Source organism: Miscanthus floridulus, chromosome 1 (assembly GCF_019320115.1).
Source record: "Miscanthus floridulus cultivar M001 chromosome 1, ASM1932011v1, whole genome shotgun sequence".
Taxonomy (NCBI): Eukaryota; Viridiplantae; Streptophyta; class Magnoliopsida; order Poales; family Poaceae; genus Miscanthus; species Miscanthus floridulus.
Window position 1 is genome coordinate 119,224,784 of NC_089580.1, and position 70,992 is coordinate 119,295,775.

Sequence of the window (70,992 nt, forward strand, 5' to 3'; positions counted from 1 at the left end):
TAATTCTTCTGGATCTTCTTCTTCTTCCTCCTCTTCAAGTTCATCATCATTAGCAATGACGACACCAGGGTCCATTGCATCAGCTTAAGGTTCATGATTTGGATCCAAGAGGTTGCTCAACCTATGGACTTCTTCATGCAAAGTAGTATTATGTTCTTCTAAATCTTCTACATAAAATTCTACCTCATGCGTTCTAGCTCTAGCTACATCTTCCCTATGCCAAGCCTCATTTCTCCCTTCCACCATATGAACTAACATACGCTCATAGTTCTTATGAGTGGTGGTGCTACACTTCAATTGATCTTTTAACTTGCCCATCTGGATGGTATCCAAGGCCCTATCTCTAGTAACCTGTGCTAACTCTGCTGAAAGCCTCTGTATCTCTACCTGGGGATCAGGCCTAGAGCTGCTACTGCTAGCACCATCATTTCTAGGGGCAAGCTGATGATGAGGAACTCCTTTAGGTCCAACGGACTTATGGGGCGTTACCTTGGTGTGAGCCATACTGTAGGAAGCAAGATTAATCCAATTAAGACCATCAGATCAAAATCTAAAGAGCAGCCAGGATGGATTACATAACTCAACCCAAACTCACTACCCAACCCAGACTCAGGGTGAAGGAAGTAACAAGTGAATTAATCATGATGCATGAATTATTCTTACGAACAAAAACATCAAAGCTTATAAGGTACATAACCACTGTTATTTTTATATAGGGCATAATAAGATTGCTACTCCACCACACAAAACCTTTTTAATCAATTAAGGAATGGTGAGAATGAAATAAGATAAGCCAGAAGCAATTTGGACCAAATTAACAAGTTATATCTATTTGTCCCAAATCATTTTGAAGTTTTTGTAAAACAATACAACAAAGACTTTGTAACGATAGCTCTGATACCATTCTGTGGTAGAACCTCCTAAATTATAGGACCCACATGCACTTGTCACTGTCCAATGACCTTTGACAACTATGCATATATTCCTAGTAACTTAAGAAGTCTGTCGGGTGTCCTCGGGGAACCCCGAATCATCCACGATTTCCGAGCAGGATCACATTACAGAGTCATTGCAGTATTACAACATTTATTCAAATATATACATCAGAGTAAAATAGTAGAAGTCTTACAATAACTTAATTTACAAACCAGTTGTTTCAAACCTTACAAACTAAGTTCGATAATTATTACAAACCATAGTAGTAGTGGAGTGGCATAATTAACATAAACATAACACACAAAATAAGCATCCTGCCTAAGGATCACACATTTATTTATCGTCAGATCAAACAATAGTCATGCAGCATGATCCAAAATAGATCTGCTCATGAGGCTCACCTACAACAAGTGTCAACGAACCCTGAGTACAAAAGTACTCAACAAGACTTAACCAAAATAAGAACTGATAAACTCATAAATGCAGGCTCAGGGATTCAAGGTATGGCTTTAACAATAACCAAAGTACTTTTGTGTAAAAGCTCTTTAACAAAATTCTTTATTCTGACATTTAAAACTTCATAAATTCATATACAAAGATGACACAATCCGTATTGAGATCATGAAACTTCATATCCAACACCTTCTCAAATTTCAATTATTAAACTACGATGATGAACAGAGAAGTGAGTCTCCATAACCGAGGAGCAGCGATGATTTGAACCGATTAAAGACCCAGCTGGGGATTCTAGACCACATGACATATGCAGGTCCCCGACCTACATATACCAACCTATTCTTGGATCTTCTAAAACAAGAACGGGACCGCGCCATCCGAGAATATAGTACTCCACCAATCCAGCCCATTGCCACCTGGGTACAAGCTATTCCCGCCATCTCTCCACTCCCAGTGCGCGAGTAGCCGTTCTCGTAATAGAATCGCCAAGTTAAGGCTTACCGGAGTATGTGGTTAGTACTACAAATTCTCACCGCATATAGTTTAACAACGGACGGACCTTAACCGATACAGGCGGAAAGTACCTGCTCACAAGACCTCCATGTCTTGTGGCTCACACACACCGAGTCCGTCCGGTCTAGATTTATTACTCCATATGCTCATATCACATGATAACATAAGTAACAAAGATCCATTTAAAACCTGTAGGTGACAGGTAATTACCCGACTTTGATCTGTCTAAGCATGGCTAAGCATAACTAGATATTTATGACGTAAAACTGGTAACAAGGTGGATACGGGAAAACAATGTTGGTAATGCACCCATTAGGTTTTTACTTAACTCCTAATCATTTAATGTAGTAAAGAAAAGCAAAAACAAAATCAATTTGTAAAACACAAGGTAGGGTTGTATGCATCCAGGGCTTGCCTTCGATGACGGAATAGTTAGGTTCCTATGATGTTCCACAAGTATTCGATCCGACCTCAACAGACAGATCAACCTCTTCCACAACTGGATTAACTACCACGTGTTCACCTTCATTCACTACACGTAATAACAATGTCATATTTAACATGAAGCGGGATACGAAACATGATGCTTGATGATGGATGCAAAATTAACAATTCGAATACAACTTTCCTTCGCGGTACAATTGCAAGTCAAATGAACTAAACCTTTTTGTAACACCTAATTCAATTGCCAAGGATCATTACCAACTAATAACCCAAGGACATCACTCAATCAAAAATTCAAACAAAACCTAAATCACTCAAAGTTACTATTTGCTTTTATGAATTAATTAATTAATTAAGAATTATGAAATAAATCAACTGACACTAAAATCTAGGGTTTCGACAAGTTAACTTATTAATGACCTAGGGCTTATGACATAGGTGACTTGATCAAACTGATCTTGAAACCATACTGGTCACAAAATATGACCAAAACAAGATCAAACCCTAACCTAACACTTAGGGTTTGCTTTTATTCAATTTTGAATTAATGTGGAAAATAAGCTCAAAATGAACTTGTTCCAAATGACCTCAAAATTTTATGCAAGCTTCCTCATGACAAATTAGTGTATCAAAATAAATTTCATAATTTTTGGAGTTATACAGTGCTCTACAAAAATTATGGAAATTACATTTATCAATTAATTCACTAAATTTTAGAACATTAAAATTTTATTCAAATTTCAAGTTTCATATTTTTAAACCATAATAGAACATGTACAGAAGCTACACACAAATTTTCAGAATTTTTGGAGCTGTAATTATTTTCCTATGAATTTCCAAAGTTGCTGCACTATTCAAAATCCAGAAAATAAGAAATCTCCCTGTTCTCTCTCCCTCTCTCTCTGATAGGCAGGACCCGCATGTCAGTGACATAGAGAGAGAATGTGGTGGCGCTACTGACTCCGGCCAGCCAAACACGCCAGCGGTGAGGCTTCGGCGAGGCAGACGGTGCCTGCACGACCAACACCACCCTGCGAATCTACCCCAACCCCCACAACAGCAGTAGGCACACCGGAGGAAGCTCCACGCCAGCCATGGCAGCCACGGTGGCGTGGACACGACGGCACACGACATAACTCTGGCTATGATGTGGTAGAGGTTAAAGTGAAGCGAGCATCATGCTCAGGAACTCACCATGAACACGACGGTATACCCGGTGAAGACGGAGACGGACTGGAGTGTCCTGACCACGGTGAGGCAAGGTCGACGGTGATTCGACCGACTATGAGGAAGAAGGGCGTGGACAATGAGTTCCCGGCGGAGTCAAGCATCAAGGATGGTTCGGCTGAGTGCGTAAGGAACCAACGGAGCTGTGGCAAGCATTATCGAGGATTGGAAGGCGCTACGGCGACGGCAAAAGCTCAATGGAGCTATGGCAATGGCGGCGGCAGTGAAAACAGAGGAGGAAGAAAAACAACGACGATGACGTCTCGGTATTTATAACGTGGCTCAAAAGCACAAGGAAGCCATGATGGAGCCTTTCCCCACGCCAGCGCGATGCCACAGACGGCCACGACACGCCAGGAAGCAAGCCGAAGGTCGCCGGCGGTGTAGCTTAGGCGGCGAGCACTGTTCCACTTAATTACAGAATTGCCTTTCGTTTTAAAATCCAAATTACTCCCAATTTTGTATAACAACTCAAAAGTCTCCAAAAATAAAAGTTGCTCAAAATCCAAAGTTCTACAACTTTGCTTTTTATAACCACCCCCTAATTCGGTCTACATTTTGAAATGACATTTTGAATTCAAATAGGGGACATTTAACAAATTTTGCCTTTTCAAATTACTTCAAATTTTTCATAACAACTTTGAAAACTCCAAAAATAAACTTTGTATAACTTGCCAAGCTCTACACTTTTGCTTTTAGGCTCAACCCCAAAATGTGCTTAGATTTTGAATTGAGTTTTCAAGGTAGGATTTAAATACTAAAAATCAGGGTTTTCTTGAAAATTCAAATCCAAACCAAATTTTAAACTTGATTCAAACAATACAATTCAACACATACCACATAAATGTAAACTTGTTTTAGTGAATGCATATCAAAGTTTGCAATATGACCAAATGCCTTAAAATGCATATGATGACATGTTCTGTTTTTAATATTTAAACACCTGGGGTGTTACAATCCTCGTATGTTCACCTCACTAGATGAAGAGGTAGATGGACAAGAGAAAATAACATTTGGAGATAACTCAAAGGGCAAGGTTAAAGGATTGGACAAAGTGGCAATATCAAATGATCATTCCATCTCAAATGTGCTTTATGTTGCTTCATTGGGCTTCAACTTGCTATCCGTTGGACAATTGTGTGATCTTGGCTTCCAATGCTTGTTCACCGAGAAGGAGGTTGTTGTATCCAAGGTAGATAATAATCAAGTGATATTCAATGGATTTAGATACAACAACTTATATCTAGTGGACTTCACCTCCGAAGATGCAAATTTGAAGACTTGCCTATTCACCAAAACAACACTTGAGTGGCTATGCCATAGAAGACTTGCTCATGTTAGTATGAGTTCACTCAAGAAACTAATGAAGAATGATTTGGTGAGAGGGTTGAAGGATGTAAAGTTTGAGAAGGACAAGCTTTGTAGTGCATGTCAAGCCGGCAAGCAAGTTGCAAATACCCATCCAATAAAAGCTTTCATGTCAACCACAAGAGTGCTAGAACTCCTACACATGGATTTATTTGGACCAACAACATACAAGAGTTTGGGAGGGAATCTCTATTGTCTTGTGATTATTGATGACTATTCAAGGTATACATGGGTATTCTTCCTTCATGACAAATCCGAAGTTGCATCTTGCTTCAAGAAGTTTGCCAAGAGAGCTCAAAATGAATTTAAAGTAAAGCTCAAGAAAATAAGAAGTGACAATGGAAAAGAATTTGACAACACAAACATTGAAGCTTATTATGATGAAGTTGGGATCAAGCATGAAGTCTCCGCAACTTATACTCCTCAATAAAATGGTGTAGTTGAGAGGAAGAATCAAACTTTGATCACTCTTGCAAGGACCATGCTAGATGAGTACAACACCCCCAAAGCTCTATGGGCGGAAGCAATCAACACCGCATGCTATGCATCAAACCACCTATTTCTTCAAAAGTTCCTTGGCAAGACACCTTATGAGTTGCTCAATGGGAAGAAGCCGGACGTCTCCTTCTTTAGGGTGTTTGGTTGCAAATGCTACATCTACAAGAAGCGGCAACACCTAGGGAAGTTCCAAAGACATTGTGACATTGGTTTTCTTGTTGGTTACTCATCAAAGTCCAAAGCATATAGAGTATTTAATCATACCACTAGCTTGGTTGAAGAAACATATGATGTGGAATTTGATGAATCTAACGGCTCCCAAGGAGCACATAAGAATCTTGATGATGTAGGTGATGAACCATTGAGGGAGGCTATAAAGAATATTCTAGTGGGAGACATCAAGCCAAAAGATGATGAAGATGATGTACAAGTCATTGATCAACCTTCTTCATCAAGTGTGCCATAAGATGGTGAAAAAGATGGGAGAGTAGAAAATAAAGATACTCATGTCTCCCATGAGCAAATGGTGGTACAAGCACAAGATGTTGATGCTCCACAACCTCCTCCTCAACTGGTCAACAGAAGAAATATATCTCTCCTACAAGATCATCCACAAGATCTCATCATAGGGAGTCCATCAAAGAGTGTAATGACTTGATCTCAAAAACTTGCTTCATTTATTGCTCATCACTCTTGTCTCTTGCTATGAGCCTACCAAGATAGAAGAAGCTCTTAAAGATCCGAATTGGATAAATGCCATGCATAAAGAGTAGAACAACTTCACTCGTAATGAAGTTTAGACTCTTGAAGAGTGACCAAAAGGTGCAAGAGTCATTGGAACAAAGTGGGTGTTCCATAATAAGCAAGATGATCAAGGTGTCGTTGTGAGGAACAAGGCAAGACTAGTTGTAAAGAGGTTCTCCCAAGTTGAAGGTTTGGATTTTGGAGAGACCTTTGCACCGGTTGCAAGATTAGAAGTCATCCGTATCCTACTTGCATATGCATCACATCATGAAATGAAACTATATCAAATGGATGTGAAAAGTGCATTTTTAAATAGCTTTATTAATGAACTATTCTATGTTGATCAACCTCCTGGGTTTGAAGACCCTAGATATCCTAATCATGTTTATAGGTTGTCCAAGGCACTATATGGGCTTAAGCAATCCCCAAGAGCTTGGTATGAGCGCCTTCGAGACTTCCTCATTGAGAAGGTCGACACCACACTATTCACCAAGAAGCTTGATGGACATATCTTCATTTGTCAAGTATATGTTGATGATATCATCTTTGGATCATCAAATGAAGACTCATGCAAAGAATTTGGTGAATTGATGTCAAAGGAGTTCGAGATGTCCATGATTGGTGAGCTTACATTCTTTCTTGGTTTTCAAGTTAAGCAAATGAAAGAAAGCATCTTCATCTCTCAAGAGAAATACACAAAAGATCTTCTCAAGAGATTCAAGATGGATGAATGTAAGCCAGTCAAGACACCAATACCTACCAATGGACATCTCGACCTAGATGAGAGAGGTAACTCGATTGATCAAACTTTCTACCGTTCCATAATTGGTAGCTTGTTATATTTAACCACATCTCGGCCCGACATCATGTTTAGTGTGTGTATGTGTGCTAGATTTCAAGCTAATCCTAAGGAAACACATTTAATTTCCATAAAAAGAATCCTTAGGTATCTTAAGCACACACACCAAGCATTGGCCTTTGGTATCCCAAAGGAGCTATATTTGAATTAGTTGGCTATTTCGATTCGGATTATGCTAGTTGCAAAGTTGATAGAAAAAGCACATCCAGAGGATGCCATTTGCTTGGTAGATCACTTGTGTCTTAGTCCTCCAAGAAGCAAAATAGTGTGGCTTTGTCCACCGCCGAAGCGGAATACATTGTCGCGGGTGCTTGTTGTGCACAAATACTATACATGAAACAAACTTTGCTAGACTATGGTGTAGTTCTAGAAAAGGTACCTCTTTTGTGCGACAATGAAAGTGCGGTAAAACTTGCAAATAATCTAGTTCAATACTCTCGCACCAAGCACATAGATATCCATCATCACTTTCTAAGAGATCATGTTGCCAAAAATGATATATCACTAGAAGATGTAAGAACCGAAGATCAATTAGTGGATATCTTCACTAAACCACTTGATGAGGCTACATTTTGTAGATTGCAGAATGAGCTCAATGTACTTGACTTTAGCAACTTCACTAAAAATTGAGCTTGTGTTGTCCCTTGCATTTATTGTAATATACAACATGTTTAATTTTTGGTAATGCATATAGGGCTTGTCTAACATGGTTAAGATAACAGCCAAAAAGCGTGTGAAGAAGCTTAACCTTGGATCAAACTTGATAAGCAACTAGATTTACTTACAAATATTGCATATGCATGAATGTTGTTTTGTCGTTTTGTTCCAGTTGCCCTTTTATTGCCTATTTTCATAAAAAGAATTATAGCCTAAGGCAAAATATTTTGAAAAACTTGAGGGTTTGAGAGAGGTCACTCACATCAGTCCCAATTAGTGTTTATTTGGATCTTATTCAAGTTGGGACTTGATTGAGAACAGGCAGCGTGAAGGAACTTTGAAGATTTGCTGGAAAAGAGTGACCGAATGCTGCACCGGACTCTGCAGTCCAGCGTCCGGTCAGTTCATAGGAGGTGAACTCGCTGTGAAGGAGTGACCAGACTCTGTCTTTTAGCGTCCGGTCAGATGACGTCTCAGCATCTGGTCGTGTGAAGAAGACGAAGGCTAAGTTGACCAGACTCTGTATGCGTCCGGTCGATGTCCACCGGATGCATCCGATCGAGATTCTAGAGGAATTGGACCTCTCTGGAATCGACCGGATGCTGGGTGGTAGCATCCGGTCGCTACCACCGGAGCGTCCGGTCAGTAGATCTCGTGCAGTTTCAGAACTCTTTCTTCAATTCTTTTTTCTGATCCACTAGGGGCCACTATAAAATGTCACGTGCCCTTGACCTAACCTATCCGCCATCATTGCCGTATGCCTGTGCCCCAAGCCAAATGCCATCGTGCTCGCCCCTGCCCTAGCCGCCTGCTCGCACGCACATCGTCGCCAGCCCGTGCGCACGCCATCGCTGCCCGCACGCACGCCATCGCCAGGCCGCGCGCATGCCGCCACCAGCTCCCACACCGCCAACGCCTCCCAGTGCCACGCCGTGCCCTAGCCTCCACAAGCCTCATCAGTGCCACCCTCCACCGAGCCAAGCTCCACCACAGCAGCATTGCCATTGCATTTGCCCCAATCACCGAGCTCGTGTCCTTCATCCCCTCGGCCATCGATTCACCGCTTGCGTCGCCAATCTTTGTCGAGTCGAGTCAGTGGTTTCCCGTAGATCGCTTTTCTTTTCTCCTCGAATCGTCGATTCATCAGGTAGCAAGCCAGTCGCTTCAATTTTGTACCTACATTGCTTGCTCTCATAGGGTTTCACATCTATTAGATATATCATATTTACTTGTATATCCTTCTATTCCATCGTGCAGCGAGTAAGTGCCATTGAGGTGTCAGTGGCAGTTGACAGTCAACTCGGAGCCAAGCTCACGAGTACGGATCGAGGCCAAGCCTCAAAAGTGTCAGTGGATAGTTGGTCTTTTCAGCAGCAGTGGTTCTAGTCAGCTCAGATGGCTCGCACCAAGAATGTTGGTGGTGGTCCAAGAGATGAGGATCAGAGGCCCTCGCCTCGCCAGCCTATAGGACCTAAAGGCAAGGCGACAAAGAAGACTGCATCCAAGAAGAGGAAGTACTCTGATGCAGAGATAGCCAGAGCAGCTGCGGTTGCTGAGGCCACAGAGCATGCTGAGAGAGGAGGTGCCCGCAGTGGAGTTATCATTGCAGATCATCTATCACCAGAGGCATAGGGCAGACTTAAGTAGATTGAGAGTCTTCATGGTAGCCCATCTGGGGCTATCATGATGGCAGGACAACGTCTTCCCATTGTGGATCCTCAGCCTTAGGGGGAGTCACAGCAGGAGTCACAGCAGCAGCCCCCACCAGCAGAGCCTTAGCCAGCTCAGGAGACATAGGAGGAACAGTAGTCACAGTAGTCTCAGGAGGGTGAAGAGGGCTAGCAGACCGAGCAAGCCGAGGAGACCAAGCAGGCACCCCAGCCACAGCTATGTCGCTCTGGTCGTACCCGTGTTCTAGTCTCACCGAGGCTGCCGACACAGCGGATGGGATCACATCCACCACCTAGACCATAGGGTCCACCTCTAGTGACTCACCTTGACTTGAGGGCCACCACGGCCAAGCAGGTTCAGTAGCTTCGCTTCGTGGAATTTGATGTGTGGTTTCCACCCAGGAGGGATGAGAGAGCTACAGAGGGTTTCTACACACCGCTCCAAGAAGACTTCTACAATGCATATCTGAACAGTGGGGCAGTTTTTAGATCTCAGCGGGTTTGCAGCATTGAGGCTATAGTCACAGCAGTTGGAGAGCATATTCGCCCTTGAAATCATCTAGGCCCCTAAGTGGATTTTGGTGATTAATGTCAATACAAGATTACTATAACTAACGTGTGTTTTGTAGAGGCAATTAAATTAGGTCATGGTAATGGAGATCGATTGGGCAATCAAGGTTGTCATGCCCCTACGATGGAAATTGTTTAGGTTTTCAAAGGATGGATGACAAGGTTAAGGATGACTAGTTCTAAGTGTCGATTGAAGTTGGAGAGACACTTAGAGTAGTTTAGGACTTTGTTTTTCCTTTGGCCGTACTATGAAGGGGGGTATGAACGGGTAGCTTGACCTAGTTGAGTCTAGTGAGTTAGGTGTGGTGCACACTTGTTAAAACTAGCTCTAGGTAGCTCCTATGAATGCCTAAAATCCTTTGGAGCAAACTTTATTCACATATGATCGAGAGTTGGAAGTGAATGGAGGGTCAAATACTGATCGGACGCTGGCTCCGGTGCGACCGGATGCTGGCCGCAGGGTCCGGTCAGTTCATTTGACTATGATGATCAAGTTTGGTGTGATCGGACGCTGGAAGGTCGTGTGACCGGACGCTGAGGGCCAGCGTCCGGTCGACTCCAGTAAGGGTCCAGACTTGAGAAAGTGCGATCGGATGCGTCCGGTCAGTGGTGACCAGACCCTGAGTATCCAGCATCCGGTCATTTACAGTAAGCATCCAAGAGTGACCAGACACGTCTAATCGGTACTGACCGGACCCTGACAGCATTCGATCATCACTTGAAAACTGTTCGCGGGTTGAACTGACCGGAGCGTTCGGTCAAAACGATCAAAGCGTCCGATCACCCTGTAGAAGCTCATTACGGTTCGTTTTTCAGGCTACCTTATAAATAGAAGCTCCACTCATGAGTGGAGTCACTTTTGCTCATTCCAACAGTTGAGAAACACGTTTGTGAGTGCCAAGAAGAGCAAGGTCCTAGTGAGGTGTTTGTGATTTGAGAATCCAAGAGTGAAACCTCATTAGTGAATCAAGAGTAGACAAGTGTGCATCCATCTTCTCATTAGGCTTCGCGTGGTCAAGTGAGAGTTTGTGCTTGTTACTCTTGGTGATCGCCATCACCTAGACGGCTTGGTGATGATTGGGAGTTTGGTGTTCACCTAGCGGAGCTTGTGGGTAACCCAACTCAAGTTGTGAGCGGTTTTGGGTGATTCGCCGCGATGGAGTGTCGAAGAATCAACCCATAGAGAGCACTTGATCCTTGCGTGGATCAAGGGGGAGCTACACCCTTGCGCAGGTGCTCCAATGAGGACTAGTGGGGAGTGGCGACTCTCTGATACCTCGGCAAAACATCACCGCGTTCCTTTCTCTCCCTATTTACTTTGAGCACTTACTTTGAGTATTTACTTTGAGCAATTCAATACTTGTTTTACATTCATAGAATTGCTATGCTAGAGTAAGTTTGGAACATAGGGTGCAAGTCTTTTGTGCGTTGATTTGATAGAAACACTTTTCTAGGCACAAGGGGTTAATTGGGCTATCCGTAGGATTTGATTATTGCAAGAAAATTTAGAATTAGCCCAATTCACCCCCCCTCTTGGGCATCTTGATCCTTTCAATTGGTATCAAAGCCTTGTGCTCATGTTTTTAAGCCTAACCGCTTAGAGCAAGATGTCTCACGGGGATGGACCTCCTCCTATCTTCGAGGGGGATGATTTTCCATATTGGAAAATTCGCATGGAGGCTTACCTAGAAGCTCTAGATGTTGGAATTCTTAGAGCTGCCTCTCAAGGGTTTCCAACACCTAAGAATGCCGCACAACTTCAAGGCGATGAAGTAAACTATGAAAAATGGAATGCAAAGGCTCGCAACACCATCTTTAGAGGCCTTTGCAAAGATGTGTTTAATCGTGTAAGGAACCACAAAGACGCCCATGCACTATGGTCGGACATTTGTGCGCTCCATGAGGGAACCAAGAGTGAGCGTGAGGAACGCTATCATCTTGTGATTAAAAAGCTAAATTCTTTTGAGATGCTTCCCAAAGAAAGTGCTAATGAAATGTATTCTCGTTTAAATGTTCTTGTAGAGGAGGTCAATGGGCTTGGACTTACTCAAATGTCACCATCCGACATTGTGAGAAAGATCTTGAGTGTCCTCCCCATTAACAAATATGGGCACATTGTGACCGTGCTACATCAAGGTGATCTTTCCACCGCTACACCGACACAAATCTTGGGAAAGATCAATGCTCATGAGATGTACATGCACATCACGCCATAAGATGGCTCATCCTCTACAAAGAAGAAAGAGAAGGACTTAGCATTCAAAGCTAGCCAAGATAAGGGCAAGGCAAGACTTGAGTATGAGAGCTCAAGTGATGAAGATGATGAAGAAAGTCTTGCTCTCATGGTGAAGAACACCGCCAAGATGCTAAAGAAGCTAAACAATAGTGGCATCAAGTTTGATGGCAAGAAGAAGAAGTTCTTCACTAGCTCAAGAAGAAAGCCAATCTCCAAGATGGATTGCTACAATTGTGGCGAACTTGGTCACCTAGCTCATCAATGCACAAAGCCCAAGAAAGACAAGTTCAAGAACAAGGGCAAGAAAGATGATTCAAGTGATGAAGATGAAAAGAAAAAGAACAAGCCATACAAGAAGAGAGATGGTAAAAAGAGAGACTTCTACAAGAAGAAGAAGAGTGGCAACACCTATATTGTCGGTGATTGGCTCATGGACATTGATTCATCAAGTGGATCATCCGATGATGAGAGTGACAATAAGAAGGTGGCTACCATTGCTATTGATCTTGCATCCTCACCGCCACCATCGCCATCATCCTCTACACACCTATGCCTTATGGCCAAGGGTGAATGCAAGGTAACTAAGAGTGATGATAGTAGTGATGATGAGCAAGCTAGTGATGATGATAGTGATAGCGATGATGATTCACCCACATATGATGATCTTGTCAAAATATTAAGAAAATACACTAAGATCATTAGAAAGAGTAGAGCTACAAATGAAAAACTTGATGCTAAAAATGATTCACTCTTAGCTAAGTATGATACATTAGAAAAGGCTAACGATGAGCTCAAAGAAACAAATGATTCTATATCATCCAAACTCAAGGAGCTCAAATCTAAGAAAGAGCTTAAAGATAAACATGATAAACTTGAGTGGGTGCACAATGAGCTTATCACTAGTCACAACAAGCTAAAAGATGAATATATAACTCTAAAGATCAATTATGATACCCTTGTTATTGCACAAGAATTCTTACCAAATGAGCCACATGATGCTACTAACCATGTTATTAAGATTGATATAGCTACCTCATGTGATGATTTAATTGATGAGAGCATTGAGCATGGATCTAGTAGCAAAGGCAAGCAAATGGTTGAGTGCAGTGACTATGATGAGTATGTCAAGCTCAAGAGTGACCATGAGAAGCTCATGAAAGATCTTGAAGAGATGAAAAGTCACAACACCATTGTGCTAGAAACTCTTGATCATGACAAAGAGTTGATCCTTGAGAATGAGAAGCTCAAAGAAGAAAACAAGAAACTCAAGGAAGAGAAGAACAATGATATTCTCAAGGAAGAGAACAAGAAGCTCAAGATGGAGAAAGAGCATCTCAAGGTGGGATTGAGCAAGTTTGTTAGAGGCAAGCATCTCCAAAGTGAGCTACTCATGAATACCGTCATGAAGATGGATAGAAGTGGCATTAGATATATGGCAAGTGTAGAGAAGAAGAAGGCTCAAGCTCAACACCAACAATCAAAGCCAAAGCTAAAACCAAAGAGATGTTTTGAGTGTGGACGAGAAGGCCACTTTGCTCATGAGTGTCAAACTCCACCACCACAACCCTTGCCTAAGCATGCTAGACCCTTTGCTTTCAATGCTCACTACATGCTTAGAAAAGATTCTAGTGGAAAGATGAAAGTTATGTTCTTAGGACCCCCCAACAAGAGTAGGCCTAAGAAGATTTGGGTGGCTAAGTCACTTGTTGAGAAGGTGAAGGGCCCTCAACAAGTTTGGATTCCTAAAGCTTGAATCTCTTATGTGTAGGTGAACTACAAGACCGGTGGAAGTCATTGGGTTATTGATAGTGGTTGCACTCAACATATGACCGGTGATCCTCGTATGTTCACCTCACTAGATGAAGAGGTAGATGGACAAGAGAAAATAACTTTTGGAGATAATTCAAAGGGCAAGGTTAAAGGATTGGGCAAAGTGGCAATATCAAATGATCATTCCATCTCCAATGTGCTCTATGTTGCCTCATTGAGTTTCAACTTGCTATCCGTTGGGCAATTGTGTGATCTTGGCTTCCAATGGCTATTCACCAAGAAGGAGGTTGTTGTATCCAAAGTAGATGACAAACAAGTCATATTCAATGGATTTAGATACAACAACTTATATCTAGTTGACTTCACCTCCGAAGATGCAAACTTGAAGACTTGCCTATTCACCAAAACAACACTTGGGTGGCTATGGCATAGAAGACTTGCTCATGTTGGATGAGCTCACTCAAGAAGCTTATGAAGAATGATTTGGTGAGAGGGTTGAAGGATGTGAAGTTTGAGAAGGACAAGCTTTGTAGTGCATGTCAAGCCGGCAAGCAAGTTGCAAACACTCATCCAACCAAAGCTTTCATGTCAACCACAAGAGTGCTAGAACTCCTACACATGGATTTATTTGGACCAACAACATACAAGAGTTTGGGAGGAAATCTCTATTGTCTTATGATTGTGGATGACTATTCAAGGTATACATGGGTGTTCTTCCTTCATGACAAATCTGAAGTTGCATCTTGTTTCAAGAAGTTTGCCAAGAGAACTCAAAATGAATTTGAAGTGAAGCTCAAGAAGATAAGAAGTGACAATGGCAAAGAGTTTGACAACACAAATATAGAAGCTTATTGTGATGAAGTTGGAATCAAACATGAAGTCTCCGCAACCTATACTCCTCAACAAAATGGTGTAGTTGAGAGGAAGAACCGGACTTTGATCACTCTTGCAAGGACAATGCTAGATGAGTACAACACCCTCGAAGCTCTATGGGCGGAAGCAATCAACACCGCATGTTATGCATCTAACCGCCTATTTCTTCAAAAGTTCCTTGTCAAGACACCGTATGAGTTGCTCAATGAGAAGAAGCCGGACGTCTCCTTCTTTAGGGTGTTTGGTTGCAAGTGCTATATCTACAAGAAGCGACAACACCTAGGGAAGTTTCAAAGATGTTGTGATATAGGTTTTCTTGTTGGTTACTCATTGAAGTCCAAAGCATATAGAGTATTTAATCATGCCACCGGCTTGGTTGAAGAAACATATGATGTGGAATTTGATGAATCTAACGGCTCCCAAGGAGCACATGAGAATCTTGATGATGTAGGTGATGAACCATTGAGGGAGGCTATGAAGAATATTTCGGTGGGAGACATCAAGCCAAAAGATGATGAAGATGATGTACAAGTCATTGACCAACCTTCTTCATCAAATGTACCACAAGATGGTGAAAAAGATGGGAGAGTAGAAAATGAAGATACTCATATCTCCCATGAGCAAATGGTGGTACAAGCACAAGATGTTGATGCTCCACAACCTCCTCCTTAAGTGGTCAATAGAAGAAATACACCTCTCCTACAAGATCATCCACAAGATCTCATCATAGGGAGTCCAACAAAGGGTGTGATGACTCGATCTCAAAAACTTACTTCATTTATTGCTCATCACTCTTTTGTCTCTTGCTATGAGCCTACCAAGGTAGAAGAAGCTCTTAAAGATCCGGATTGGATCAATGCTATGCATGAAGAGTTGAACAACTTCACTCGCAATGAAGTTTGGACTCTTGAAGAGCGACCAAAAGGTGCAAGAGTCATAGGAACAAAGTGGGTGTTCCGCAACAAGCAAGATGATCAAGGTGTTGTTGTGAGGAACAAGGCAAGACTAGTTGCAAAGGGGTTCTCTCAAGTTGAAGGTTTGGATTTTGGAGAGACCTTTGCACCGGTTGCAAGATTAGAAGCCATCTGTATCCTTCTTGCATATGCATCACATCATGAAATGAAACTATATCAAATGGATGTGAAAAGTGCTTTTTTAAATGGCTTTATAAATGAACTAGTCTATGTTGATCAACCTCCCGGGTTTGAAGACCCTAGATATCCTAATCATGTTTTTAGGTTGTCCAAGGCACTATATGGGCTTAAGCAAGCCCCAAGAGCTTGGTATGCGCGCCTTCGAGACTTCCTCATTGAGAAGGGCTTCACCATTGGGAAGGTCGACACCACACTATTCACCAAGAATCTTGATGGGCATATCTTCATTTATCAAGTATATATTGATGATATCATCTTTGGATCATCAAATGAATATTCATGCAAAGAATTTGGTGAATTGATGTCGAAGGAGTTTGAGATGTCAATGATTGGTGAGCTTACATTCTTTCTTGGTTTTCAAGTCAAGCAAATGAAAGAAGGCATCTTCATCTCTCAAGAGAAATACACAAAAGATCTTCTCAAGAGATTCAAAATGGATGAATGTAAGCCAATCAAGACACCAATGCCTACAAATGGACATCTCGACCTAGATGAGGGAGATAACCCGGTTGATCAAACTCTCTACTATTCTATGATTGGTAGCTTGTTATACTTAACCGCATCTAGGCCCGACATCATGTTTAGTGTGTGTATGTGTGCTAGATTTCAAGCTAGTCCTAAGGAAACACATTTAATTGCCATAAAAAGAATCCTTAGGTATCTTAAGCACACACCAAGCATTGGTCTTTGGTATCCCAAAGGAGCTTTATTTGAATTAATTGGCTATTCCGATTCGGATTACGCTGGATGCAAAGTTGATAGAAAAAGCACATCTAAAGGGTGCCATTTGCTTGGTAGATCACTTGTGTCTTGGTCCTCCAAGAAACAAAATAGTGTGGCTTTGTCCACCGCCGAAGCGGAATACATTGCCGCGGGTGCTTGTTGTGCATAAATATTATACATGAAACAAACTTTGCTAGACTATGGAGTAGTTCTAGAGAAAGTACCTCTTTTGTGCGACAATGAAAGTGCAGTAAAACTTGCAAATAATCCGGTTCAACACTCTCGCACCAAGCATATAGATATCCGCCATCACTTTCTAAGAGATCATGTGGCTAAAAATGATATATCACTAGAAGGTGTAAGATCCGAAGATCAATTAGCGGATATCTTCACAAAACCGCTAGATGAGGCTACATTTTGTAGATTGCGGAATGATCTCAATGTACTTGATTTTAGTAACTTCACTAAAAATTGAGCTTGTGTTGTCCATTGCATTCATTGTAATATACAACATGTTTAATTTGTGGCAATGCACATAGGGCTTGTCTAACATGGTTAAGATAACCGCCGAAAAGCGTGTGAAGAAGCTTAACCTTGGATCAAACTTGACAAGCAACTAGATTTACTTACAAGTATTACATATGCATGAATGTTGTTTTGTCGTTTCGTTCCATTTGCCCTCTTGTTGCCTATTTTCTTAAAAAGAATTATAGCCTAAGGCAAAATATTTTGAAAAATATGAGGGTTTGAGAGAGGTCACTCACATCAGTCCCAATTGGTGTTTATTTGGATCTTATTCAAGTTGGGACTTGATTGGGAACAGGCAGCGCGAAGGAAGTTTGAAGATTTGCTAGAAAAGGTGCACTGGACACTGCACCGGACGCTGCGGTCCAACGTCCAGTCAGTTCACAAGAGGTGAACTGCTGGTGAAGGAGTGACCGGACGCTGCGTCTGTGCGTCCGGTCAGGAAGGGTTCAGCGTCCGGTCGATCAAAGGAAGACCAAGTTGTACTGACCGGACCCTGCCTGCGTCCGGTCATGGACCACCGGACGTGTCCGGTCCTGATTCCAGAGGATTTGGACCTCTCTAGAATCGACCGGACGCTGGGTGGTAGCGTCCGGTCGCTACCACCAGAGCGTCTGGTCAGTGGATCTCGCGCGGCTTCAGGACTCTTTTCGGTTTCCTTTTCTGTCGCGTTTGGGGGATTACTTAACCGCAGCCATACCCTGTTCATCCTCAACTCGTTTTTTTTGCCCTAGCCTGCGCCGCCACCATCTCACCGCCGCAGCCAAGCGCGCCGCCGTGCTCCTGCCTCGCCACACCACCGTAGCTCGCGCGCCACCGTGCCAACGCTGGCTCATCGCAGCCACCGAGCCTCCCTTGCCACCACTGCTCACCCGCGCCAGCACCACTGCGCCTGCACTTCTCGCAGCACCGCCGTGCCTCCCCGCGCGCCATCTTGTGACTAGCCGTGAAGTGTCATGTGCCCTAGCCCCATCTCCTCTCGGTAAGGCTAGCCCTTTGTTTCAATTTCAAATTGCATAGATCAATTTGCAATTCAATGCACTGATTTCACAAATTCTAGGGCCACCAGTTCATCATTGCTTCTTGTAACCCTAGCCCCTGTCGGTTCCGAGGATCCCCCACATGACCTCTTATCTTTTCTCGGATCACTGATCGTCAGGTAGAAAGCCATTCGATTCAAATTCGCATCTACATTGCTTTCTCTATTAGGGTTTCGCATCTATTAGACATATGGTATTTATTTGTATATCCATCTATTTTATTATGCAGCGAGTCAGTTCCGTTGTGGTTCTTGTAGCAGTCGGCAGTCAACTCGGAGCCAAGCTTGCGAGTAAGGATCGAGGCCAAGCCTCGAAAGCGGTGGTTTGACAGTTGATCTTCATCAGCGACAGTTCACCATCTTGTCAGCTCAGATGGCTCACACCAAGAACATTGGTGGTGGCCTAGGTGATGATGATCAGAGGCCCCTGCCTCGCCAGCCAGCCAGATCTAAGGGCAAGTCAATCAAGCAGGTGACATCCAAGAAGTGGAAGTACCCCGATGTAGAGACAGCGAGAGCAGTAGCTGTTGCAGAGGCCGTAGAGCGTGCCGAGAGAGGTGGTGCCCATAGCAGAGTTGTCATTACAGATCAGCCGGTTTCACCAGCATTGAGAGCTGCGATTGAGGATGTTGAGCGTCGTCACGGGAGTCCAGCTGGGACTACCACATTTGTAGGACGACAGGTTGCCATTGAGGAGGGTCCGTCAGCTCAGCAGCAGCCCCCACCAGCAGAGCCTCAGCCAGCCCAGGAGACTCAGGAGGGTCAGGAGACCGAGTCGACACCTCAGCTACGCCGCTCGAGTCGTACCAGTGCTACAGTTCCACCGAGGCCAGTTACACAGCACAGAGGTTCACGTCCTCCGCCCAGACCTTAGGGTCCGCCTCCAGTGGTTCACCTCGATTTGAGGGCCACCACTGCCAGACAGGTTCAGCAGCTGCGATTTGTTGAGTTTGAGGTTTGGTTTCCTCCGAGGAGGGATGAGAGAGCAGCTGAGGGGTTCTACATGCCACTGCAGGAGGATTTCTACAATGCTTATCTCAATAGTAGGGCAGTGTTCAGATCTTAGAGAGTCTGTTAGATAGAGTCTATTATGGCAGCAGCCGGAGAGAGCATTCGGCCATACTTGTCATATTTGTCAGGACTGTTAGATCTGATTGGACAGACGGGGATATATGTACCATCTTGGGTCCATCAGTTTTATGCTTCGCTCTACATCGATCCACATCACAGATTCATTCACTTTGCCTTCAAAGGCAAAGACTACAGAGTGATGAGTGGCAGAGCCAGAGAGATACTGAGGCTACAGGAGTAGCCTATCAAGATGCATGAGGTCTGTTATGGTCAGCAGGAGCCTCCCAGGCGTCCTCATGGAGGTTTGGTGCCCCCTATAGATTTAGTGCGACATTGCTTCAAGGAGCCATTTAGAGAGGGGTCGAGCAGGAACCCCAGTGACTTGACTCCTACAGCTAGGGTACTAGAGGCCATCATCAGGAGGACACTGCTTCCCAAGTTGGGATACAGGGAGGGCCTGACTCGCTTACAGCTCTGGCTTCTTAATGCCATCATGCAGCAGACAGTATTTGATATCTAGGATCTCCTACTTTCAGAGATGGAGGATACTATAGCTAAGGGATTCAAGGGTCGCAGGCAGCTTCCCTATGCTCACTGGATCATGTTCCTCATCCATAGAGTAGTGCTTGATAAGCCCCCTGGCATGATGGATGAGTATATAGGTGCCACCATAGAATTCCTAGCTTACAACCTATCACAGAGGATTAGGCACACCACTCCTCGGGCACCCAGACAGCCTAGCCATCATCCCGACGTGCCAGAGTCCGTAGCTCAGCAGGATGAGATCATCAGAGGGATTGCAGCCACTAAGGAGGAGGAGCTAGAGGCACAGCAAGAGGTAAGCGAGTACAATGACAACTCTGATGACGACTACCAGCCTATACCTCAGATGCCTCCACGCAGACACGATGCAGAGCCCGGTAGCTCCAGTTCTGCTCCACCTGCTCCTCAGACAGACCCCGCTCTCATTGCTATTCTTGAGCGGATGCAGCAGGATCAGACACGCCAGGCATAGGTGACAGCTACCAACTTCGCACAGTTTCAGGCTCGTCAGGACGAGTTCCAGCGACAGCAGCAGCTCCTTTAGCACCAGCAGTTACTTATGCAGCAGCAGCTCATGGGATTCATGCAGCATGTAGTGACAGCCATTGGGATCCCACTGCCACAGCCTTTGCCCCAACTTGCACAGCCTCCTACCACTTCGACGACTCCAGCAGTATAGCCCAGTGGGCTCCAGAGTTAGGGACAGCCTCCAGCTCAGTTTGCTTCACCTCCTATACAGGTGTCCCAGTGGTTAGCCTCACCCATGGTAGCCCCGCAGTTCACTCCATTTCAGACAGGCTTCACACCAGAGCAGTCTTCCTCGCTATTCGTGCCTAAGACGTCAGTCTCCAGGAGTCTTGGAGCATCCTTCAGCGAGTTGACCGGCATGCCTACTCCGCCTCATATGCATACCACCGGTCCGTCTACAGCAGCTCCAGTCGCAGTGACTACTCAGAGGCTCCCCTCGTCTGTTGCCTCGTCAGATCCTACGACAGACATACTAGCAGCTTCCCAGGCAGCACCAGCCCCAGCTCAGACCTAGACCGCTTCAGCGACACTTCCTGCTTCTGAGGGTCAGTCAGTTTAGATCTCAGGGTCAGATGATGATGGTGCCTAGTTCCATCTTGCTCCACGTACTTCAGCGCCTGACTCGTCCGCTGCAGCCCCGTCGACCGACCCTTAGGTTTTGGTGTTTGATGCCAAAGGGGGAGAGGGCTTGAGTATGTAGACTCAGGGGGAGCGAGTTTTAGGGGGGAGCTAGTTATCTAGTATTAGTTTATTATATACATTTGGAGTTTTATTTGTGTGATACACTATTACTTATGCATTCGTGTGTTTACTTTCATGCATACTATTATATATATGTGATAGTGCTATCTATGTGATTGTGATAGTTGACATGTGTGATTTCTACTTTGCATTATCTATATGTCATATCACTTGTGATGCTCATTTGTTTTTGCTTCCGCGCTTATACTTCGAAGCAAATGAGCTTTGTTACTCATACTCATGCTTAATTCATATTCTTTGAGTACATTGTGTTGGTTTGGGTCATATAATCTTGCCTAACTCTTTTGCTCTTATCGACAAAAGCTTATATGAACCAAGCCCTTCAAAAACCTCACTCCATAATATACTCGAGGTGGTATTGTCATCAATCACCAAAAAGGGGGAGATTGAAAGCATCTAGGCCCCTAAGTTGATTTCGATGATTAATGTCAATATAAGATTACTATGACTAACGTGTATTTTGTAGAGGCAATTAAATTAGGTCATGGTAATGGAGGTCGATTGGGCAATTGAGGTTGTCATGCCCCTATGATGGAAATCATTTCGGTTTTCAAAGGATGGACGACAAGGTTAAGGATGACTAGTTCTAAGTGTCGATTGAAGTTGGAGAGACACTTAGAGTAGTTTAGGACTTTGTTTTTCCTTTGGCCGTACTATGAAGGGGGGTATGAATGGGTAGCTTGACCTAGTTGAGTCTAGTGAGTTAGGTGTGGTGCACACTTGTTAAAACTAGCTCTAGGTAGCTCCTATGAATGCCTAAAATCCTTTGGAGCAAACTTCATTCACATATGATCGAGAGTTGGAAGTGAATGGAGGGTCAAATACTGACTGGACGCTGGCTCCAGTACGACTGGACGCTGGCCGCAGGGTCCGGTCAGTTCATTTGACTATGATGATCAAGTCTGGTGTGACCGGACGCTGGAAGGTCGTGTGACCGGATGCTGAGGGCCAGCGTCCGGTTGACTCCAGTAAGGGTCCAGACTTGAGAAAGTGCGACCGGACGCGTCCGATCAGTGGTGACCAGACCCTGAGTATCCAGCGTCCGGTCGGTACTGACCGGACCCTGACAGCGTTCGGTCATCACTTGAAAACTGTTCGTGGGTTGAACTGACCGGAGCGTCCGGTCAAAACGATCGGAGCATCCGGTCACCCCGCAGAAGCTCATAACGGTTCGTTTTTCAGGCTGCCTTATAAATAGAAGCTCCACTCATGAGTGGAGTCACTTTTGCTCATTCCAACAGCTAAGAAACATGTTTGTGAGTGCCAAGAAGAGCAAGGTCCTAGTGAGGTGTTTGTGATTTGAAAATCCAAGAGTGAAACCTCATTAGTGAATCAAGAGTAGACAAGTGTGCATCCATCTTCTCATTAGGCTTCGCGTGGTCAAGTGAGAGTTCGTGCTTGTTACTCTTGGTGATCGCCATCACCTAGACAGCTTGGTGGTGATTGGGAGTTTGGTGTTCACCCGGCGGAGCTTGTGGGTGACCCAACTCAAGTTGTGAGCGGTTTTGGGTGATTCGCCGCGACGGAGTGTCGAAGAATCAACCCGTAGAGAGCACTTGATCCTTGCGCGGATCAAGGGGGAGCTACACCCTTGCACGGGTGCTCCAACGAGGACTAGTGGGGAGTGGCGACTCTCTGATACCTCGGCAAAACATCGCCGCGTTCCTTTCTCTCCCTATTTACTTTGAGCACTTACTTTGAGTATTTACTTTGAGCAATTCAATACTTGTTTTACATTCATAGAATTGCTATGTTAGAGTAAGTTTGGAACATAGGGTGCAAGTCTTTTGTGCATTGATTTGATAGAAACACTTTTCTAGGCATAAGGGGTTAATTGGGCTATCCGTAGGATTTGATTATTGCAAGAAAATTTAGAATTAGCCCAATTCACCCCCCCCTCTTAGGCATCTTGATCCTTTCAGCCCTTACCTTGCATATCTACCGGGGCTGACAGATCTGATTGGCCAAATAGGATTGTATGTACCATCTTGGGTTCGGCAGTTCTATGCTTCGCTCTACATTGATCCGCAGCACAACTTTATACACTTTGCATTCAGAGGCAGAGACTACAGGATGATGAGTCATAGGGCCAGGGAGATACTGAGGCTACAGGAGTAGCCTATCAGGTTACATGAGGTATGCTATGGACAGCAAGAGCCTCCCAGGCGTCCTCATGGTGATTTGGTGCCCCTACAGATCTTGTGCGCCTTTGCTTCAAGGAGCCCTTTGGTGAGGGGTCGAGGAGGAACCCCAGTGACCTTACTCCTACAGCTAAAGTTCTAGAGGCTATCATTAGGAGGACACTACTTCCTAGGATGGGATACAGAGAGGGTCTGACTCGCCTCTAGCTTTGGCTCCTCAATGCCCTGATGCAGCAGACAGTGTTCGATATTTGGGATCTTCTTCTGTCTGAGATGGAGGACACGATAGCTGAGGGCTTCAAGGGTCGCAGGCAGCTTCCATATGCACATTGGATCACATTCCTTATGCTCAAGGCTATGCATGTCAGGACACCAGAGATGGTTGCAGAGTACAGAGGTGCCACCATAGAGTTTCTAGCTTATAACATGGCACAGAGGATCAGGCATAGCACACCATAGGCACCCACTCAGCCTCACCATCATCCAGATATACTAGAGTCCACAGCTCAGTAGGACGAGATTATCAGAGGCATAGCCGCTACTGAGGAGGAGCAGCTTGAGGCTCAGGAGGATAGGAGCGAGTCTAGTGACAGTTCAGATAACGACTACCTGCCTATTCCTCATATGCCTCCATGCAGACATGATGCAGAGGCTGGTAGTTCCAGCTCAGCTCCACCTGCACCGCAGACGGACCCTGCTTTGATTGCTATTCTTGAGCGGATGCAGTAGGATCAGGCACGACAGGCTCAGGAGACTGCTGCCAACTTTGCACAGTTTCAGGCTCGTCAAGACGAGTTCCAGCGACAGCAGCAGGTCCTCTAGCAGCAGCAGCAGTAGATGCATCAGCAGCAGTTACTCATGCAGCAGCAGCTTATGGGATTTATGTAGCTTGTAGTAACAGCACTTGGGGCTCCACAGTCACAGCCTTCACCCTAGCTTGCTCAGCCTGCCACCACTACGACGACTCCAGCAGTACAGCCCAGTGGGCTTTAGAGTCAGGGACAGCCTCTAGCTCTGTTTGCTTCTCCCACAGTATAGGTGTCCTAGTGGTTATCCTCGCCAGTGGTAGCCCCACGGTTCACACCATATCAGACGGGCTTCACACCGGATCAGTCACCCTCGCTATTTGTACCTGACACGTTAGTCTCTAGGAGTCTTGGAGCATCTTTCAGTGAGTTGACAGGGATGCCTACACCGCCACATATGTGTGCCCCAGGTCCCTCTACAGCAGCTCCTATCACCGTGACTACTCAGAGGCTCCCTTCTTCTATCGCATCTTCAGATCCTACGATAGATATACCAGCAGCATCATAGGCAGCACCTGCCCTAGCTCAGACCCAGACCGCTTCAGAGACACTTCCAGCCATAGAGGGTCAGTCAGTACAGAGCTCAGGGTCAGATGATGATGGCGCCCAGTTCTAGCTTGCTCCTAGTACCTCAGCGCTCAGCTCATCCGCTATAGCCCCGCCAACTGACCCTTAGGTTTTGGTGTTTGACGCCAAAGGGGGAGAGGTTTTGAGTATGTAGACTCAGGGGGAGCAACTTTTAGGGGGAGTCTAGTTAGCTATTAGTCTATTATATACATTTGGAGTTTTATTTGTGTGATACACTATTACTATTATGCATTCGTGTGTTTACTTTCATGCATACTATTATATCTATGTGATAGTGATATCTACATGATTGTGATATATGACATGTGTGCTCTCTACTTTGAATTCATTGATATGTCATATCACTTGTATTATGCTCATTTGCTTTTGCTTCCGCGTTTATACTCCGGTGCAAATGAGCTTTATTACTTGTACTCATCCTTATTTTATATCCTTTGAGTACATTGTGTTGGCTTGGGTCATATAAGCTTGCTTAATTCTTTGGTTCTTATTGACAAAAGCTTATATGAACCAAGCATGTCAAAAACCTCACTCTTTCACATACTCGAGGTGGTATTGTCATCAATCACCAAAAATGGGAACATTGAAAGCATCTAGGCCTCTTGTTGGGTTTCGGTGATTAATGACAATACAAGATTATTATGACTAATGTGTGTTTTGCAGAGGCAATTAAGTTAGGTCATGGTAATGGAGATCAATTGGGCAATCAAGGTGGTCATGCCCCTACGATGGAAATCGTTTCGGTTTTCAAAGGATGGAGACAAGGTTAAGGATGACTAGTTCTAAGTGTCGATTAGAGTTGGAGAGACACTTAGAGTAGTTTAGGACTTTGTTTTTCCTTTGGCCGTACTATTAAGAGAGGTATGGACGGGTAGCTTGACCTAGATAAGTCTAGTGAGTTAGGTGTGGTGCACACTTGTTAAAACTAGCACTAGGTAGCTCTACAACAGCCCTATGATCCTATGGAGCAAACTTCATTCATATATGATCGAGAGTTGGAAGTGAATGGAGGGTCAAATGCTGACCGGACGCTGGCCGTAGGGTCCGGTCAGTTCATTTGATCAAGGAGATAGCGTCTGGCGTGACCGGACGCTGAGTGGTCAAGTGACCGAACGCTGCCGCGTTCGGTCGACTCCAGTAAGGTTCCAGAAGAGTGAATCTACGACCGGACACGTTCGATCAATACTGACCGGACCCTGAGGATCCAGCGTCCGGTCGAGTACAGTAAGCATCCAGTGAGGGTTTAATATGACCGGACGTGTCCGGTCAATGGTGATCGGACCCTGCCAGCATCCGGTCAACACTTAAACACTGGTGTGCATGTTGAACATGACCGAAGCGTCCGGTCAACATGACCAGAGCGTCCGGTCACCCCGCAGAGGCACATAACGGTTCGTTTTTCAGGCTGCCTTATAAATAGAAGCTCCACTCATGTGTGGAGTTACTTTTGCTCATTCCAACAGCTGAGAAACATGTTTGTGAGTGCCAAGAAGAGCAATGTCCTAGTGAGGTGATTGAGATTCGTGAATCCAAGAGAGTAGCCTTATTAGTGAATCAAGAATAGCAAAGTGTGCATCCACCGTTCTCATTAGGCTTCGAGTGGTCAAGTGAGAGTTCGTGCTTGTTACTCTTGGTGATCGCCATCACCTAGACGGCTTGGTGGTGATTGGGAGCTTAGTGATCACCCGGCGGAGCTTGTGGGTGACCCAACTCAAGTTGTGAGCGGTTTTGGGTGATTCACCGCGACGGAGTGTCGAAGAATCAACCCGTAGAGAGCACTTGATCCTTGCGCGGATCAAGGAGGAGCTACACCCTTGTGCGGGTGCTCCAACGAGGACTAGTGGGGAGTGGCGACTCTCCGATACCTCGGCAAAACATCGCCGTATTTCTCTCTCCCTATTTACTTTGAGCATTTACTTTAAGCAATTCAATACTTGTGTTTTATATTCATAGAATTGCCATGCTAGAGTAAGTTTATAACATAGGTTGCAAGTCCTTTATGCGTTAGATTGATAGAAACACTTTTCTAGGCACAAGGGGTTAATTGGGCTAACCGTAGGATTTAATTATTGCAAGAAAATTTAGAATTAGCCTAATTCACGCCCCTCCTCTTGGGCATCTTGATCCTTTCAGTGAGTTTGCCCTCGGCGTGAGCACGAGCACGCAGACACGGCCGTCCAGAGGCATGCGAAGGCAGGGGCGAGCGGGGAGCTGTGGGGAGACGGAGGCGGCGCGGGGAGGCCGGGGCCGACGAGGGACGCCGCTCAGGAGCCGTTGGGGGCGCCGCTTGGAAGCCGCTGGGGCCATCGGGGTCGCGGGGGCTGCCGGGATGGGCCACGTGGTGTCACAGAGAGACGCCGCTCGAAAGCCGCTGGTCGCGGGGCCGCCAGGCGCGAGCCACCAAGGTCGCTGTGTCCGTCGGGCGTGGGGGTGGACTGGCAGAGGATGTCGAGCCGCGGCGCACTTCCTGACGGTGGCGATGGAGATTGGGAAGGAGAGTGCGGCCACGTGATGAGGAGATAAGGTTGAAGGAGATGCGGTCATGCGGATGCGGTGAGACTACGTATGGCTACGACGGTGTGGGGGACCAGATAACGTTGAAAAAGAAAAGAAAAGAAAAAAGAAAAAAGAAAAAGAAAAGAGGTATTATGGATATTTCAAAACAGTCTAAAAACTGATTCAGCTCCATAACTGAATCTGCTCCACAAATAAAGCCATAACTGAAGCTGTTTTGGTCGAAATCGGAGCTCTACCAAACAGGCCCTTATCGTATATATATAGACTATTAAGGTACCAAGTCTAGAATTTCTTCAAACTATTGTGCCTTTTACCATATTATTATGGATGGAATATGATATACGAAAGAACATCAATCTCGATAAGAAAAGGTTAATCTAACCCGTTAGATACAAAGAAACACACCCACGATGCCCAAAAACACCAAACGCCTCTCCTATAGACATTTGTATACGGGAAGACTTCACATGCACCACAAAACTAAAACGCTTCAGCAACTGCGTTGCACTCTTACAAGCATCGCATGCCATTTGATCTTGATCACACCAAAAGCACCTCGGGAGGATGATCTGATAAGCATCCGTGCGTTTCACTGACAGCATCACCTGTTTTAGGCTGTCACCGGTTCCTGCACAAGACCAGCTATTATTCCTTTGCTCAACTGTCTCCCGAGCTTCTCTTGTATCCGATCCTTGATGGCAGTTTCCTGAAAACAGTAATTACAAGGTATCAGATTGACCTTGAATATTATGGACATTGAATTCTGATATCGTCTGTTACTTATCTAACTAGTTTAAAATTACATTTAGCAACACTTCACAATGTTACATTCTTATTAAAAAAATATACCATGTTGTGGCAGTGTTGCTCAAACTTCTCCAGGAAACCAGCAACCCATCGATCCGCATTAGCAAGCCATTCTTCATGATTCAAACCAGCAGTCTTTGCCACTGTTTGTAACTGCGAGATATAAGTAAAACTGATTACTTTAGTCTTCCATGCGATGGAAAGTAGTATGTCTAGTTCCTCGACAAGTAAAGATCAAGTGACGAATCTCAAATCAACAGTTACCTTTTCCTGATGCGCCTTCACAGTCTCCCGCAGTTTATTGATCTTCATATTAACTTGCAATTGTTTCTCCTAATGGAAAGAATAAGAGGAGGATATGTTATTCCACAAAAACTAATTATATTATATCCCTTCATTATGTGCCATCAGGGAAGTGTCTAACCTTGACATAGCTCACACCAAGATCCTTCCTCGAGTAGCCCCGTGCTAAATTCCTCATGACATACTGATTATAGTCCTTCAAGATCCTCATTATGAGATCTGAAGTAGAAACCCCGTCTGTCCTTTTTGTTTCCTTGAATTTTCCAATCTTTTTAACCTAACATATAGCCCAACAATACTTTCAGCGTGGAAAGCATACAGAAGATGTTTTTAACCTTAGCTATACGAAAGAAGACTTACAAATTCATAGACATCATTTGCTGCTCCGCTAGTATCAGCGTAACTGCAGTTACAAAGAAAGATATTGTAGTTAGTTGAGCAGACTAGGAAGAAAAGGGAACATCTGAAATAGGTGTTGTGCAGGTCACACGTACGGCAGCGCATCATGAGCAACATAGTCAATCTGATGCTTATCAATAAACTCCTGTGTGAGAACCCACGGTGCATCAGGAATGACCTCATCGACCCACCTAAAGCAGAAGTCAGCAGACAAATACATGAGCGGCTATATTTAATTTAATAAAATATAAAACATGAATGTTTAAAATCAGCACTTTGGGTGGGATTTTCGTTTTTGTTATTATGGCCAATACAAACCCCTCTTTTTTAAGGTCAAATGTTTTTTTCATGGTAACATAAAGTGGGTTTTCGTTTTTGTTATGGCCAATACAAACCCCTCTTTTTTAAGGACAACTGTTTTTTTTTCATGGTAACATATAAGTCATTACAAAAGACTAAACGAACTCAAAACAAACAACGCAAAAAAGCATGAGCAGAACTAGCATATGCAGATACTCTGGCAGTCCAGTCTGCTGAATAGAGGCTGAAATAACTAAATAGCGAAGGTATATGTTAGCATGAAAAAGAATTGAGTAGCTCCAGCTGAGAGCATAATTTGGTCAACCTCCATTCACAGCACGTAATTATACAGTATCCTCAATTTAGAGGATATGAAAAGAATGAGAAACCTAGGCTGCAAAAGGAGAGGTCTCCTCTGAGTCGTGAAGCAAAAAATGCCTCAGGCGCAAAAAAGGGAAAATACAACTAGACTTGTTGTGCTGTTAGATCTTGACATACGGATAGTAGAACAGGATGCATCTTGGTCAATTTTGGCAGCAAAGCAGGCACGATTTGATGAATACAGAATGCTCACAAATGCGTGCGCGCGCACACAACTATCACACGACACAACACAAGTAGGTCCCTACTAACAAATTGGGCATGCTAGGTAGGAACGACCCGTTTGCAGAGAACATGGTAATACTCCTACTGGACTGTCCATCATAATAATGAATAATAATAAGCGAGGAAATGAGAGGTTTGTTATCCTGAATCTGAATTAGCTAGCACTGTAATTGTATTGTAAAAGGGTGTGGTGTATATGTACTAACTTGCAGTGTCGCAGGGACTCGTATCGCTCTTCCTGGGTCATGACGGTCTTGCCCTTGTAGAGGTTGGTTAGCTCGTCGTTGCAGCATCCGACGAGGAGATAGGTGTTGGGGAACCTGCGAGCGAGGTGTCGCAAAACAACACGTCAGGATTAGCACTAGAAAATACATGCAGGCGGGCGTTACCGAAATTAATCAAGTGAAACGCGTAGGAGTGGATGGCACGCATAGAATCAAGTGCGCCCAGAATTGGAATCCAGATCCAGCCAGGTGGTGAGGTGATGGAGGAGGTTGAGAATTGAGATGTCCACTCCGGCGGAGCGGCGGAGTGGGTTTATCGGGCACGCGCATGGCGAGCAGTAGGAGAAACAAACAGGAGAAAGGGAGCGGCAAGCGCACCGCGGCGGCGGCGTCCAGGTCCAATCTGATCTGAGTCCCCGAGGCATCGGTATGGATGGATCTACTACTATGTAGACACCGATCGCTGTGCCATTGGGGGCGATCGATCTGCCGATGAAGAAAGGGAGGAGGAGGAGAAGAGAAGGGAGCGTACAGCATCTTGGCCTGCTCGAGGGCGCGGGCGTGGCCGAAGTGGAAGAGATCGAAGATGCCGTCGGCGTAGACGCGCACGGGGCGGTCGTCCTCGGCCTTCCTCTTGGTGGCAGCGGTGCCGGTGCTGGTGTCGGTGCCGCCGCTGAGGCCCGCGGAGGCAGCGAGCTTGGCGCCCTGCCGCTTCTTGGCATTGGAGACGCGCGCCATCTCTCCCTCCCCCCTCTCTCTCGCTGCTCGGCGACGGACGGTAACGAGTTCCGCAGGCTAAGGGGGTGGATAGCTGGCTGGTCCAAGACCAACTGCTCGTGCTCGGTTCGGCCCCCCTTCCGGCCTTCCCTCCCTGCTGGGGAAGGGAGGGCGAGGCCGCGTGCAGGCGCGCCAATAAAAAGGCATCCCAGCGCAGCAGCCCAGTGGTACCGGTACGCGTATGGTTTCGGTGCCCGCCGTATCAGGTTGAGGCTGACCTGACCGCCGAGTCCACACGTACTGTACTAGCAAGTCCGGCCCGGCGGGCCGCCCGACCAACCAAAACGGTGTGTGTGCACGCCTGGAGCACAAGGTGTGTGTAATCGCCGAGGACAGGCTGGGCATCCCGGCCGATCCCGCTGAAGCACAAGGGGGATGCCGACACGTACCACGCACCCGCGAGAGCACGTAGCAGCCATGGCTGCTTCTGTCGCGTGGCAGCATCGCACAACTTAACGTGTCTCCTGGGCTCCACCAACGGCACGTCAGCACGTGCGCCGCTCAAGAAGAGCGCTACCCGTGCCGCCGTGCGTAACATGATCCCACCTCAATTATAGACCTAATACTTCTACTACCCACCAGTGCTCAATTATAGACCTAATTAAACTCTCTTTTATCTTTTCGCCATGTTAACGAAAAAAAAAACATATGTGATAGAAAATAGGTAGTGCCGAGCATGCACAAGGACACATAAAAAGAACACGTGCCCTCAGAATTTGAGTTTTTGTCGCGCACCCTTTCATATATTCATGTTCTTTGTTAGCCCATGGTAATGTCGATCGAGACCATGTTTACCCCATTCACTTCAAAATCTTGGACATTTGAAACCCCGTTTATTTTTTTTCAGATATTAATATGCACACATTTAAGCATGCATGGGCGTCAAGCATACCCATGACCCTAGTTCACTACAATAACTTTTATATAACTAAATTATGAGAACATCGTAAACTAGTGCAGTGATAGTAAAACACAAGTGCAACCTACAGGTCCGCATAAAAAAAATACTACTCCATGTACTATTTTTAGTAAAATACGAGATTCGCTACCGGTTGCAATATGATATTGACTGCTTATGTGCTATTACCGTTAGTGGCACGTGCTAAATAGACAAGGTTAGTGGCCTTTTCTCGACCCCGTGGAAAAAATATATTCTATCTTTCTTCTATTAGTAATGTCTCGGAGAGGTCTTACCTTCAAAGATCAAGTTTTTTTATAACTAATTGTGTGTTTCATTTTATAAGCCACATAAACTGGAAAAATCGAAATTTATACAGTATATCACCTTTTAAAATCTGAATGTCATATGCTCCTCTGTAAATAAATAAAGAAATAAATAAAAACGCGTTGGTCGGGGTTAGGTGAGCTGCCTTCTCCTGCTGATGCTCATTCCTTCCCCGCACGGGCAGGTCGGCTGGTTGATTTGTCCGTCTTACTAATGGCTAGTGCGTGCCCAGCATCCCTGCCCGCCAAATAAAATTACGACTACATAGGAGTATCATACAAAGGTTTTGTTCGACTTACTCCATATTCGACTTCTTCTTTTTAGCCAGGACTGTATTTTTCTCTCACAATAATTCAACCAGAACAGTATTTTTTAGCTAGTTTCGATCAAATTTTAGACCAGCGAACGGAACCCAAGACTAAAGGGGTCGTCGTCAGATCAGATAGCAAAGCCAGCGTCCCAGCGACCAACCAACACCTGCCGCCTCTGCTCGTCCGGCTTCTTGCAGTTCCAGTTCCAGCGGCAGCACAGCACATTCCTGATCATCGAGCGCATATTCCTTCAGGTTTTCACTGCTTCCACGCTACTACCACGTCACCTCGAGAATATCTTATCATGCGTGTCTTGCACCAACGAATTAACCCAGGCCATGTTTAGATTGCAAAAAATTGCAACTCGATGAATAGTAGCGCTTTCGTCTTATTTGGTAAATATTATCCAATCGTAGACCAACTAAGCTCAAAAGATTCATCTCGTGATTTTCAACTAAACTGTGCAATTAGTTATTTTTTTACCTACATTTAATGTTCCATACAAGCGGCTAAAAATTGATGTGATGGAGAAAGAGTGAAAAAACTTAAAATTTGGAGGTGATCTAAACAAGGCCCAGGAAACATTCCATTCCTCGTAGACGACGTATGCGCAAGGAATATTTTATTTTGAAGGCAATATATACAGTTACTCAGTTAGGATTTAACCACTGTAGTTCTCCGGAAATGTCAAAGATAAAGCCATATATAGGACCAACATAGCGTGAAACCGTTTTTTGAAATATGAACTGTAATTTTTTTTTGAACGAAATATGAAATGTAATTTGGCTACCTTCGTTTCAGATTGCAGGAAAATTTGACCTTTGCTTGGTATTCTTGAACGGAAGGAACAAAGAGAAAAGAAGAAGATAAAACATCTTCCTCACCCACTTAGAATTTATAGCTTAATAACAAGCAAACTAATCCAAAAGGTCATTGTTCATCTATATGGGTGCCCTAAGCACCTAACCGTGATCCAGAAGACCTATTCTATTCAGGCCACGGCAGCTTAAAATAAAGCTGGAAATCGCTGGCGCAGCCTGACCGAGATCCTGCTTGGCTGGCCTGCAGTTACATTACAGCCTCGAATGGCGCATGGAATTGGACTCGGAATAACTTGTTGGACCAGCAACAGTGCTAGCTGCAAGAGAGTCCTTGAGAAGCCTCCTGAGAACCTTTCCAGCCGGCGACTTGGGGATCGACTCCACGAACACCACCTTCCGCACCTTCTTATAGGGGGACACCTACACCATCACCAACTTGAGTAGGAAAAAAAAAGCTCTACTTCATGCCAGTGATTCGATTCCAATCCCATCAGTCTAGGTATCAGGATGTATCTGACTGAGAATAACGTGACACAATCAACTACAGACTACAGGTTTACATTACAGTATATCAAATACATTCATGGTGACCTTACTTGACAAAGTCAGGAACAGACAGATTGTTTGACGCTAGCTAGTTTTTCTCTGCAACTCTCTCACACTCTCTCTGAAAAGATCTCAAGGGGGTTTTTTTTTCTCGCCCACCACTGAGCTTTGCGCAGCCAGAGTATATCATTGTTATTCTTGAAGGAAACGATCGAGTCAACAATGGGACGAGTGCATGCCAGCCTGATGTGTTAGCACTAGCTGACGTGTAAATTGCACAATTCCTTATGTTTCAAAAAAAAAATTGCACAATTCTTTGGAATATAAGAAAGCTACCCCAGGATCGATTCTATCAGGGAAACGAAGATATGGGGGTGCCAATGCCAAACCATCTGACTCACTCGCGGTACCAGTTAGTTACACATTGCCATCCCTACAGATGGTGCTGCTACCCTGAGAGTGATCGAGAGCGCAGCGCATGCATGATGCATGCCCGTGGCAGTCTCTAGAAAGAACAGAGACAGCACTGGTGTACAGGTGGGGAGCATGCACAGCAACCACAAACCACCACCCAACCTCAATCTTCAAACTTGCTAATATACTTGCCTCATTTTAGTTACTAGTCCTTTTTGGGTCAAAGCAACACGTATCTGTATGTACTTAGATTTATTACACTGCTTGCCCAAAATTTGATAGCTAGGAAAGGGACGTGTTATGTATACTGCGACAACATGGCAAGTTGAAGCAGAAAGAACAGGGTGTTTAGTATTTTCCTTACCTGCTTGGCCACATACTCCATCACTTGCGTGCATGAAAGGCCACTTCCAGATTTCCTCACCACGAAGGCAACTGGTATCTCTCCAGCTTCTTCATCCTCAGTACTATCAGTCGAACCATAAGATTCTAAGGACTAGGCTAAAGCACAGGGCAAAATATGAAGTACACATCAGGAACTAGCTACGTTAAAACTCACGATGTCACAGCCACATCAACAATTCCAGGATGTTCGATCAAAATTGCTTCCAAGTCAGCTGGAGCTATCTGACAGTCAGAAAAAAAAAATGGAAAAACAGTTTGTTACTAGAACAAAGCTTTTTCTCACGCAATATATACAATAATAAAAAGGGGAAATTGGCTGACGGACACCCACAGTGGTGGTCGTTTGCTGGCGGATACCCAAAGTGGAGCTGTATACTAGAAGACACTCTGGTTTGTTGTAATTATGCCATAGGACACCGTGGGTCGGTTTCGACCGGTTGAGGAGAGAGAAAAAATCAGTTTGGACATCCGGTGCTCCTGAGCCACGTTTGGGTCTGGTTGGACCAGCTAATACCGACCCGAGCCTGGTAGACGTCCAGGTCCAGCTCGCGGAGCGCCGTCATCAGCCGCGCCGACGGGTGGTTGCGCTTGTGGCACTGCACGCGGATCATGGCCTCCAGACCCAGGATCTTGGCGTCGATCTCCACCGTGTGGCAGCGTGGCCCGCCGTCGTGTCCGCCGAGCCCAGCGGCGTGCGGGGGTGGCCGCGCGTCGCGCTCCTTCTTGAGCGCCTCGACCTGGGCCTGCAGCGTCTCCTTATCGGACTCCAGCGACGTCAGCTTGCCGCGGAGCTCGTTGATGTAGGAGATGGCGTCGCCGAGCAACGACGCCTTGTCCATCTTGGACACGTTGGGCACCACGGCGCGCAGCGCGTAGAAGCGCTGGTTCAGCTTCTCTCGCCGCTGCCGCTCCGCCTCCACGTGGTTCAGCCGCTCCTCGCGCCCGTTCGCCGGCTTCCGCCTGCGCTTTCGCGGCCGCTTCTCTGCCTCCGGTGGCGCGCCACGACGCGGCTGCTCTCCACCTCGCGCACAGACGCGTCCAGGTCCGAGTGGTCGGACTCCGACTTGGCCGGCGCGCCCGTGCCCGTCGACGGCCGCGTAGTGGGCGCCGACGAGAAGGACAGCATGCCCTCGTTCGCCGTCGCCGCCGGGTGGTGGTTGATGTTGCTCGGCCGGGAGGTCGCCGCCAAGGAAGAAGGGTTGGACGCAAAGTCGGAGAAATTGAGCTCCCGGCGGAACGGGCCCTGGTGAGCCTGATTCCGGTGCTAGTGCTGCCGCTGCGGTGCAGCGGCCGGCGCCGGCGGGGGTGGCGGCGCGTGCACGGATGGACTAGGGCGTGCTCGCGTTCTCAAAATGGATTTGTGGCGGAGGCGGCGGCGGCGGCTTGGAGACGGAGATCTCGGCCGATGGGTGCGACAAGGAATCCTTGATGTCCATGACCGGCGTGTCGGTGAGCCATAGCACGGAGGGGTCCGTCTCCGCCTGGTCGACTCCGGCCGCGGGCTGCTGCTGCGACGGCGCCTGAGGCTGCACGGGCGGCCACGAGCCACTCCCTGCTCCGCCCCCGAAGAGCGAGCGGATCTTCGCTATGCTCTCAGCGGTCTGGAACACGACGTCGGTGGAGCGGAGCTCGAGCACCCCGGTGCCGACGGGGAAACAAACCATGGTGTAGAGGCCGAAGTTGTAGGCCTGGCGCGCGCGCTCGCACGGCGTGGAGGAGAGGCCAGAGGCGATCCAGGTGGGCTGGCCGGCGAAGAGCGCCTGCCCGGGGAGTCCCGTCCCGTTGAGAAACGACTGCATCATGGAGACGAGGAAGAACCACTCAGTGTCGGTGCCCTCCTCCTCGGGCGCGGCCGCGGCGCCGGAGATGAGGGAGTTGAGCTTGCGGAGCACGCGCTTGCGGTGCTCCTGCTCGGCCTGGGCGGCAGGCGTGAGCGGCCTCTGCTTGCACTGGTCGGCGGAGGCCATGAAGACGAGCCGGTTAACCAGACCAGTCTCGGGTCGGTTATTAACTGGTCCAACCAGACCCAAACGTGGCTCAGGGGCACCGGATGTCCAAACTGAATTTTTTTCTCTCCTCAACCGGTGGAAACTGGTCCGCGATGTCCTCTGGCATAATTACAACAAACCAAAGTGTCTTCTAGCATATAGCTCTACTTTGGGTGTCTGCCAGCAAACGACCACCACTGTGGGTGTCCGTCAGCCAATTTCCCCTAATAAAAATGGAGAAAATAGTGCACTTTAGCTGGGCCTGCTAAAGCAAGCCTGCATACCTGAAATCCTTTGTACTTGATCACCTCTTTCAAGCGGCCCACTATGTACAAGTACCCATCGAAATCGAAGTAAGCAATGTCACCAGTTCGCAGCCAGCCATCATTTATTGCACATGAAGTCTCATGATTCAAGTAACCTGTGAAGGAACGTTCTTCAGAATCCAAGCACATATGTGAAGTCTTATTAGGATTTCAGTCACCAGCTCTCCTACGTATTCGAGAAAAAGTCACCAGCTCATAGCAGAAATAACACAATCAGGCCAGTTAGTTTTATAGCAAATTAGCAATATTCCTACCGTTATCTTTGAATGAATTCTAAGCATCTGAATGCTATCTGACAATTAAACATCAGTTTAACAGAGTGTATGCAAAATGGCACTTCCTCCTTTCCAAATTGTAAGTCATCCTGACTTTTCTAAGTATATAGTTTTTGCTACGCACCTAGATATACATTATGTCTGGATACACAGTAAAAGCTATGTATTTAGAAAAGCCAGAATGACTTACAGTTTGAAATGGAGGGAGTACTACTTTTTTTTTTCTTGAACACGTAGGAGAGCTGCTTTCTTTGTATTATAGGGAAAGGAAAAGGTCCAAACTGTAATCAGGTGACAGAGTAGCACAGTTAAACTCATGAGACTGTACCTTTCATTATAGCTGGACCATGGAGCCAGAGCTCCCCACAAGAGCCTGGAGGCAGGCAGCAACCAGTTTCCACATGAACAATTCTTGCATGCATATTTGGAGCCAGGAGTCCTACCGAAGCATACTTCTTCTGCTTTGAAGTATTGAAGCCACGAGTTCCTACAGCAGCAGATTCTGTCATGCCATAACCCTGTGAACACATTACATCGCATGACAGTTAGTATGTTTTCAGTATGAGGTTTCTCTATTTTCTAATAAAACAAGCAGTCTTTATAAAGCATTTAATGAAGTTCTGCAGAAAGAGCAAAATTGCTGCTGTGACTCAGCAGCATCACAAGCACCATAGCCAAGAGAATCTCCTAGGACAGCAACAAAGTTGAAAAAGAACCATTGCCCCAACAGTTTTGTATGTACAGATTCCAGCCTGCCATTTCAGTTCTTCAACACATGAGCACCACTGAAAGATAGCGACATGTCAAGATGCAATTAGTGTCTTGAAGCTTTTATGCCAGATTGTCGGTACAAATTTCAGTAAGTACTAGCATCGTGTAAAAGATTATAAATTAAGCTAATTCTTTTTTTTTGACGAATGAACTTGAGCATGTATTTCATTAAAAAGAAAGGAAAGCGACCACATGCGCAGCTCAGTAGCGTGAAGACAGTGAGGTTTATTATACTTAAGAAATCGAAAAACAACCTACGGACTACGGCTAGTATCTAGATTACACATTGAAACCAGCTAGAGCAACAAGCAACCTCAACCTGTTGTATCCTACTTGAACCACAATCTGGCCTCATCATTGATCTTCAGTACCAAAGTGATAGTTCAACACTGAACCCCTCAAAGACTTGCCAGTTCCTTTCCTTCCAATGTAACCAAATCACTAGGAGCAAAAGGCAATCAAAACCATTGCACCCTGACTTATCAACCTGTTTCCTACTCTGAAACCAAGTAGCAAGTTTGCTATTGGAATCTGGCATCACGGCTTGCAGGCCTAGTGGCTGTAAGATTCATACTTCCCCGATAAAGGGGCACCAAGAAGTAGGCGATCTAGGGAGTCTCCACATGCTTGGATTTGCTGTAAATCTTTGTTGTTCTTGGATTTTTCTTCAAGAAAAAGGTAAAATCTTTTCCCTTTGCTAGTAGAAAGAGTAAAATCTTTGTAAAGCGCATTGCTAGACTCAATGGTAGACATCACCACGTGACCGTGACAGACTGATGGTCAATTGGGAAGGTCAAGTTGCCCATATTTGTGTGTATTCTTGCAGGGTTCAAAATTTCCCGAATTTCGTTAATTTCGGGGGTGTCCAAAAGAAAAACTTGAAATTTTGTATTACACTAAACATGTGTTTTATATAATTCTAGACTCATATTTTGTAATATTTATGTTGCATATTCTTCTACTTAATAGATGTGTAGTCATAAATCATGTGAGTATTTTGTTTAGAACTAAAAAGTTTAGAAAAATCATACTTTATGTTTAAGTCTCTAAAAAAATTTTGGTTGAATTTCGTGAAATTCGGTAATTTCGAGGGTGAGCGAAAAAATTGTAATACCAAAATTGAAGCCCTATATTCATGACTGGAATGGACCGACCTGGCCCCATGGCCTCAAGGACAATTTTTGGGGTTCATGGGTCAATATATTTTACCTAAAGGCCTATGGCCTCGCTAGTCTACTAGTAGCATGGGTTGGTCCAAATAACTGCTATCATAAGCCATGAATATTATCAATGCCTCTAAAAAAGATGAGATAAAAGATTAAAAAGTATCATGATAACACAGTAAGGCTGTTAGCAATGCATCAAATTAAATAAGTTTGCAAGTGAATGATGATTTTTATTTTATCTGTTTTCACTTTCAAAATATGATATTCCTCGATCTACCTCCATGTACAGACTTGCTTAAAAGTTATGACCAATCATGCTTGTTTGGAAAAATGAAGGATCAACAATTTTTTTTAAAAAAATGGATTGTATTATTGAGTGTGGCGATTGGATCTACCCATCTTACCCTATTGACCCATTTTAGACTTTGAGACTGATCCCTGTCGTCTATTGACCTTGCTTTGGTAGATCGGGTCAACTATCTAGTGGGTTGACCTGGTCCATTCCCATCCCTATGTGTATTAGTGTTACCTGGATACTTGTGTCCTAGTTTTTTTTTTCTTTTTGGCTAGCCAAATCAGAGAACCTACACCAGTTGAGTGGCATTTGGCATTGTGCAAAACTAAACTTGCTGAATCGAACCAGTGCCAGACTAAATATTTGCCATGTCCCCAAAAACCTTTTTCCTAGTGAGGTGACAGGTGATCTGGGCATCAGGTATGTTCAACTAGGAAGGTCAACTTAAAAATTCTAAACAAGGCATGGAATCATATTTTGAGTGTCCATTAGTGTTACCCATATACTAGTCTCCTTGTTTTAGTCAAACCAGGCACCATACACAAGTGTCGATTTCCAAGTGGCGTTTGCCATTATGCATAAGGACATGTGAGTCAAACACCTTACACCCGCCAACCCGCGTCGGTTTCCATATTTTAGCACGTCCTCAGGCATGCCCAAATAGGAAGGTTATCTTTAAAATTCTGAACAAGGCACATGATCATTTTGAGAGTGTGTTTGGTATAGGATTATGCAAATAGTGATTATGCGAATAGTGATTGTAGAATCTAGATTCTAGATTTAAAAGTGAGATATGTTTAAATCCCTGAATTCTAAACAATGATTATAAGTAGTAGGGTGGAGGTGGATAGTTAGATTCTCGTAATTTGGTAGTTGGATCCCCCCCCTAAAATCCACTTGTTTGCATCTCATTTTCATTCTCACAGTTTTTAGGAGAACCAAACAAGGCATAGTGTTACCTAGACATTCGTATCCACTTTTTTTTTTCTTTTGCCGAATCAGACAACCTACACCCACATCAGATTCCTAGTGGCGATTGACATTGTCCACAAAGAACTTGCTAAGTCAGGGTCTGTTTGGTTCTGCTGTGAAAAAAACTATAATGTGCTATGTGTTGTGAAAAAATTGCAAGCTGTTTGGTTACAACAATTATGAAACCTACCATCTCTCTTTTATCTCCCTTGAAACATTTGTAAAACATCTCTCTATTTCTACTCATTTGGAAAAGTAGAAAGCTAAAAGCCAAAAACAAGATCCAAGGTGATATGAAAATTGTACTCCGCGAAAACAACTGTTTGCTTGACATTCTGTTTTTTGACAGCACAAACATTTTATACAAGCCAAACCAAACGCAGCCACAAACACCGTAAACGGGCACCTACTACACGGATACCTAAGGCTATCTCCAACAGCACAGACCCAAATTGGAGACCTATTCCATAGTTTGGGTCACGCACAGCAAAAGGGTCACGCACCCAAAACTCGCATTCTCCAACAGCCTACCCAAAAAGCCCGTCCCTCTTCCCTCAATCTCTCTCCCCCGCGCCGCCCGTTCCCGTTCCTCTCTCCCTCTCTACCCCGGCGCCGCCCGTCCCTCTCTACCCTCCCTTGTTGAGCACGGTGCCCCTCCCTCTCGGATCCGGCCGGCGGTGGCACCCCTCCCTCCCCTCCCTCCCGGATCCGGCGGTCGCGGGCGATGAGGACCCCAGATCCCCGCCGGCCACGCCCCGCTCCCCGCCTCGCCGCAGTACCCGCCGGCCGCGCCTCGAGGCGGACCTCGCCGCGCCGGCTCCTCGCCGCCCGTTCCTGTCCCTCTCTCCCTCTTTACCCCGGCACCGCCCGTCCCTCTCTCCCCTCCCTCCCAGATCCGGCCGGCGGCGGCACCCCTCCCTCCCGGATCCCGCGGTCGCGGGCGAGGACCCTGGATCCCCGCTCCCCGACGGTCGCGCCCTGCTCCCCGCCTCGACGCGGTACCCGCTGGCCGCGCCTCGAGGCGGACCTCGCCGCAGCGGTCCGCCTAGCTGCGCCCCGCTCCTACGGGCCCACCACTACGACGCCAGAAATTTGCGTCGGTCTCTCTCGACGACGCAAATTTGCGTTTCGGCAAGCCTCGTATGCAAAATGGGTGAGGTGTTTGGGTCTTCTGTTGGAGCGTTGTTTTGGGTAGACAAAACATTGTGAATGACCTATTTTACGTTTGGGTACGGTTTGCATGCCGACACTTGCACCACTGACTCCGACACCCGCACTCATGAGCATGTAACACCTGTGTCGAATATACACACTTGTCTTCAGCTAGTCGACACTTGTCTTCACCTATCTGCCACTATTAAAATATTGCATGGTTAACTGAACATGTTTTCTCCTATTAGAAGACTATTCAGATTTCAGAGCAGGGCATATATTTGAGTAGATGAAATTTTTTCTCCTATATAAAAATTGATTCCCAGATTTGTGCACACCTCTGTTCCGTACTCCAGTACCAAAGCAGAGTCGTCCCCATCAAGCATAAGCATAACCAACTTGGGCAAGGTAGGGCCGAACAAAAACAAACAAATGAAATGACTGTGGGTGGGGTAGGCACTAGGCAGGCACCTGAATGAAATCGACGTGGGGGAAAGCCTTGACAAAGTCGTCGATGAGCCCGCCACTGGACGGCGCTGCACCGGTGGACACCTGCACTAAGGATTCCAACGGCATTGCCGCTGGCTTGGTGGCGTGCACCAGCGCCGCCATGATGGGCGGAACGACCGGGAAGTGCGTGACCTTGAATCTGTGGATGGCCTTAACGGCGTCGGCCGCGTCGAACCTCTTCATGACGACCACCGTGGAACCGAGCGAGAGCAGGCCCACGGCGAAGAGCGAGAGTCCGTAGACGTGGAACATGGGCAGCGCCGCCAGGTAGACATTGTCACAAGCAGGTGTGGCGTACTGCGAGGCCTCGAAGCGCACGAAGAGCTCGACCGTGGCGATGAGGTTGCGGTGCGTGAGCACGACGCCCTTGCTCCGGCCGCCCGTCCCCGACGAGTAGAGGATGGCGGCCGCGTCGTCCTGGCCCACCGGAGGGGCCGGCAGTGGCTCGGAATCGAACAGCAGCAACTCGCGGAAGGGCGCGAACTCGGGGGCGCCGTCGTCCGCGAGGTGGAAGGCATCGGGGACGAGGACGACCGGGACGCGCAACGACGGGAGCTTCCCGACGTTGTCGGGCGTAGCGAACACGAGGGCGGGGCTGGTGTCCCGAACCCTGGCGATGATCTCGGCGGGGGCACTGGACGGGCTCATGGTGGTGGCGACGGACCCGGCGGCGAGGACGGCGAGGAACGCGACGGGGAAGGCGATGGAGTTGGGCAGGGCGAGGAGCACGACATCGCCCCCGCGGAGGCCCCGGCGGCGGCGGAGACCCGCCGCGAGGGCGGAGACGAGGCGGCGGAGGTCGGCGCGGGAGAGGGCCTCGGCGGTGGCGGCGTCGAGGAGGGCCGGGGCGTCGGGGCGGGCGGCGGGCAGGCGGGCGAAGATGTGCTGGACGAGGGAGAGGGAGGGGTCGGAGGGGAGAGCCACCGGAGGGTGCGTGCTGGCGTACACGCCGGTGGCGGCGCAGTAGAAGGTGGCGGCGGCATTGGCGGGTCCGGGGACCGCCACGGCGTCCTGCATTGTCACTGCAGATTTTGTGGCTCCCCTGGTCTTCTCGTGTCACTCTTGGACTCTTTACTACACTGGCTCTGGCCGGACGAGTATAAATACTGGAGTAGATGCGATTCGGCGGCTGCGATGCGATGCGATGCCACCCTCCACCTCCAGTGGATCAAGGCGACGGCGTCAAGCTTCGGGAAGCAAGCTGCGACTGCGAGCAATCGTTTGCTTCATGCAACAGATTTGTAATGCCAGGTTGCCAGCCAGCCAGCCGCGGCGTCCGAAAAGAGAAACCAGCACCAGCACCACATGATGGGCTGATCTGCCAACACATGATCTGCTTCACGTGTTGTTCATTCAACACGTTGCTCTAGCATGAGTTGTTGGTCCGAAAAGGAAAATAATTTCTTTTCAGAATTGCTAAACCTCAACAGATTGATTTGGCCTCTCTAATCAACTGATTTTTGGGCCTGATCTTACACGGACGGCTAGCAGGGGGCGCGGCCGACGAACAGGCGAGGCACGCGCAGTAAGCGAGGGCCGGCGAGGCAGCAAGTGCGGCCAGCCTCAGAGCTCGTGGCCCCGGCCATGGCAGGCGCGCGGCCCGGCGGGCGCGGCGCGGGGCCGGTGGCCGGCGACAAGGAGGGCCAACGGTCGGCTACGAGGAGGCCGACGAGGAGGGCCGCCCCCAGGCGGGATCACCGTTGCTGCTTCTTCTCCGGACTCTGTTTGCGTGCGCATTCGACAGAAGAGAAGGGAAGGAAAGTGCGCATGCGACGAAAGAAAGGGATAAGGTTGGGAGGTGGGTCCCACCACAATTTGGGAAAAAATGTTTTGAAATTTATGAAAAAATTGAAATATATTTCTCTGGTATCTGCAATTTATAAAAAAAATTGAAAGTATTTCTGAAAAATTTGGCATATATTTGTATTATCTCCAAATTACACCCGTGTTCAATAAATTACACCGAAGAAATTATTGCAAATCTAGTAATAAGACAATGTAAATATAGCTAGAAGACACTGCAAGTACATGGAAAAAATTCAGTTGACAGGAGGGACGAAAACAACTGAATGTCACCTAGACAAATCCTTTCTTTTTTTCATTACACAGTACAACTTGGACACACAGGTGTCTCACTGTTGATGGAAACATCGTCTGCCTCTAAAAGCACAACGTCATTAAATCATAGAATGTTCTCTACAGTACCGAAGCTCTTATAACCACTAGCCTACGCCACTTTCACCGAAGAAGAATAAGGGAAGCCCTGTTATCAGCCCTGTTATCCCACGCCACTCGCCACATAGGTTTCCTTTCAATTATATATTAAAAAATCACTTTGATATGCTACTCTCGGTCAGCAATCTGTTGATGCACGAATTTGGCTCGGGATACAAGCACAGGATAACCAAAATTGACATCTGAAATAGTTTGATTATTGGGTCAGTTTTTAACGTTCAACTAGATTGATGGATCAATTCAGCTTCTGTTAATTTTTAGCCAATTATTAGCTATAAAGATTGTTGCTAGAATCAGTTATACGAACCTACTTATTATACTACAAGTGCACAATGATATTTTATCTCTAGGTTCGAATAAGTAGGTTTGTATCCACGTAGGCCTCTAGACAAGGGCCGTTTGGAATAGAGGAAGATTTGAGGAAAAATGAAGGTTTCCATTCCACATGAAAGGAAAGCAATGGGCGCGTTTGGGACAAAGGAAATGGAGAGAAACTTTTTAGAGGAAAGGCAATGGGAGTTGTCCTTTTGGAGGAAAGGAAAAATCCACTTCAAGCCAAGGGAATTTTTCCTCCAACGCTTGCTCCCACGTGCATGTGCTTTCTTCTTCGTCACAACAGTACTACATAGCTGAAAGAAAGTTTGACCTGAGTAAGACGAGGAAATAAAAAAAATTATAGACGGAAAATGAAATCCCACTTCCACTTGAGCAAGCGCCGACCAAAATTTTTGAGCTAATTCAGGAATCGAACTCCAAATCTACTAGAAATAGAGAGAGAGAGCAAGAACACAATCTAGAAAGCAAGAAGGAATAAATACCTACGATACGATACAACGCGGGTGAGCTTACATTCCTCCGGACACAACCGCAAGCACGCTAGTGCAGGCCTCCGCGCGTCGCTAGCACCACCGCCACCAATACCCCGGCGGCCTTAGAAAGGGAGGGGCCCGGGGGCGGCGGCCGGACAGGAGGTGGCGACAATTCGATCAGCGGTGGAGGCGCCGCCGAGCGGGTGGGGCCAGACAACCAGTGGGTAGTGCCGGCGCGCAGGGGTGAGGAAGCTTAGGTCACTAGCAAATTGTGGTTAGGGAAGGGTGGGGAAGGAGCTGTGGGGTTGGGTGGCTGGCGGTGAGATCGCCGGTGGCCAAGGTGGCGTCCGAGGTGGCGGCAGGGAGGAGGAGGTAAGTCTCGGACGGATTGGGATTAGGAGAGGCGGGGAAAGAGCGATTGGGGTGGGCGGCCGATGAGGTAGCCAGCAGCCACGACGGGGTCCGAGGTGGCGGCAGGCAGGGAGGAGGGCATCCGAACGTCCGGGCGCTAGCTGCGCCGAAATATCTATTGTTGTGTGCCTCGCCGATTCAGAGGTCATGGGCGGGCGAGGTCTGTTTCAAGGAGCATCAGAGAGATGGGGGTGAAGGTGCATTGCATGTGTGGATAAGGAGGATGTGTGGCGCCAAAGGTTGGAGATGGTGTAGAAACCATACTATAGGGCCCACATGTAAGGGTCTCACAAGAGGGAATAATATTTTTGTTTTTTAGGGCAACAAATGCCATCTTTAATCTTTTGTTCTTGTTAATTTGAATGTAATAAGTTTCTATTAGCCTATGTCTCACGATTGCTATGTTATAGATTCTTGCAATCCAAACAACCTATAGTTCATATTCATGTGTTTTGGAATAATGTAGATTTTCACTTTTCACTCCATCCTATTTATATGTTTTTCTCTATTCCTATGTTTTGGATTGAGGTATATGCATCGTAGGCCCTTGAACTTGTCTCGTGGTGCCACTTAGGTCCACAAACTCTCTAATCGTACTTCTGGCACCCTAATGTTGTTTAAGTATGCCACTTAGGTCCATAACTCATCGGATCAAGGTTTTTGCCGATGTGGCAAGGTCAGAGCGCACGTGAGCCGCGCGTGAGCCTGGTTTGAGGCGTCCAAATTAGCAGAGAGGCCCCCCCAGTTCTTTTCATATCCTCCATTTCCCCTTCCTTCACCTCTTCCCTGATCGGGGAGGTGTCGCTGGAGGAACAACACCTCCGCATAGAGAACGCACGGCTCAAGGACGAGCTGGACCGTGTGTGCGCCCTCGCCGGCAAGTTCCTCGGCCGCCCAATCTCCTCTGGCAGCTCCATGTCGGGCCTGCAAGGGTGCTCCGGCCTCAAGCTCAGTGTCGGCACCAACGGCGGGTTCTGGCTCGACCCCCTCGGCGCGTCCGTGCTGCAGCCCCTCCCCGACCTAATGGGTGCCGATGGCCTGCCGGGCCCCGTGGGTTCGGCGGCGGCCATGTGCCTGCCCGTGGGCATCGGCGCCCTCGACGGCGCGATGCACAACGCGGCCGACGGCATCGACCGCACCGTCCTCCTCGAGCTGGGGCTCGCCGCAATGGAGGAGCTCATGAAAGTGGCGCAGATGGATGAGCCGCTCTGGCTCCGCAGCCCTGACGGCGGCGGCGGCTTGGAGACGCTCAACTTCGACGAGTACCACTGGGCGTTCGCCAGGGTGTTCGGGCCGAGCCCCGCCGGCTACGTCTCCGAGGCTACCCGCTAGGCCGGCATCGCCATAACCAGCAGCGTGGACCTCGTAGACAGCCTCATGGACGCGGTACGCACCTGAGGAGCCATCTGCTCCATGTTAATGGCCTATACTACGTACGTGTTGTTCCATTCCACGCCGCTGCCACTGGCACGATCCAGCTGGTGAGTCATCCCATTCGTCTCGTGCCGCCATGATCTCGCACGCACACGCCTATACTAGTAATATACTATACGGCTGCTCAATCACGTACGCGACGTGACGACATACGTACGTGCTCCTGGGATCGATGCATGCAGATGCACGCGGAGCTGCAGGTGCTGTCGCCGCGGGTGCCGATCCGTGAGGTGCTCTTCCTTCGGTTCTGCAAGCAGCACGCCGAGGGGCTGTGGGCCGTGGTCAACGTCTCGGTGGACGCCATCCCCCGCCCCGACGGCGGCAACCACCACAGCCACCACCACCACGCGCAAAACGGCGGCGGCGCCGCCGGGTACATGGGCTGCCGCCTGCTCCCCACCGGCTGCATCGTGCAGGACATGAACAACGGCTACTCAAGGTACGTACTCCACCCCGGCCCGGCCGTTACCATGTGGCGTCTACAGTGCGCGAGTTACGCTAGCATTTAGAGCGGCCGCGGCCCAGTATTTTATGCTGCCTCGACGCGTGCGCGTAGTACATGGGCGAGCGAGTCCGCACGGCGCCACTGCTGCGTCCTGCGCACGCACCAATCGATGCTCCCAGGAGCGGCAGGTCAATGCTCTCCAGACGTGTGCGAGGCAGTTTGGTCTCCGTGCCGTCTGCGGAGTGCGGAGGCTCAGACGCGGTAGCCGCCGTCTGGCCCGCAGCGAGCTTGACCTGTAGCACTAGCCTAGGGCATCACATGACCAGATTTGAAACATTTGGATGCTTCCGCTACCGTACGTGCGCCGAAATGCTATCTTGGGCGCAGACGCGGGCCAGCTTGTCCTTGAGGCGGCGGCGGCTTGGAGTTCGGGCAAAGAGACAGACAGAGAAGGGAAGAGGTGAAGGAAGGGGAAATGGAGGATATGAAAAGAACTGGGGGGCCTCTCTATTAATTTGGACGTCCCAAACCAGGCTCACGCACGGCTCACGTGCGCTCTGACCCCGCCACGTCGGCAAAAACCTTGATCCGATGAGTTATGGATCTAAGTGGCATACTTAAACAATATTAGGGTGCCAGAAGTACGATTAGAGAGTTTGTGGACCTAAGTGACACCACGAGACAAGTTCAAGGGCCTACGATGCATATACCTCTTTTGGATTCCTTTGTTCAAAAAAAAAACCCTAAGTGGATGTCGTTGGCCTCTGTGGGGCAGTAGCAAAATCCTAAAGGTGTTGAGTCTTTCTCTCCCTGGCTCCCCTCCCCCTTCACGTGTTTTTGTATCGTCATGGTATTTGTCTTTGTATGTGTTGTGGTTCTTTGTTAGATGTCGTCACGGCTCCTGCTTGCACAATGTGTTTTAGCACCTCTTACTAAAAGTACCTAGTCGAGCCCAATTTTATGTAATTTAGCAACATGATCTAGAACACACAAGATATCATTTCACTGGTTAATGTCCGAGATATTGTTTCACATGTTAATGTCAAAGCCAAGTGGCATAGAACCTTTTAAAATAGGATGAAAGAATGGTTAAACGCTACGAAAGTGATAAAAAATAGCGCCACCATTTGATACTATGTTGGCTAAGCCTAAACGTGAGATGAGATAGATGGAAAACCTGGTCTTTTTTGCTTAATTACTGTTTAGAAGCTATAATTCATAGGCCAGGTATTATATCTGTCGAGTTAGAGCAGCGTGACCAAGCATGTTGTGTTGTCTGAATCCAAAACAAATTGAAAGACATAACATGATAATTGAATAAATTTTCAAGCTCGGCATGTTGTGTTGTCTGAACCCAAGATAAATTGCAAAACATATCACGATCACCTGATAAATTTCAAAGCTCCCTATGGCATACGAATTAGAGCAACTTGCGTTTAGGTACGGTATAATGTCTGATTTTAAGATAAATTGGAAGGTGCGGTACGATCATTAAATCTTCAAGCCTTAAGTGAAGAAGTTGTATGTCATTGCAATGCGTGAGCATGTTTGTTATAAAAGGTGATGGCCGATTGACACCACTAAAGTCGAGTATATATATCAATCTATTTTTTTTTAAAAAATAGAAAATTTCATTACTCAGATGCCAGTGCCAAATCGTTGGTAAGAGCATCTCTAATAGTTCCAAAAAGTTAATTAGAAAATCAATGAGTTTTTCAAGTGGCTAAAAATTAAGAAGCATATTTGTTGGGTTCCTAACACTTTCGAGAACTTACTCCTAAAATATAAAAGTCAATTTTGCATCAGGAATCTCAAACTATTTTCTAAATCACTCCAACCACTTTCATATTTTTTTTCTCTTGTACATTTATATTAGAAACCCTGGCCTAATATTTAATCTCTCACATCTTTCCACCTCCAGATTGGCATGTCAATACATGCACATATTTCCGTATGATTGGATTGATTTTTTCCAAGTGTGGAAAGATTGAAAGTTGAGATAGGGAGTTGTCAGAGAGTGGTTGTTTTTAATCTTGCTAAAAAATCTAGGTTGGGAGTGAGTTTGGAAACTCTCGGAGATGCTCTAACCTAAGAATAAAACTTGGAATATACTTTCCGAGATCATCATGATCTACTTGGTTCCACATTCGTGGGACATGCAGGGGATCAAAACATTTCTAAACTATATGCCATCATTTCCAGATTTCTTCCTAGGCTAGGCCACTTGCCGAACATCGATCAAAGCTTGACCATTGTCGTTGCATGTTTGACCATGACTCCAGGAGCTATCTCCGACGCCCATATCTGCTGCTCTCTGCAGTGCTTGAATACAGGCAATGAATTCCACATGAAAGACCTCCAACACTTTCTCCAATGTGCCAGACTGTTAAATTTTTATCACGCCTTTTTTTAATCTCCAAACACTATTATGTTTTCGTTTTTCGTGGTTCAAACGAATTGTGAAGATTCAGCGCGAGACATTCTCATATATACCACGCAATACTTAACTTGATTCCTCCACATTTTTTTTTCTGCATGGAATCAATGTTCAGGTCCCATGGCACACCAGAATTTTTACAGTCACTACCACACTACACCTGCATGTACACCCAACAACTCATCAATCATCAGCAATTTTAGCAACCTCTGGGGAACAGGTTAGCCAAGAGAAGCATTCACAAGATACCCAGGAAAACAAAGTTAGAGACGGCTGCTTTTCAGCATCATCAGGGCTGGATGTCGTAGTGGTAGACGAAGTGTGGTGGCGGTGGCGAATCCGTGTCGCTCCTCACGTGGATCCCCTCATGATACTGCGTGCTTCTGCTGACATGGCTCTCCTCGTGGTGGTAATGCGTCTCGTGCGTGCTCCTGAAGTGAGTCTCCTCCCGGTACTGCGATGAGCTCCTCACCTGAGTCTCATCCTCCTCATGGCGATGCCGCTGCTTCTCGGCTTTGTCGACCCTCACCTCCACCATCTCCTCCTCTTTCTCTGCTTGTTCGAAAAGGTGGAAGATGGGGTGCAGGTAAGCGTTAGCCAGGAAGGATTTCAGGTTCAGGTTAGGCTCCGATGTGTGCTCCATGGTATCCTTCGCCATTGCTTCCTGGCAAGACAAAACAGAATCACCAACATTAGTACAAATCAGAGGTTGCTCTCATTGTCTCATAGCCATAGCACAGACTGGCTCATGGCTCACCTCTAGAGGATACTTCCTGAAAGCTTGTTCGAACCGGCTCTTGCAGTACTTGTGGAACCAGATCGTCAGCAGTGGCAGGAAGATGAGCAGAGGGGTGGAGTACGCAGCTTTCTTTGTGCTCATCAACCCAAACAGAGTTACATGAGAGATGAGCAGGCTAGCTATTATCCGCGAATGCACCTGAGGCCAGAATGCAGCGGCACTCTCATACTCCTGATTGTACACGTTGATGATCTGAAGCCAACAATGAACCAAAGAGGAAGAAGTATGGAGTTCAGTGAAACTCGACTCCAGGGTTATCACAAGGTGAAAGTATCATCAACAAGATTAACTAACCTGGTGTCTGTAGACGAGGAAAGCAAAGGCAAAGAAGACGACTATGAATGGCAGGAGAAGGGGGGTGACAACAGCGTATACGAGGCCGAGGAGGAAATACAACTGAAGGGATGGAAGATTTTCTCCAAGTCCTATGCTGCCTGGATCCATCGCCCTCTCCCTGTCCCTCTCCGTTTTCACAATAAACATGTTCTTCAGATGGTATATCACCAGAGCCTTCACTCGAAGGATCTCGTTAGCAATACCAGCCCAGCCATCAACCATTATGTATGTCATGAAAAATGTGGCCTTCATTGGTATAGCTACCCCGATGGTCCTCGGTATTCTGCACAAAGAATATGCCGTCTTGCAGGTTATGACTGTGCATTCCCGTAAACTCTTTATTAGACATCTTTGAAAAGTTAACAAGCATTTACTAGTTTTGCGTAAATCAAAAAAGGAACTTTTAGATTCATAAATATGCAGGGAGTTAAAAATGAAGTCTGAAGATAATTACTGTGTAGGAGGCTGGTGGAGAAACGAATATAGCTGTTCAAATGCTGTGCCAGCGATTATGCTTCCAAGGAATACGTTCACCAGCATGAAGTAATAATATTTCGAAGCAGTCCTTCTTTCCAGCGATGATAAAGAGACATAGCCTTCAACCTTTGACATGATTAGCAGAACTGAAGGGAGGACATAGAGGAACATCTTCAGAGCCAGACCAGGAAGAAATCCCTGAAGGAAAGATTTCACCACCTTTCTGCAGTCAAATGAGAAAGCATATGAGAAAGCAGGGAATAGACCTACTAAGTAGCAGTCAAGAGTTATTTGAATCAGGGAGAGAACGAATGTACAGAGAAAGAAACCTTACGCTTCAATTACTGGCTTCAGAAAAGGAGCAACTTTTTCAAGACCCTCGAGATTGGCAAGTGATTGAACAAACGCGATGGGGATCATGTAGAAAAACACTAAAGCAAAGACTGCGACAGATATCAGAAACCTGCGGATACTGAGAGAGAAAAATGGGATGGCAAGATTTTGCCAATAAACATCCCGCGGTTCAGGAGCCCAATCAGTCAGCCATTGGGTTGGGTTCTTTGACTGTTGTGTCTGTGCACACACAGCAGCACCCCATCTCGAGTCAAATGTCACAAAGGAAACTGGCATAACAGCTTTTGGGTCATTGAGAACTTTCTGGCGCTCTGATGCCATCTGCAAATATCAAGACAATAAACAGCCTGTGTTAAAATTGTACATAGAAGAAATAAAAGGCTTTATTTATGCCATCTGCAAATATCACTGACGATGAATCATAAGATCAAGAACTGCAGACTTACCCTCCTCTCAAGTTCACTGATTCTAGCCCGGTAGTAGTCTATTTGATCCACTTCCCTGCCACAGAAACCAAGGCATCCTGTCTGAAACACAGGAAAAGAACAACATGCTGAGCCATTTCTTGAAAACAAACTACAGAATGGGTACAGGGTTGAAGAACTTGGTACGCCAGCAAATGAAAGAGAATAGAATCAATGTTGGAAAAGTTACCCGTCCTGTTGGTCTTCTCTCAGGATGCCTTTCAAACTTCAGCTCGTAGTAATCCAACCAGTTTTGAAGCCTCTCCTTTTGCTTCACGAGTTTAGCGTACCGATTTGCATTGTAAACAGGCTAATCATAGAAAGCAAGGTTGCCTCAGTAACCACCACAATTCGCAACAACCAAAATTTGCTATCGGTTGAAAACTGAGTAGAATGTAAGATAATCATGCCTGACCAAATGCAAGGTGAAGGAGACGTAAGCAGAGAGGGCCATGTACCTGCTGACCAAGATAGTGGTCTGGATGATTTCTTCGGAAGAACTCGTCCACTGTTTCAGAAGTTGAATGGATTGAGACGCGAGGAATGTTTCTAACAATCACCTGGAATTGCCAAAAAAAATCAAATGCTGCAGAAATAACTTAAGGATCTCAGTTCTAAATGTGAATATATTAAGTTATAGCATGAATTTGGTACATGTTCCGCTCAGCAAATTCGCACTAGGGTATGTGTTCTGTGTTCAACTACGCTTTTCCTAGCTATTCATCACAAATGCAGTGGAACATGGTCCATATATATATGGTTAGTATATCACATCATACTTTGTCATTGTACTTACAGAGAATTGATCGGCACAACGCTTCTGGGAAGCCAGGAAATGCAATCTCATAAATGCTACATTGCTGTATTCTTTGTACAGCATAAAGCATGCCCAGAATGTGAACACATATGCCATCAAGAGATGAATAAAGAATCTGAAATGAATTGCAATGACAATGGTCAGATAGCCCTGAGTAGTCACAACATGCAAAACAAAACTGAAAGCATAACAGGCATGGAAAATGTTCTGGACATTGTATGAGTATAAAGGAACAGCCAAAAAATCTAAGAGTTCATAAGATCCATACCTGTTGGATCCAGGGCTAACATTTGATATAGAAAGCTTATCGATATTGCTGAAAACAACTTCCTTTTTTAGATCAAGTAATGTGCCGCCAGATACGTTGACTGGAATAAGAACCAGAAGGGCGAGAGTTGTAATGGGCAAAAATATCTTGAGGCTGCCAAGGAGACAGAAAAAAATGTGTTAGCATGCTGCACTGAGGGCAACCTGTCTTATTGTGCTGCCAGATAATTGGTGCCTTTTTAGAGCAATCCCTTATTTGTCAATGCAAAATTTTGTCATCCGATAAATCTCTTATTGCCATAGAGACCAGTCTTTTTTTTTCCCGTTTTGGCAGAGCAATCCCTTATTTGCCATTGCAAAATAAGGGGAAAAGAGGCAAAGGCCACAACATTACAGCCTTTGCAGCTTTGGTTGAAATTACCCAAACACATCTTGTGTAGATTCAAAGCATTGCCCATGCGGCTAAACGTGAAGTAGAAGGTTGAGAGTAAAATAATTGAATGCTATGTGGTAGTGCTGTGGCTGAATTATTCTCTGTTTAGCCTGTAGTAGTAGTAGTTGTACTTCAAGTAGAGAACCGACAAGGCAAGGATGGCCATTGAAATGAAATTTTGGATCATGCCTTCTTTGGTCAAAGTTGCACCTCAAATAGGGAAACCTTTTGAGTGAATTTTCATCCAAAGTTCCAAACTAGTAGCTACAAGAAAAGCATCTCCAGTTGTAAGGAACGGTCCCCACTCCCCAGCTATTGCCCCGTTGGCTGAGCTGATAAGCTATGGCTGAAGATACTATTAAGTGGTTTGTTGTGAGAGAAAAATACTTGTCGGTGGCTGAAAAAATATATCTTATAAGCCAGGCAAACGGGGTATATTGAGAATGCGAATCAGTTGGTGCTGCCACAATCACAATGACAAGGGCACAAAATATGTTCGGGCCCTTAGCGTGAGCGCGTTGGTCTGTAGTGGGCGAGCACTAGCTAGGAATATAATAGCAGGATAAACACAAAGTTTGGCACTCCAGTAGTAATGAGTAAACCGTCCAACTAGCCTCTAGGAAATCAATAATGAAACCACAGAAGTTTGTGCCGTCCTCCTGAAAGAAAGCCAGGAATCGTGCGGATCAAATCAAAGATTATTTGACGACACCATTTTCAACGCCACGACTGAATGGGATAAAGCAGTAGTACAGCACTACAGCCGAAACGTGCCAAGGACAACAAACGCAAGCAATTCTCACTGGATATGCAGATTGCGTGAAAGTGATTAGTACGTGACTAAAAAAATCAACCGTAATAATTATCAAAGATTTCCCTAAAATAAAATGGCAGGAGTAATTAATTTTCTTTTTGGAAGGAAAAGATCTAGCAACTAATTTTGGAAGGAAAAAAATGCCGTTTTTTTATTTGTTTCAGCAAGCAATCCGCAGAGTGCCTAAAGATGACGGCTTCCTATGCTGTGCGTGAGACGATGAAACAAGCACAAGTGCGGCCAAAAGTTGCCATAATTAAACATGGAAAGAAGCAAGTTGCTGTGAGGAGTGCAGTGCCCAGACGCAAACCCTCATATGCATCCAGCCATGCAGGCAAAGCTGGCGATGGAAATCTGGAAACCGTCATTAACAAAATCCTTGACACCGCAACTGTTTGCAGGAATTCAGCAAAAGAGGGGGAAAAGTGAGATAGATTAAGAACTTCATCCCCTCGCCGTGGGTGGTTTGGTTGAACCGTTGAAGGAAAAAATGATGCATTTATTTATTTAATGGAATGGCACTCCAAAACTTGAAAGTGAAATGATAGCAGTAAGTAGCACAGACGAACACATATAGGCAAATAAACAAGATGAAAAAAATGCACCTTGAATGAACTTTAACTAAGGCAGAGTCCCAGTTGAGTGAACGAGCAGTAAGACCAACGAGAATTGCAATCGCAGAAGGAGTAATAATTGATTTCGCAAGAAAAAAAAAATCGCCGTAGTAGTAGAAGAAGGAAGAAGCAGCAGAGGGGCGGGCGAAGAGAAATAGAGAATTGCGGCGGCGTATAGCTAGTACCCGAGCGTGTAGATTCGTAGGCAGACGGCGGAGTCGAGTCCGGCGTGGGCGATGAGCTCCACCTCGGACATGCGGAGCGCGCCGGGCACCCAGCTGAGGAAGGTGATGTAGGTGCAGATGTTGAGGTTGACGAAGCGTCGGACGGCGGAGCGGGCGGTGTGGTCGTGCTGGCGCTTGTGCGCGAGGTAGAGCTTGGGGAAGTAGACGCGGTCGTTGACGGGCTGGATGCGGAGGACGGCGAAGAGGAGGAGGAAGACCAAGGCGCTGAGGATGTTGATGAAGGCGGAGACGCCCAGGTCCTGCAGCGTCGCCATTGTCTTGTCTCTGTCTCTCACTTGGCCTTGGGAGGTGAGCGGGAGGGAGAAGGAGGGAGGACGAAAGGGAAGACCGGATGGGAACTAGGCAAGAACGAACAAGAGATGGATCGATCGGTGGCAAGGAAGGAAAGGAGAGGAAGGTGTCGCCGCGGCCGCCTGATGCAAATGCAGGGAGGGAAAGGGAATCCAGGAAATCAGAAACCAGAGGCCGCGTGCGCCGCGACGGTGTGTGTTGGTGCCCAGAATTGAAGCGCGGCGCGCGCGGGGAGCACCGAGGCAGAGCGGACGCGGAGCACGCGGCGGCTCTAGCTCTAGTAGCTGTCGCGTGGTGCTGGCTAGTAGGGTCACGGCCAGTTATATGCGTTGCTGATGACTTGCTGTGCGGCCCGTGGATGATGTCCTTGCGGTCCTGCTGCCCTGCTCTCTCTACTCTTCTTCAGCGCCGCGCAGGCCCAGGGACAAGGTGACAAAGAGAAGAACGCGCTGCTCAGTGGCGAGTGTTGAACAACATGATAAGGAGAGCACGCGGCGGGCTTTTGTCGTGCCGTCCCGACCCGTTACCCCGACCGACCGAGCCCCTGCGTCTGCGCGTCTCACAACCGAATTGCATATAACCTTTTGGAACTTTCCACCAACTGACCCACATGCGTCGGTGTCACATGCCCGTCCAATTCTCTGTGAAGACACTACTAGTAAAACAAGCAGCCAGCCTTGGGTTATCTGTAGTCAATCACGGGCGGAGAAGCGGCCCCGGTAATCACGCAACTGGCTGTGTAAGCCTGCCTGGTGGAAGAAAGGAATGAAGCACGTACTACTAGTAGTAGCACACGACGCCAGCGGTGAAGCAGGCAGGGTCAACACAACAAGCGTGCGTTCCCTCCCCGCCGAGGAAAGGGAAGATGCGGCCGGCGTGGCGGTTAGGCACGGCCGGCCATGTGCTCCAACCAGCCAACCGACTTCAATATCTGTACTGTACACCGCGCAGACAAGTCCGCACGTCCAGGGATCATGGGACAAAGGAGAAGAGGGTACCTATTGCCACTTGTCAACAAAACTATTTCCCTTTCTCTTTAGATTTTTTTTTTTAAAACCATCTGGATTTTAGGATCACCATTCAACAACTTGATACTCCATTTATCCGTAGAAGAATGTAATTCTTCTCGCATCCAAAGAGTCAAAAAATTTGAATTTCAAATTTTGTGACAGAATGATCTATGTATTGTAGATCATAAACCGCTCCTGCTATAAGACTGTCCACGGCGTTACCAGTGCTCAAAAAAATTTAACCCTGCGATGGGGCACCGATGCCTCAACTCCTTTTACCCACAACGTCGGCACTGATGTCTTTCTGTGTGTGTGGACCCCGACCACAAAACCATCCCCTTCCTTCTTGATATTTCACGCGCGAGAGACTTTTCCCCTTCCATCTCTGCTCCGGTCTCTTTGTCTCCACCCAAATCGGCCCCTGGAACCGCGTGAATCGATCTCTCCATCCCCAAATCAAGCATGCCTTCCTCCAAATCACGAATCCATAGCACTCTATGGTCGATCAGGTCAAGGTATGCCGCGCCGCCGATACGGCCGCCAACCCGCCGCGATTCGCCGTCACCAGCCACACCACGGGGGGCGCTGCCAGCCAGGCCGCGGGGGCCGGCATCAGCCGTGCAGTAGGGGGCACCACTAGCCACGTCGCAGGCGCCGACATCAGCTGCACGGCATGGGCCGCCGCAAGCCCCACCGCGATGGCTGCCAGCAGTGGAAGCCTCGCCGCGGGGACCGACGGTAGCTGCGACAGCTCTCGACGATGCTCGGGCGGGAGCCACAGTTAACCGAGCCCAGCTCCAGGTGTGTCCTCCAAATAATCCCTTTCTTGTTGACGAAAAGTATTGATGATATTGTAAATTGGAAGTGCGGAAGCATAATAGTGGTATGTTGCGATGGATTTAAAATGGAAGTTTGAAATCGGATATTAAGTAAACAACACTGATTGTAGCATAATAATACAAATATTACATCGATTGGAGCACGATAATATAAACATTACAACCAGAAATTACATAATACACTAAGCTTGATTTTGTCTAAATCGCTGCCATATATGCTCAACTAAGTCCTCTTTTAGCTGACGATGCATATCTTGGTTCCTAATGTCTTCTTCTACCTCCAGCAGCGTTGAAAATCCGTGAATAGGCCCGTGTCCAAATCCAGCCAATGTGGATGAAGAGCTAGGCTGGTCATATTCACTCTCATAGTTGTCGTCATAGTGAACTCTAAAAGAATCCCTCTCATCCTCCACAATCATGTTATGCAATATAATACATGCATACATGATTTTAGCAAGTGAGTTCATTTGCCACAGAGTGCGGACAGTTCGACGGTTCCACCGGCGCCCTATACAGAAAAGACAGAGTCTCACAGAATGGACCGAACGCTGGTCACGTGGTGACCGAACGCTGGGGGTTCTATGTCCAGTCAGTGGCAGTAGTGAGCATGTAGGTGTCGGTCTTCGACCGGACGCTGGCACTGGAAGTGACCGGACATTGACATGGTGCATCTGGTCAGGCTAACGTACGGTGACGTAGGTGACACAAAAAAATTGGAGAAGGACCGGACGCTGACGCTGCGTCCGATCATGACCGACTGGACGCGTTCGGTCGTGACTGGTACCTTACTAGAAACGACCGAACGCTGGGGTTGCTGTGTCCGGTCAGTTTGTGCAGCTGCATCCGGTCATCACTTGACCGTTGAGATCAAGTGACTGAGGTTGAATGGAGGTGACACATGGCGAGCATCCATTGATCAGACGCTGAGGTCCTGCGTCCGGTCGATATGACCGAAGCGTCCAGTCGTCTCGAGTTTTGCCCAGTGAAGGGGTAACGGCTAGTTTAGCCCATGGGGCTATAAATAGAAGGTGGCCTCGGCCATGGCTGGTGCTGAGCACCTCAAGTGACTTTGTGTCCATGCTTATGAGTACTTAGGAGCCCTCCATCTCACATATGCTTGATAGTGATCATCCGATTGTGTGAGAGAGCGATTCTAGTGCGATTGCATCGTGAGGTTGCATCGAGTGACACTAGGTGATCGAGTTGCAAGCCGATGATGCTTGTTACTCTTGGAGGTTGCCACCTCCTAGATGGCTTGGTGGTGGTCTCCGTCGAAGCCCGCAAAAAGCTTGTGCGGTGCTCCAGAGAAGAGCTTTGTGAGGGGCATTGTGCTCGCCCCGCGGGAGCCACGAAGAGCAACTCTAGTTGAGCATGTCATTGAGCTACCCTCACTTTCGGGGTAAGTTCTTGCGGTGCCCGACGTGCGGGCTTGGCGAGTGATGCCAATTAGCCACCGAACCACCAAGTGAGCGGTCGACACAACGAGGACTAGCGTGTTGGTAAGCACGTGAACCTCGGGAGAAAAATCACCGTGTCAAACTTGTTCTTTCCATTAGTTTGCAATCCCCTTTCACAAGCTTGTATTTATATTTCATATACATTATGCTTGTGTAGTTGCTCTTGTAATTAGTTAGCTTGTGTAACTTACTAGTTACCTTCTTGCTTGTGTAGCATAGAAGTAGCTCCTTTGTGTGGCTAATTTAGTTTGTGTAACCTTGTTAGTCACATTACTTAGTTTGTGTAGCTAAGTAATTGCACTCTCTAATTTGACATTGGTTGCCTTGTTATTGAGCATTGCTAGTGAGCTTAGGTGGCTTTGTGCTTTTGCTTACTAGCTCGTGTAGGAGCTCCCTTGTTGCTTGAAGTACTAGTGGAATAGGTTTGTATGACCTTGCTTCTAGAATTGGTTAGGTGAGCTCTAGCTAGCCCGACATCTTTGTTGCTTAATTAGTATCTTTGGAAGGTGCTAAAGAACATAAATAGAGGGGGTGTAGTCTTGGCTAGACCGATAGTTTTAATTCCGCACTTGTTTCGGTTAGCCGACGTGATTATTTTTAGAAAGGACTATTCACCCCCCTCTAGTCCACCATCTCGACCTTACAAGTGGTATCAGAGCTAGGTCTCTCATTTGTGGTCTTCACCGACTGGAGAGGATGGTGGCTTATGGGCTAGATATTGATTGTCCACACATTTTTGATGGCACACACTTTACACGATGGAAAAATTAGATGATATGCAATTTTAAGTTTATTTGCCCTCAAATGTGGTGGATGGTAGATGTAGGCTTTTCTCATATGTTGGATAAAGATAATCTAACTCAAGCACAAGAGAAATGCCTAGATCTCGACATCCAAGCTACTAACATCATGTATAGATCTTTGCATGATTGTATATTTGGAGAGATCATTGATATGAAGACCTCCCTTGAGATTTGGAGTTATCTAAATGAGAAGTATGGGACGGTCTCCAATGATGAAGATGAGCCCAAGAAGGAGGCGCATGAGTGTGTTGAGCATGACCACAATTCGATGATTGTGGAAGATTGCTCCACCTCATGGTCAAGTGATGATGATAATGATCATATCATAAGATCACTTGACAAGATTGATGATGATGCCACAAGTGATGCCAATGATAATGCTACTCCATGCACACTTGATGGTGATAATAATGGATCATGCTCGGGCTATGAGAGTGATGTTTCTTCAAGCTCTCTAACTACATCACATTGCTTCATGTCACAAGGTGACACTAAGGTATCTAATGCAAATGTGATTGATCTTGATTCATATGAGGAGCTTCTAGATAGATATGGTTGCATGATCAAAGCTTTAGAAAAAGAGATGGCTAAAACCGAGAAATTGAAAAATAAAAACTCTTTTCTAAAGAACACATTTGAACAACAAAAGCATCTACTTTATGTTACTACTTGTTCACATGAGGAGCTAAAATTGGCTCATGAGGAACTTAGTGTTGCTCATGATAACTTGGTACAAGACCATGCTTTTCTCACTAAGGAGATTTCTAATGGAAAAACTAAAACTAGTGAGAGCTCGTTACATGGGTCAATTGATCAATCACATATTATTGCTAACCCTTGTGATGTAGGAAAGAAGCATGTATCCACCTCTTGTGATGACTTATTAGATATGCTATGCTCTTCACATATAGATGCTTGTTCTACCTCTATATCTTGTGAGACAAACCTTTTGAAGGTGAACAATGAGCTAAAAAATGAAGTGAAGAATTTGAGCAATAAGTTAGAGAGGTGCTACAACTCAAAAGTCACATTTGAGCACATGTTGAAGACTCAAAGAAACTATGGTGACAAGTGTGGCCTTGGCTTCAAGAAGAAGATGACAAAGGGCGAAAGAAAGAGAGAAAGAAAGATGAAGAAGCTACAACAAAGAAAGCTCTCTCATACCATGTGCTACCGGTGTCATGAAGCAGGACACTTTGCAAGTGGTAGCCCTAACATTGAGAAGCTCAAGAAGATAAAAGAAGAAGAGAGGCTCAAGCATGTTAAGTGCTTCAAGTGCCGCACTTGGGGTCACCTTACCTCAATGTGTCCAACCAAGCAATTGGTGAAGCAACTAAAAGAGCCTCAACCAAAGCCACAAGTTGAGAAAGATAAGACACCCCAAGAGCAAATCAAGATCAATCATGAAGATGGTGGTGACTTGATGATGAAGAAGAAGAAAACAAGAAGGGGTGGAAAGGCAAGGCATCCAATGCAAACTCAAGATGCCAAGATGATGAGCAAGAATGAAGATGAGAAGAAAGATTATGCTCACATCAAGTGCTTCAAGTGTGGAAGTATGGGACACTTTGCCTCTAAATGTCCTACCAAGCTTAAGAAGAAGGCTCAAGCAATCCATGAGAGGCAAGGCAATGAGAAGCACCACATGAGCAAGGAAGAGAAGGCTCAATCAAAGAGAAAGTGCTACTCATGCCGGGAAAGGGGACACATGGCACATTCATGTCCCCTAGGTGTCATTTCTAAGCCTATTTCAATTATTGATAATAATGTGCTTAGAAAGGATGGTAATGATACCTCTATGGTTGCTATTGCAAAACATCCCGCTACTCATACTAAGGCATTGCCTAAGTATGTTGCTCATAACTTGAGAGGACCCAAACTTATTTGGGTATCATCAAAAAGTGGATGATTGATTGTAGGTACCATCGATATTGGAGACTTGATTCAATTGATTTTATATTGATCATCATATGTTGAGTCAAGATATGAAGCCTAGTGCACATCCAAACCCAATGCCAAGTAAAAAATGAGTGAAGTCCAAGTGCTATCAACATACAAGTGTCATATTTAAGTTGTTGGTGATTCATTAGATATATTTGATGACTTACAAATAATTGAGTTGAAGCTTGATAGTTGGATGATCATGAGCTAGCCAAGGTATATCTCTTGTTGATCATTTCATTTGGGTGCATATGAGTTGATTGAATTGGATAAATATGCAATATTGCTTGCTATGAGATGATTGAATGGTTAATTGATTAGTAGTCAAGTTTGGATTGATTTGCGTTGGATAAGTTCATAAGATAACATTTAGTAAGTGGATTGAATGGATTTATGTCTTATGAAAGTATTCAAACAAGTTAGTTTCAAGTTTGATTCATATTTGATGAAGTATAGCTCAAGCGATTGAAATCTGTCCTATATTGAAAATCTGAGTGAGCTATGATCTTAGCCATGTTTGAGTGATCAAAACTTATTGGATTGGCATAAAAATTAGTGTACATACTCTAGACTTATGGTATGAGATGCTGTAGAAATTTCATGAGAATTGGATAAGAAATGCTTCAGTTTTGGAGTGGTTCTTGTCAGCTATAGTGCAGCAGTTTTCAGCATGTAGCAGTGGTGGAAGAATTGAAATCGGATAGCAATCTAGAAGTCAAATGAAGCTTAAATTTTTACAGCTGCTAGATAACTTAGTAAAGCACATCTCCACCAAATTTTATGATATTTGGATTTGTACTTTAGGAGATATGTTTATTTCTTTGAAGGGTACAGAATCTGCTAGAAAAGTAACAAATATTGGATTAATCTAGAGTCACTTTGATTGAAAGGTCCTCAAATTGGAAACATATTTATAAGTAATTGAGGCATATAAGTTTGGTTTTGATATGATCTAAAAGCATGACAAGTAAAGAGTACAAGGCCATTTGATTGTGGAGTGTACTTTACATATATTTGGTACTCAAATTGGAAGATCAAGATCAAACTCAAGATGAAGTTAAAGTTTAAGTTCTGGTGACTATTGGAAATTATTTGGTAGAAAGAAAAGGACTTAAACAAGAAGAAAGAAAAGGACTTAAAAAAGGAATCAAGGTTACTCACCAAGTTAAGTCCATCACTTGGATCAATCAATCAAGTCATTTTAAGTGAGTATCAAGAATGGTTTTTAGAGAGAGGTAACTTCTCCCTAGTGTAGGGGCTTGCCACCTATGTGTAGGTAAACCAAGTGTGGTACTTGGAAGGCTAACATGGAAATGATGATTCGAGGAACATTTAAGATGCTTAGTTGAAGCAATCAAAAGGGTTGATCAAGAAAAGCAAGCAACACCCAAAAGAGAGCTAGTCATAATATTTCAAGTGGTATTCTCATGTTAATGCTCTCATGCAAGCATTGATCAAAAGATGAAGCAAGCCAACCACAACAAGAAAGTGCACTTTATCATAAGTGGTATTTACAAATGGTGTCATTCCAACAATCAAGTGATGTCCATAAAAATGCAAGATTCAAGCCTCAGCCATTTACCCCAAATGCATACCTTTGCATCAATGAGAAGCACACCTTTTATGGAAATTGATGACGAAGGAGGAGAGATTGTACAAAGATATGAAAGCTTTGAGATTGAGATTGTACAAGGGGGAGAGATAAGATATAAGCTCAAAGAAGTAGAGGTTGGACATGGACATGGACAAAGAGGGAGCAACATTGAAGAAAAGAGATGGATCAAAATTCTTGGACAAGAGAAGCACACAAGTAGGGGGAGCAAGCTCATGAACTTGGATTGATTGCATTTGATATGTGCATATTCATATGCTTGCTTGCATTGCAAAAGATTTCAAATTCAATATGCATGCTTGTGTGGTGTATGCTAGTTGTAGAACTTGAATGATGATTTGATAACTAGCATGCATAGGATGATAGCTAGACACTTGGTATGCTTTTCAAGTAATGCTAGTACCTTGCTTTTAATGTTGATCTCATAAGGTATCTAGTGCTTTTATTTTCAAGTGATATCTAGCTAACCATGGTGCTAAGGATGAACTTAAAGGTGCAACTCTGATTGGTACACGCTTCAAAGGTTTATTCTATAGACCTTAGCATCATTTAGTAGTAATTACTCTCCCACAATTTTAATCTATGCATATGTGTGAGCTTCAAATAAAACACTCTAGCACATATGTAGGGGGAGCTAATACTACCATCTCGGGTTTGTGGTACTTGTCCAAAATTATTTTCACATGGTAAAATTGCTTGGGCAAGCAACATGAATCCAAAAGAGCTTAATTTACATATCTTTGTAGAGTTGTCATCAATTACCAAAAAGGAGGAGATTGAAAGGTCCTTGTGTGGTTTTGGTAATTGAGTGACAACCTAGGTGGACTAATTGTGTTGATGTGAGATACACAGGTGATTAGTCCGCAGGTACATATGTGTGAGCAACATAGGCCATGAAGATGAAAATGGCTTGGAGATGTTGCAAAGCTCACACATGTGATGATGAAGGAGCTCATTGCACATGAGACATGACATTGAGTCATGTGATCAAGATGGAGAAGATCAAGACAATACTTGGCTTGATGGACCGGTTGCAAGCGTGAAGGGCAAGTCGGAGGCTTTGGAGCGATGGACCGCGTGGCGGTGAAGCTTGAGCAAGACTTGGCGCCGATGGACGAAGGCAATGGTGAAAAGCAAGTGAAGTCAAGATCGATGAACCAATATGATCACGTGATGATATGAAGTGGATCATATCATTGTTGATCATATTGGTGCATGTGTTGCATCGACATTGGAGGAGATGGAATGAAATGCGCAAGGCAAAGGTATAACCTAGGGCATTTCATTTCACCGGTCATAGGTGTGTAGAGAAGTTGATGACCAGGTTTAGGATAGATTGCCGTACTATCAAGAGGGGCAAACTTGTTTGTATATCGGTCATCTAAGTGCCACTCGAGTGATCTAACTTTGCATCGTTGCTAGGATTGAGTGGCGTGGCAAGTTGAGTGGCTAATCCTTTGGAAAAGGTTTGTGAAAATGCTAACACACATACACATGGTGGTGTACACTTGGTGGTGTTGGCACATTTGCAAAGGAGATGAAGTTGGAGTTGATGTGGATCAACTCGATGAAGGAACGGAGGCAAGGGTTCGAACTCCACCAGCGGAGTGTCTGCCCGTAGAGTGCGGACAGTTCAACGGTGCCACCGACACCCTATACAGAAAAGATAGGGTCTCACAAAGTGGATCGGACGCTGGTCATGTGGTGACTGGACGCTAGGGTTCTACATCCGGTCAGTGGCAGCAGTGAGCGTGTAGGCGTCGGTCTTCGACCGGACGCTAGCACTAGAAGTGACCGGACGCTGACAGGGTGTGTCCGGTCAGGCTAACGTACGGTGACGTAGGTGACATAGAAAAGTTGGAGAAGGACTGGACGCTGACACTGTGTCCGATCGTGATCGACCGGACACGTCCGGTCACGACTGGTACCTTACTAGAAACGACCGGACGCTGGGGTTGCTGTGTCCGGTCAGTTTGTGTAGCTTCGTCCGGTCATCACTTGACCATTGAGATCAAGTGACTGAGGTTGAATGGAGGCAACACATGGCAAGCATCCGTTGATCGGACGCTGAGGTCCTATGTCCGGTCGATACGACCGAAGCGTCTGGTCATCCCGAGTTTTGCCCAGTGAAGGGGTAACGACTAGTTTAGCCCATGGGGCTATAAATAGAAGGTGGCCTTGGCCATGGCTAGTGCTGAGCACCTCGGGGGACTTTGTGTCCATGCTTGTGAGTGCTTAGGAGCCCTCCATCTCACATATGCTTGATAGTGATAATCCGATTGTGTGCGAGAGCGATTCTAGTGTGATTGCATCATGAGGTTGCATCGAGTGGCACTAGGTGATCGAGTTGCAAGTCGGTGGTGCTTGTTACTCTTGGAGGTTGCCACCTCCTAGACGGCTTGGTGGTGGTCTCCGTCGAAGCGCGCAAGAAGCTTGTGCGGTGCTCTAGAGAAGAGCTTTGTGAGGGGCATTGTGCTCGCCCCACGGGAGCCACGAAGAGCAACTCTAGTTAAGCGTGTCATTGAGCTACTGTCACTTTTAGGGTAAGTTCTTGTGGTGCCCAACATGCGGGCTTGGCGAGTGGTGCCAATTAGCCGCGAAACCACCAAGTGAGCGGTCAACACAATGGGGACTAGCGTGTTGGCAAGCACGTGAACCTCGGGAGAAAATCACCATGTCAAACTTGTTCTTCCTGTTGGTTTGCAACCCCCTTTCACAAGCTTGTATTTATATTTCATATACATTGTGCTTGTGTAGTTGCTCTTGTAATTAGTTAGCTTGTGTAGCTTACTGGTTACCTTCTTGCTTGTATAGCATAGAAGTAGCTCCTTTGCGTGGCTAATTTGGTTTGTGTAACCTTGTTAGTCACATTACTTAGTTTGTGTAGCTAAGTAATTGCGCTCTCTAATTTAGCATTGGTTGCCTTGTTATTAAGCATTGTTAGTGAGCTTAGGTGGCTTTGTGCTTTTGCTTACTAGCTTGTGTAGGAGCTCCCTTGATGCTTGAAGTACTAGTGGCATAGGTTTGTGTGACCTTGCTTCTAGAATCGGTTAGGTGAGCTCTAGCTAGCCCGGCACCTTTGTTGCTTAATTAGTATCTTTGGAAGGTGCTAAAGAACATAAATAGAGGGGTGTAGTCTTGGCTAGACCGATAGTTTTAATTCCACACTTGTTTCGGTTAGCCAACGCGATTATTTTTAGAAAGGACTATTCACCCCCCCCTCTAGTCTGCCATCTCGACCTTACAACAGTCTGCACTTCACTATTACCCTTGCTGTCTTGCATGGTGTGGCACTGCTGCACTTGAAGAGAGGCACAAGGAAGTTAGCGTACACACTGACTTCCTTGGATGGCTCGAGACGTATTAAACAGTCTTGCCCGACCCCTTGGGTGCAGGATCCGTCTCGCCCGACCCCAAGGTCGCGGGCTCCATCTCCCTTGGTGCAGGCTCCTTCTTGTCCGACCCGAAGGTCGTGGGCTCTATCTCACCTGACCTCTAGGCCACGGGCTCCATCTCGTCCAACCTTGAGGCCACGGGCTTCGTCTCACCCGACCCCTTGGGTATGGTGATCGTTTTGGGCTAGGGGTATATATACCTTTCCCTTTCCTTCCCAACGGCTATCTATGATTTAAGTGACCGTTGGGGGCTAGGGGGTATACATATCTTTCCCCTTCCTTCCCAACAGCCACCATCTCTCTTCTTCCTCACTTCAGCACGCCCAAAATAGAGCAGGAGCTCTCTCTCTCTCTCTCACTCCATTGTTTACCTTAAGCCCCCAAGCAAATCCATTGATTTCCCATCAATCCTTGAGGGAAAAGGGTCTAAAACTCGATTAAAGAGCAGCTCCATTAATTCCCAAACTCTAAAGAGCACTTGGTTCATGTTTTAGCCGGTGGTTGTGTTTGTTACTCTTGGAGCTTGGCTCCTAGTTGGCTAGAGCATCGCCCGTGGAGCTTGCCAACTTGTGTGGTAGCCCTGGGAGGTTTGTAACCACCTCTTGCAACGAGTAAAATCACCCCTCATCTCAAGAGTTCACTCTCTTGACTTGAGAATGAGGTAGGGTTGCAAAGCTCTAAGCCTTAGTGGTATACCTCAACAACATGGACTTAGGCAAGCCTTAGTGGTGAGCTGAACCACGGGATAAATCCTTGTGTCATCTTGTTCTTGTGTTGCTACACTTGTGTTGTTGTTATTGTTGTTGAGGTGATTTCTAGAGTTTGAGGCTAATCTACTTGTGTGTGGTGTTCCCACCACTTTTAGTTGTCGATCTATGATCTACTACCCTACAGGAAGCTAAGAAATTTACCTGATCTAAATTTCGTTGGGTAGATTTTGAACTGTGAACTAATCTCTCTTGTAGGTGCGGCAGTGCCGCGGGTAAATTTGACTTCGGTTTGAGTTGAATTTTTATAGGCCTATTCACCCCTCTAGGTGTACCAGAGATCCTACAAGTGGTATCGGAGTAGGTTACCTCGTGTGCGCTTCACCGCATGAGGTATGGAGCCTAGAGAAGGATCCGGTGTTGTGAAGCCCATCAACGTCGATCCGGAGGACGTTGGGCTGCATGACACCGACAACAGTGAGCTTAGCGCCTCTACAACAAGCGACTCCATGTTCCCGTAGCTAGAGGCAACCGATGCCAAAAAAGCTCAAAATGAAGAAGAAAGAAGAAGAAGAAGGGCAACTAGAAAAGAGAAAAAAGAAGCAAGAGCGAAGAAGAAGGAGCAATGGCGGTTAGAAGAGAAGAAAGAAAGAAAGGAAAAAAGAAGACTCAAGAGAGAAGCTAGATGAAAAAGAAGAGAAGCAAGAAAGAAGAAGGAACAAGAAGCAAAAGCCTCCAATGCATCTTCAAGTGAGCTGTGTAGCAGCTCCAAAGATGGTGATGGTGATGAGTCCTACCAAGTGCATAGCCAGAAGGACAAGAAAGGAAAGGGCAAGAAGAATGACGACAACAAATATGCCGCCGTATCCTTTAACTATTCTTCTATGTCTAAGACTAACCATGATCGCAAGTCTTTCATCAATGTGCCCGCGTGCAAGTTTCCTCATTTTGATGGGACTAACTTTGCTAAGTGGAAGCACTTGATGAGAGCCTATCTTATAGGTCTTCATCCTAGCATTTGGGAGGTTGTTTGTAATGGATTTGAGCCACCGATTGATCCCAAGAATCCAACCATGGAAGAAATGAGAATCATCCACCTCAACGGTCAAGCTACTAGTGTGCTCCTTAGTGCCTTGGATGGTGATGAGTACAATAGAGTGATTGGTGTGGATGTTGCCAAGCAAATTTGGGATACTTTGCATCTTGCACATGAAGGGGTTGATAAAGTGAGAAAGGCAAGAATTGATTTGTTGATGTCCAAGCTCAACCGATTTGTTATCTTGGATGAAGAAGGGCCACAAGAGATGTTTGATAGGTTGATGACCATGGTGGGCAAGATTAGAGGCTATGGTTGTGATGAGCTAGATGATCACAAAGTTGTCAAGATTATGTTGGAAGCTTATTCACCAAGAAATGAGACCATAGTAACTCTAATTAGAGACAAGAAGAAGTTTGAGTACTTCACACCAAATGATGTACTTGGGAGGATCTTGACCTTTGACATGCAAAGAGAAGAAGCAAATGAGAGGAAGAAGCTTGGAGAATTGCAAGCAAAGCTAGAAGGCATCAAGATCAACAAGGATGTAGCTCTCAAGTCCAACAAATCAAGCAAGCAAGGCTCTACTAGCAAGTCCAAGACCAACAAGCAAGCTTCAATTAGCAAGCCCAAAGCAATCAAGCAAGTTCAAGGAAGAGTAGAGACCACCTCATCCTCTAGTAAGAGTGAACATGATGATGACCAATATGAGAAAGTGGATGATGTTGCTCTCTTTATGAGGAGGTTTCACAAAGGGTTGAAGAAGAAAGGGTACAAGGTAGTAAAGAGGAAGTTTTCAAACAAGAAGAAGAGGACATGCTACAATTGTGGAAGCACCGATCACTTCATTGCCAAGTGCCCACACGAGATTAAGGAGAACAAGTATAAGAAAGAGAAGAAGGAGGACAAGGCTGACCGAAGAAAGAGCAAGAAAAACATGGGAGAAGCTCACATTGGGTATGAATGGGATTCATCTATTGAAAGCTCAAGTGAAGAAGATGAGAAAGTTGCAACCATTGCTATCCATGAGCCATCTTCTTTACCAAGACTCTTCATCAACATGTCCGATGATGACTACTACTCCCCTCACATTTGTCTTATGGCAAAGGGTGAGAAGGTAAAATCTAAATCCAAGGCCAAAGCTCCTCCATCTCCAACTCCTAGGGATATCTCTAGTAGTGATATTAGTGATAGCTCTAGTGTTGATGAATCTAGTGATGAAGAAATTGATAAATTAGCTAAGAACTTAGATGAAAAAGACCAAACTATTCATCACTAAACTAATGTAGGACTTAGAGAGTGTCCAAGCTGAGCTAGAATCTAGAGAGGAAACTCTTATCCAACAAGAGGATCTCTACATTGCTAGCAAGGAAGCTCTTGCATTAGAAAGAAGTGAGGTGGAATCCTTGAGCAAGGCCTTGGCCAAAGAACAAGGGGACCATGCTATCACAAAGAAAGAAAATATTACTCTCAAGAAAAAGTATTATGACTTAGATGAAAAGCATGAAGAACTTAAGCTACAATATAACATTCTTTGGGATAGCAACTCACATCCCTGTAAGGCAAAGGATGCCTCTACTACCTCCACTAGTCAAGGTTGTGGAAAATGTTATAATATTGATTTGAATGCTTATTCCACTAACCTTGCAAACATGGAGGCAATGAGAAAAGAAATTGCTAGACTCAATGAGATCATTGGCAAGGGCTGCTTGAGTGGTAAGGCTCAAGTAAGTGACAAGAAGACAAATGATTCAAAAGTGCCTCAATTCAAGCAAGGGAACACCCCCTCAATCAAGCATGGGCTTGGGCACATTGCAGGAGCCAAGACAAATGGAAGAAAGATCATAAATGGCTATGAGTGTGTCAAGTTTGAGAGAAAGAAAAGAGTTGGTACAGATCAACCTACACAGACAGCGGTAGTGCCATAGTTTAGAGCGGCAGTGCCGCAGTGAAGGCCGGCTATGCCACTCCCCGCAAAAATGGGAAGGCTACCGATTCTACTCCTGATCAAACTATGCCCAAGAAGAAGGTGTCCCAATAGAAACAAGTTTAGCAGAAGCCAAAGGAATCAGTGTGGGGCACTATGAACAAGTATGCCTACCAACCAAAGTTTCAACCACCTAGACTAAGCTTGACTTCGTGTTTTGTTTTAAGGAACAACAGCAATGGAAAAGTGGTTGCCAAATATGTTGGAAAGGAAGGCAACATATATAATAATACTTCTATTTGGGTTCCTAAATTTCTTGTGACTAACATGCAAGGCCCCAAGTCTAATTGGGGACCTAAATCAAGCAACTAAATCTATTTTGCAGGCATACTCCTCCGGTGGGTCAAGTTGGGTGCTTGATAGTGGATGTACAAATCATATGACCGGAGAAAGGAGTATGTTCTCATCATATACCCTGAAGATGGACTCAAATGAAAATATTCTCTTTGGAGACAACTCTAAGGGGGATGTGATTGCTCTCGGTAAAGTTGCTATAACCCTTGAGCATTCAATTACAAATGTTTTACATGTTGATTCGTTAGGTTACAATTTGTTGTCCGTCTCTCAATTATGCGAGATGGGCTTTACTTGTCTCTTTATGGATAAGGGTGTGGAAGTCTTTAGAAGGGAGGATTCCTCTATTGTCTTTATGGGTCATTTAAAGAACAAGCTTTACCTAGTTGATTTCAACAAAAGTAAAGCTAATCTTGAG

The 70,992-nt window shown here is 45.9% G+C and overlaps 3 protein-coding genes and 1 pseudogene across 5 annotated transcripts; all 4 read right to left on the reverse strand.

The window, feature by feature from the left end:
• Window positions 1-27,558: 27,558 nt before the first annotated feature.
• On the reverse strand, window positions 27,559-30,739 carry LOC136491881 (choline-phosphate cytidylyltransferase 2-like). Its single transcript, XM_066488092.1, has 8 exons — window positions 30,390-30,739; window positions 29,840-29,953; window positions 28,823-28,918; window positions 28,689-28,731; window positions 28,450-28,605; window positions 28,290-28,358; window positions 28,068-28,178; window positions 27,559-27,924 (listed from the first exon to the last, which is right to left on the reverse strand). Exons 1-8 carry the CDS (start codon window positions 30,593-30,595, stop codon window positions 27,829-27,831), a joined length of 891 nt encoding a protein of 296 aa, XP_066344189.1. The 5' UTR covers window positions 30,596-30,739; the 3' UTR covers window positions 27,559-27,828.
• Window positions 30,740-33,022: 2,283 nt separating this feature from the next.
• On the reverse strand, window positions 33,023-42,860 carry LOC136491891 (4-coumarate--CoA ligase-like 3). 2 transcript variants are annotated; one of them, XM_066488098.1, is made up of 6 exons: window positions 41,773-42,860; window positions 37,274-37,463; window positions 36,629-36,765; window positions 34,511-34,578; window positions 34,316-34,418; window positions 33,023-33,411 (listed from the first exon to the last, which is right to left on the reverse strand). In XM_066488098.1, the coding sequence occupies exons 1-6, from the start codon at window positions 42,826-42,828 to the stop codon at window positions 33,244-33,246; spliced, it is 1,722 nt and encodes a 573-aa protein (XP_066344195.1). In that variant the 5' UTR covers window positions 42,829-42,860; the 3' UTR covers window positions 33,023-33,243. The 2 variants fall into 2 exon arrangements, with proteins under 2 accessions (XP_066344195.1, XP_066344201.1); XM_066488104.1 differs by lacking the exons at window positions 33,023-33,411; window positions 34,316-34,418; window positions 34,511-34,578 and adding an exon at window positions 34,583-34,617.
• On the reverse strand, window positions 34,812-36,331 carry LOC136510534 (transcription factor MYC2-like; annotated as a pseudogene).
• Window positions 42,861-49,648: 6,788 nt separating the features above from the next.
• LOC136539539 (CSC1-like protein At1g32090) lies at window positions 49,649-55,787 on the reverse strand. Of its 2 annotated transcripts, none has more exons than XM_066531513.1 (11): window positions 55,143-55,787; window positions 53,098-53,250; window positions 52,809-52,944; window positions 52,471-52,572; window positions 52,203-52,322; window positions 51,995-52,075; window positions 51,529-51,869; window positions 51,172-51,417; window positions 50,676-51,000; window positions 50,340-50,519; window positions 49,649-50,246 (listed from the first exon to the last, which is right to left on the reverse strand). In XM_066531513.1, exons 1-11 carry the CDS (start codon window positions 55,454-55,456, stop codon window positions 49,872-49,874), a joined length of 2,373 nt encoding a protein of 790 aa, XP_066387610.1. In that variant the 5' UTR covers window positions 55,457-55,787; the 3' UTR covers window positions 49,649-49,871. The 2 variants fall into 2 exon arrangements, with proteins under 2 accessions (XP_066387610.1, XP_066387603.1); XM_066531506.1 differs by having other exon boundaries at window positions 50,340-50,573; window positions 55,143-55,784.
• Window positions 55,788-70,992: the final 15,205 nt, after the last annotated feature.

Excerpts from the sequence above, each read along its gene's own strand:
- LOC136491881 (XM_066488092.1), bottom strand. The coding sequence starts at position 30,595 with ATGGCGCGCGTCTCCAATGCCAAGAAGCGGCAGGGCGCCAAGCTCGCT. Across the intron at positions 28,919-29,839 it reads GAGTCCCTGCGACACTGCAA|GTGGGTCGATGAGGTCATTC; the intron begins GTTAGTACATAT and ends CTTCTGCTTTAG. Across the intron at positions 27,925-28,067 it reads AGCAACACTGCCACAACATG|GAAACTGCCATCAAGGATCG; the intron begins GTATATTTTTTT and ends TACTGTTTTCAG.
- LOC136491891 (XM_066488098.1), bottom strand. The coding sequence starts at position 42,828 with ATGCAGGACGCCGTGGCGGTCCCCGGACCCGCCAATGCCGCCGCCACC. Across the intron at positions 34,419-34,510 it reads GTTGATGTGGCTGTGACATC|TACTGAGGATGAAGAAGCTG; the intron begins GTGAGTTTTAAC and ends TTCGACTGATAG. Across the intron at positions 33,412-34,315 it reads TGGAGTATGTGGCCAAGCAG|GTGTCCCCCTATAAGAAGGT; the intron begins GTAAGGAAAATA and ends GTGATGGTGTAG.
- LOC136539539 (XM_066531506.1), bottom strand. The coding sequence starts at position 55,456 with ATGGCGACGCTGCAGGACCTGGGCGTCTCCGCCTTCATCAACATCCTC. Across the intron at positions 51,418-51,528 it reads CTGAAGCCAGTAATTGAAGC|AAAGGTGGTGAAATCTTTCC; the intron begins GTAAGGTTTCTT and ends ATTTGACTGCAG. Across the intron at positions 50,574-50,675 it reads TCCTCGTCTACAGACACCAG|ATCATCAACGTGTACAATCA; the intron begins GTTAGTTAATCT and ends TGTTGGCTTCAG.